Source organism: Glycine soja, chromosome 4 (genome assembly GCF_004193775.1).
Source record: "Glycine soja cultivar W05 chromosome 4, ASM419377v2, whole genome shotgun sequence".
NCBI classification, from domain to species: Eukaryota; Viridiplantae; Streptophyta; class Magnoliopsida; order Fabales; family Fabaceae; genus Glycine; species Glycine soja.
Window position 1 is genome coordinate 4,221,150 of NC_041005.1, and position 71,711 is coordinate 4,292,860.

At 30.6% G+C, this 71,711-nt stretch overlaps 7 protein-coding genes across 9 annotated transcripts; 2 read left to right on the forward strand and 5 right to left on the reverse strand.

The window, feature by feature from the left end:
- Positions 1–4,336: 4,336 nt before the first annotated feature.
- LOC114408829 (cytochrome P450 711A1-like) lies at positions 4,337–11,288 on the forward strand. Its single transcript, XM_028372004.1, has 5 exons — positions 4,337–4,716; positions 6,983–7,135; positions 9,243–10,062; positions 10,181–10,276; positions 10,648–11,288. The coding sequence occupies exons 1-5, from the start codon at positions 4,472–4,474 to the stop codon at positions 10,984–10,986; spliced, it is 1,653 nt and encodes a 550-aa protein (XP_028227805.1). The 5' UTR covers positions 4,337–4,471; the 3' UTR covers positions 10,987–11,288.
- Positions 11,289–11,682: 394 nt separating this feature from the next.
- On the reverse strand, positions 11,683–14,139 carry LOC114408830 (protein IQ-DOMAIN 1-like). The gene is made up of 5 exons (XM_028372005.1): positions 13,882–14,139; positions 13,518–13,796; positions 13,128–13,355; positions 12,930–13,043; positions 11,683–12,643 (listed from the first exon to the last, which is right to left on the reverse strand). The coding sequence occupies exons 1-5, from the start codon at positions 13,945–13,947 to the stop codon at positions 11,972–11,974; spliced, it is 1,359 nt and encodes a 452-aa protein (XP_028227806.1). The 5' UTR covers positions 13,948–14,139; the 3' UTR covers positions 11,683–11,971.
- A 4,599-nt stretch (positions 14,140–18,738) lies between these two features.
- LOC114408831 (mitochondrial carrier protein CoAc1-like) lies at positions 18,739–23,549 on the reverse strand. Its single transcript, XM_028372006.1, has 7 exons — positions 22,819–23,549; positions 22,156–22,241; positions 21,865–22,072; positions 20,489–20,618; positions 20,111–20,295; positions 19,759–19,887; positions 18,739–19,409 (listed from the first exon to the last, which is right to left on the reverse strand). The coding sequence occupies exons 1-7, from the start codon at positions 22,996–22,998 to the stop codon at positions 19,308–19,310; spliced, it is 1,020 nt and encodes a 339-aa protein (XP_028227807.1). The 5' UTR covers positions 22,999–23,549; the 3' UTR covers positions 18,739–19,307.
- Positions 23,550–36,943: 13,394 nt separating this feature from the next.
- On the forward strand, positions 36,944–39,663 carry LOC114408832 (cytokinin riboside 5'-monophosphate phosphoribohydrolase LOG8-like). Of its 2 annotated transcripts, none has more exons than XM_028372009.1 (7): positions 36,944–37,113; positions 37,690–37,787; positions 37,901–37,931; positions 38,212–38,311; positions 38,507–38,577; positions 38,657–38,800; positions 39,346–39,599. In XM_028372009.1, the coding sequence occupies exons 2-7, from the start codon at positions 37,738–37,740 to the stop codon at positions 39,463–39,465; spliced, it is 516 nt and encodes a 171-aa protein (XP_028227810.1). In that variant the 5' UTR covers positions 36,944–37,113; positions 37,690–37,737; the 3' UTR covers positions 39,466–39,599. The 2 variants fall into 2 exon arrangements, with proteins under 2 accessions (XP_028227810.1, XP_028227809.1); XM_028372008.1 differs by having other exon boundaries at positions 36,990–37,327; positions 39,346–39,663.
- Positions 39,664–45,132: 5,469 nt separating this feature from the next.
- On the reverse strand, positions 45,133–49,654 carry LOC114408833 (probable magnesium transporter NIPA9). 2 transcript variants are annotated; one of them, XM_028372010.1, is made up of 9 exons: positions 49,458–49,654; positions 49,067–49,165; positions 48,786–48,915; positions 48,204–48,292; positions 47,853–47,909; positions 47,673–47,731; positions 46,486–46,606; positions 46,145–46,293; positions 45,133–45,865 (listed from the first exon to the last, which is right to left on the reverse strand). In XM_028372010.1, the coding sequence occupies exons 1-9, from the start codon at positions 49,566–49,568 to the stop codon at positions 45,646–45,648; spliced, it is 1,035 nt and encodes a 344-aa protein (XP_028227811.1). In that variant the 5' UTR covers positions 49,569–49,654; the 3' UTR covers positions 45,133–45,645. The 2 variants fall into 2 exon arrangements, with proteins under 2 accessions (XP_028227811.1, XP_028227812.1); XM_028372011.1 differs by lacking the exon at positions 49,458–49,654 and adding an exon at positions 49,265–49,419.
- Positions 49,655–52,805: 3,151 nt separating this feature from the next.
- LOC114408834 lies at positions 52,806–53,508 on the reverse strand. Its single transcript, XM_028372012.1, has one exon. The coding sequence runs from the start codon at positions 53,432–53,434 to the stop codon at positions 53,087–53,089; it is 348 nt and encodes a 115-aa protein (XP_028227813.1). The 5' UTR covers positions 53,435–53,508; the 3' UTR covers positions 52,806–53,086.
- A 3,587-nt stretch (positions 53,509–57,095) lies between these two features.
- LOC114408835 (eukaryotic initiation factor 4A-11) lies at positions 57,096–60,246 on the reverse strand. The gene is made up of 5 exons (XM_028372013.1): positions 60,081–60,246; positions 59,617–59,693; positions 59,326–59,432; positions 58,670–59,100; positions 57,096–58,060 (listed from the first exon to the last, which is right to left on the reverse strand). Exons 2-5 carry the CDS (start codon positions 59,682–59,684, stop codon positions 57,425–57,427), a joined length of 1,242 nt encoding a protein of 413 aa, XP_028227814.1. The 5' UTR covers positions 59,685–59,693; positions 60,081–60,246; the 3' UTR covers positions 57,096–57,424.
- Positions 60,247–71,711: the final 11,465 nt, after the last annotated feature.

A 71,711-nucleotide genomic window follows, 5' to 3' on the forward strand; every position in this document is an offset into this window, starting at 1 on the left:
TTCAAATTGCACAATGATTCATTGGTTAACAAGTTTGAGATCGTAGTTTTACTATAACAGGTTTGAGTGTATGTGAAAAAAAAAGAGGATTTTAGGAGAAAGAGAATGAAAGACGGATTTGAGAAGAAGAAGAGAGAGCATAGATACTTATCGACCTAATATTTTTTTATGGTCAGAGTACTCTCAGCCTATTATTTATTCTATTTTCTTATAAAAAAAGGAACTTTATTATACTCTTTATCAAACAAATAAATAAAACATCTTTTTTTCTTCATTTCCTAAAACACATATTTTTTTTATTTACCTCAAAAACATTATTTTAATCAATAAAACAATTTCTCCTTATTTATTTAATTATAAAAATCTCATTATTTTTCTAAAATTTTATTTATTTTTAAATAAAATTATTTTTAATTTATTTTACAAAAAATGGGATGTTACAAAAGTAGTATTGGGGCCAATTTAATTAGTTGCATAGTATAATGTCCTAGACAAATCACACTAGAATGAGAGAGATTCAAGAGACTCTTAAGTATGAGACTGTACAATTGAAGATGTCTTAAATGTATTAATTGATATTATTTATATCAATAAAATACATATACTTTTTGGTAGTCTATCATTTAAGAACTCTATAACTAGGCATACTTGAATTGGAGTAATTATAAGATAAGTGACATTTTAAAAAGTTTCTAAAGACTTGTGAGTGAGGATAAGAGATGTTGAAAAAGTGTTATACATGGAGGGTTTTAATTGAGTGAAGTATCACTGAGTAAAGTGTTATAATGTAAGAATCATCGAACAATCGACAATCAGGAACATTTTTTATCGTACATGTGATCTTTTACCATCTATGGTGAAATTAGATCAAAATTAATAAGTTTTCTGTTTTTTTAAGATTTTAGTTGGTGTTATTCAATTATTGATATTTTATTTCAATTTATTACAGTAATATTGAATTAAAAAAAACTGAAATAAATCTCAATAAATTCTAGTTATAAAATTTAAAATTAAATACTAACTCATTTATGATGTGATGTTAATGTATATATAATTAGTTTTATATTAGTTTAGATTAACATTAACATCACATCATATCTATACAGAGCACTAGAGGTATTTTTAACGTCAAAACACACGTATCTTTTGAATGTCATGATCATTTAGAGTTTTGGATAATTTTGACTTTTTAGTAAAATTAATTGAATTTAAAACATATATAATGTCATTGTTGTTAATAAAGTTATCTTCCACCAAAATCACAGAAAAATAATAATAATGAAAATACGGATCATTGCCGTCAGTGGAATTCAGAGGGAAGGGGTTGGAACTCGGTACCTCCATATCATTTTCTACTTTGTTTATATATATTTATTTTATCTCTTTTAATTTTTTAAAAAATAGAGGAAAAATGAGTTAAAATAAAAGGATTAAAATCCCTTTCATTCTTTTTAGTTCTAATTCTAATATTCAAAAGAGTTTGAAACAACAGAAGGCAAAATGATTTATAACTTTTAGATTATATTGATTATATATTATCTTAAAACTTTATGTTAATTCTCATCTCTTCTATTCCTATTTATAAAAATAAAAACACTATACTATTTATATCTTTTTTCCTTTTTTCCTCTTATAAACTAAATGAACCTTCCTTTTCTTCTCTGCATTTCTTCACCTCTCACTTTCTCTTAAACAACTAAACAAGAAAACTTTATCTTATTCTCCTTTCTTTCTCCCCTTATATCTACCAAACAGATCATGTTAAGCATTGTTAACTCATGAATGCAATGGACCAAAGAAATATATGTATAAATGGCGCACTTTGTCGAGTGACGACAACCATCGTTAACAGAACCTTCAGCATTCGGCGAAGAATCATGAATCCAATACCCACGTGAAATTGAATTTGAGACTCCAAGTGAGGCTAAATAACATGTTCTGTCGATAAAAAATCCTTCTTTACGGCGAAATTTTTTTACCAAAAAAATTAGGAGAATATCGTGACACTAGCAAAGGTGGATAAATATAGCTAGTAATAAAATGCATGTCTTTCAACTAAGAAAATTAGCACGTGCACAGGACACAATATTTTAAAAAATGAATACTATAAGTAATAAAGGAACATGCCTTTAAGCAAATTAATATATACATAAAACCATGTCCATTAAAATGTTATCGTGAAACTTTTTAAATGTGTGTACATTATATACCCTTTATCTAAATTTGTCTTTGATGAATTCACTAGCTCGTAATTTTTCATCAATAGGAAATTTTAGGAAAAACTGTGTATTTAATTCTACTTTTTTTTTGTCAAATTCCTAATAAAAATTTAAAATTAATTAAGCTAAACCAAACCAAACTATATTTTTAAAAATTTAAATAATGTTTTAAACCAATTAATTGGTTTCCTTTTTTTGATAATCAGTTTGGTTAAATATTTTTAAACCCAGCATTTCTTTTTCACAAAATGAAATTATTTTTAAAACCAGTTTAGGAGCAGTTCAAGAAAAACTAAATTAGATTTGAAAAAAAATGGTTTAATTTTGAAATCCAATTCACACAATTTCACATACTAGCTTCAGAATCAGATTTGGTTTAGTTTTATGTAAAATCAAACCATACTCCTTCCTACTGTTTAATTTATGAATTTTAAGAAAGAAGTTTGTTCCAATAGAACATGATATGGTTATTAGTCAACATGTTGAAAAATTAATTAAAAACACATTTTTTCAACTAAATTTTACTTCTCTGCTATACAATAAGGTTAAAAAATATGTTATTCTTACTTTGTTTTTTCGATAACTTTTACAAAACTTTTTCTCTTTATCATCACATTATCTAATCAAACACTTCTCTAATTTTTATGTCTTCCTCCTTTATTTTAGAAAGTATTTTGATAATGTTAAATGAAAAAAAAAAATACTATATGCAAGATATATATGGGTGGGTGGGGGGAGGGATTAAGTCATATATAGGTTTTTTCCCATTTGTCTCCGATAAGATAGAGAAATAGTATATAATAACGGGAAGAAGAAGAACACGTCTCTTGGTTTCAAACATTCTAATATTCATATATTTATATGATGTTTCTATTTCTCATTCACTCTGTCTTTTATCACTTTATCTATCACTTATGGCATTATGACATATTTCATTTCGTTCTTCGTGCCTTTCACCAGATTGATATACCTAGCAAGCGTGTATCTGTTCAGCACCAATCCATGGTCTGAAGAATATTTGCGGTAGAATTTGAAATTTCTGATGATTTTTTATTCATCTATCAAGTTTCAGTAATTACTTGTAAGGATTCTTACGCTTTAAGTAGTACGTAAAAGAGACGATGAATTATGTGTAAAATTAGAGCGTGTTTAATTTTTACTTGTTAAGCATACTTAAAAGTTATAAGACCCTCCTAAGATATAGATTGGTGTTCAGTGTGTTATGACGTGTTATTAAATAGTGCCCCTGAATTGAATTCCTTAATTTGTGGGTGCCCATTACTAACAATCCTAGGTCATGATGCAGTATCTCGCATTCTCCTCGCCTCTATTCTAGTTCTGTACATATAATATTGTCAAGAAGGTTCTGGAGTGACCTGAAACATTTCCCTGTGGTCCAATAATAGTTAATTGAGCCTGATACGTGTTAGCATGTTTGGTTAAATAGGCCTACAACAGTATCATTTTTCAATATTTTATTGATAATAATGGTCATAATTAATATATAAACTATTCTTATAACTGTGTGTGACAACGTATATTCAAAGTGGATTCCACAGCAAACAGAAAGCATAAATGCTGATCAAAACAACCAAATTAAGTAGAAGAGGGTTCATACTTGATGGTGAGTCTTATATACTGTATATATTATCCCTGTAGTATTTAGGCTAAGGATAAAGCAATTAATTATCTGAGCTATCGGTGTCGTGAATAAACCACGCCTCATTTTCATGCCTGGGTATAGGAATAGGATGCATAGTGGATAGTGTTGACTGTGTGTTCCGATTCAGGTGAACGTGCATTTATACCCCCACCCACACACTCTCAGAAATTAAAGTCCACAAGTAGTAACACTCAACACATGCACGAGCTGCACTAGGTATAGTATCTTTTCAACCGAAAAGGATGCCTCGTCCCAATGCTAGCTAGCTAAATTATTATTTATTTTTTCCTTGCCATGAAAACCCATAATAAATAAAAAGAAGATCTTTTTATTATTATATGACGAAAAGAATGAAGAAGGAAACGGATTGGATACAAGGGTATCTAATTCGCACATGTCATCATTCAAATAAAGACAAAACCCCATCTCTCATCCACTCCTTAATACTACTATATAGTCTCAACCTCAACCAGGAGGCATCAAGAGTCCCCCCCAAAACCAACCAACCAAATTAAAGCCTCACTCTCTTTCTCTTCATTTGTAGATTCCTATACTGTTGCAAGGAAAATAAAACAAAGATAGTATATACATGGTGGTGTTCATGGATTATTTGGAATGGTTGTTTGCAATTCCAAGTGTCCCTTCTGCTTCAGCAATGTTCACCCTGCTTGCTTTAATTGGAGGATTGTTGGTTTATCTGTATGCACCCTATTGGGGGTTAAGGAAGGTTCCAGGGCCACCATCTCTGCCCCTTGTAGGACACCTTCCCTTGCTGGCAAAGTATGGTCCTGATGTGTTCTCAGTCCTGGCCAAGCAATATGGTCCTATTTACAGGTTAGTATGCTTACATGTATTTGGTGCAACATATATAGTCAATTGATGATTAATTTGTTAGTATATATTTATGCTATTTTTCTTCCCCGGCTTTCATTGGATTGATAACAGAAAAGGGTCGTTAGTCTTGATTGGATATCGATCTTGTTGTATTTATGTCCATTCAAATGCCTCAAACTCCTTTTGGAGAATGATATGATCTTAGGCAGAATCACGATGGCAGACTAAGGTTGGTTGGTTGAGTCTTGTGTGTGGTTTTGGTATTGCCCCGGAGGAACTAGCTACAAATATTAAAAAAGTGATTATTATATGATCCAAGTGTCCTACTTGTTCTTGTTTACTCAGATGCTTGCTTGCTTCCATACAATAAACTGAAAAAGGGCCCAGCGCCAGCGTCGTATGCTTTGATGTCTTTCTCGACCCGGGCAATAAAACCGAATATGTTTAAGAGAAAATATTTTATGTTGTAAAACTATTTTATTTCATCATCTAACTATAAATTGTTATATCATCTAATCACAAATAATATAGACTTATAATATATAATACTTTCCTATTCAATGAAAATCTAAAACTGTTATGCACATTTTGAGTATATAATTTATTTTCTATTTTCTAATATTTTTTTGTTATTAAGCGATTTTTATATGAAGCCGCCAAATAAACAGTGCTGGATTGGGAATAAGATCTCTATAACTTAAGAGTGTCGATAAATGCCTACTTTGGAGAGAAATTATCATATGTAATAGTGTAATACGATTCTCAACAATTTTTACATGATGTATAATTGATTATTTATTAAATTTTTAAATTAAAAACTTAATTAAATGTTACATAGAAATTAATTGAAACTATTATGATCATAGACAATCTCTATATGAGTAACTCAATTATGTATCATGTATAGATTAACTGAAACTATAAAAATATAAGGTGGTAGCCCTAGAAGACCTAAATCATATAATAATTTATCCATTGTTAAGGGTGGGAAGATGACAGTAAAAAAAAAAAGTGGCAAGATGCATGGGAGATATGAAGAAAAAATGTAGAAAGAAAGTGATAAATGTTAAAAGTAATTCAATAGAAAAAGAAATGAAAAGATATAAAGAAAATGGAGTAAAATTGATATGGATCGGAAAAGAAAATGTCTATTTTGTAAGAGTTTTAGATATAGTAGGTGAAAAAAGAGTACAAAAACTTATTAAATACACGTGGATGTGTTATATTGGTTATTTGAAAAGTTATATAATTTGTGGAAATAAAGAAAAGAGTTTTGGATGGGCGTTCGTGCAATCTGTTTTCGTAACAAACAGGATTTCCAAATTTATAATTTTTCATCATTTAATAGGTCCTACCACGATTGATAAATAACTACTCCTCCTAAAACAGGAGTATTATGTATTCTATTGCATCCTGCAAGGATATTATTGGTCCTTGGTGCTCATAAATTGTAGGTTCCCTTTATGTGAAAATTTCTTGGAGTGACTACCGTTAAGCAAATCATTTCGGAATCCGAGCTAGTTATTAATGTCCCACGATAAACAAAAATTACTATTTAGGCAATCTATCTATCAGCCTCTCCTAAAATAATTCCTTTTGTTCATAAAATTTAGATTTGGTGTATTGTTAATATAAAAATTATATAGACATTTAAGAGAATATATCATAATGTTAATTAATTATAATTAGTATAAAACCTTCTTACATATTGTACCAAAACAACAACTTTTAATATTATTGACATTACATTAAAATAAATTATCATAGTTAAGGTCTTAAGCTTTGCTTATATTGTGTCTTTTTAAGGCTTTAAGCACAAAAAGTATGTTTATTCCACATTTAAAGTTTATAAAATTAAGCTTTATATATATATATATATATATATATATATATATATATATATATATATATATATATATATATTCTAACAAAATATTAATAAACTAATAATTAATATTTATTGATAAAAAGACACACTCAACAAATAGTGCCAGCAGTGCATGCTAGATGATAGAAGTGAAAAGTGGAAAAAATGAAGAATAATCAGCACTGATTATCAGTCATTTTTACCAACTCTTTTTTTCTTTTTTTATTCTTATTAAGCAGCACGTGCTAAGTTTCATAAAACCTTTTGGGGTTGGCGCTTCACACATATATACTAGCTAGTAGTTAACAGTAGCTGTTTTTTCTTAGTTGAGCTGATTCTTTATTCCATGATTTTCCTGGTTATGGTTGTAAATGATGTTCTTATTATTTATTGGTGCAGATTCCATATGGGAAGACAGCCACTAATAATTATAGCAGATGCAGAGCTTTGTAAGGAGGCTGGAATAAAAAAATTCAAAGACATTTCAAACAGAAGTATTCCCTCACCAATTTCTGCTTCCCCTCTTCACCAAAAGGGCCTCTTCTTCAGCCGGTATGCAAATTATGACCCAACAGCTTTCAATAATAGTAATGTTATTTCTACAATTTGGTAGTGTTTGCCAAGTAATTTCAGCAGTTATAAACAACTTTAACTAACTTATAAGTTAATTTGACTAAAATTATATTTTCTTAAATAATCACTTACTTTTCATATATTGTAGAATGAGAATTTAAGTTATACAATTTCATTTTATTTTCCTTTTATAGCAAAAAAATATTTTCTCTCTTTTTTATCATCCCCAATAATTATTGATGTTTTTGAAATGATTTTTCTAATCAAAATTTTTAATCTTCACATGTCAAGCCCATTGGGGGAAAGAAGTATAAACCAAACAGGAAAATTAACACGGGTGCTGGTGCTTTTTTTTTCCCCTTCAAAACTAAGATAATTAGCAATGATTATTTTCCTCCAAATATGAGAGGCATGAAGTGACATCAAGTTATACAGTATACTAGTAATATTTCTCTGTTAATAATGCCATAACATGAAAAAAGTGGTAGCACGTTGTGTTGGAGTTACATCAAACAATTATGCCAAATGCTATTATATGCATACAGCATGGTATTGAAGATGAAAAGAATGAATGAGAATGTGAGATTAAAAAATATAATAATTATATAACATTTTTTTATTATATTACTTATTAGTCTTATATTTTTCTTTCCTTTCAATTTTATCTTTTTTACATGTTCTATTTTATCTGTCTTGTAACTATAGAAAAGGGTCATAAAAATATAATATATCAAACAAAAGAATAACTTTAATTAAATCCGATATATCCCCAATTAATGATGATTCAATATATTATAAATATATGAGTAATTTATATCTGTAGTCAATTTATCATGCATACATACATGACATTTTACTGGTTCAGCACAGAAGTTATTATGCAATTATTTGTAGACTTCTTGCCAAAAGAAGTTGTAATTTTAAGCTGGATCAATTTTACACTTTTAATTTGTGAATTAGACAAAATAAATCAGAATTTGAGCCTTAAAAAATGTGAGTATGTAGAAAGGAAATTAATGCATCACCAGTTTTTTAAGAACTGCAGAAAATCTTAGCTAGGTATAATTTTATAACTTTGAGCCAAGCAATAATTGGACTTTGAACCCTGTATAAGATGTTTTGAAACAGCAGATGATCGTAATGCAAATGTAAAACGTTGCCTGTTTAGCAAATAAATACAATAGTACGTTAAACAATCCTTTCAATAATTAAAAATGAAGGTACAAAAGACTACCACATGCATTAACAACGGCTGATAAGAGGTTTTACAAAATTCTTACAAAGAGAAATTATTAATTTCAAGAATCAAATGTAAATGTTACTAGCAAAGTGCTACAACGGCTGATAAGAGGTTTTACAAAATTATTACTAAGAGAAATTATCAATTGCAAGAATCAAATGTAAATGTTACTAGCAAAGTGCTAGAATTTTTTGTTGAAAATAAATAATTAGTCTATGTAATGTTACTCGTTTTACCGCTTTATTTTACATATATTTGGATTTTAAGTTTTATCTTTATACCTCAGTCAAAAAAAACTTTTATCTTTGTAATTCTTAATAAATGTTGATCTTTGTCTTCCATGAAGAACTTATTTATTTCTAATAGTGTTTAATTGACAAATCATCATTGCTTAAGGGAAAAAGGTTAATACAGGTAAAAGCATAGTAGTCAACATGCCAATAACTAAAAGAAAGGGGGTGGGGAGTAAAGTAAAACTACATGAATTAACTATTAATTTTAACCACAATCTGTTTTGGTAATGTCACCACCGAGTAAAAATTGTATGATGCACACAAGTGAATCACATGAAATTTTAACGGATCTGCCTTTAAGTTGTACAAAAGCTATTCTTTAGATACTGGTTTCTACTTTCTAGTGGTCCACTAAGTTGAATATCATTTTCTTTCCCTTTTGTGATCATTAGTCGTGAAATCCATACGTCAGAGCCCATGTGCCCTGCATGTTAATGCTTCTCCAAAAACTATTATAGTGCTATGCCAATCCTCTATAATAGTCAAATTCAAATTCACCCAACTTCATTTCAAATCAAATATTCAAACAGTTTCTTGCAAATTGATGGTGCAGGGATTCACAATGGTCTACCATGCGAAACACTATATTATCAATGTACCAGCCATCATACTTGTCCAGATTAGTGCCAACAATGCAGTCCTTCATAGAATCTGCGACTCAAAACCTTGACTCTCAAAAAGAAGACATAATTTTCTCCAACCTGTCCCTAAGATTAGCAACTGATGTGATTGGACATGCAGCATTTGGTGTCAACTTTGGCCTTTCTAGGCCACATTCAGTTTGTGATTCCATCAAGAGTGTTAATGTTAACAATAACAATAACAATGCAAGTGCTAGTAGTAGTAGTAGTAGTAATGATAATGAAGTATCAGATTTCATCGACCAACACATATACTCCACAACACAGCTAAAGATGGACTTGTCTGGTTCCTTGTCCATTATCTTGGGTCTGCTTTTGCCAATACTTCAGGAGCCATTTAGGCAGATTCTGAAGAGAATTCCTGGCACCATGGACTGGAAGATTGAGCGTACCAACCAGAAACTAAGTGGCCGTCTTGATGAGATTGTGGAGAAGAGAATGAAAGACAAGGCACGAAGTTCGAAGGATTTCTTGTCACTCATACTTAATGCCAGAGAAACAAAAGCTGTTTCAGAGAATGTGTTCACACCTGACTACATAAGTGCTGTTACTTACGAGCACCTACTTGCTGGCTCCGCAACCACTTCCTTTACCTTGTCTTCTGTTGTCTATTTGGTTGCTGGACACCCTGAAGTTGAGAAAAAGTTGCTTCATGAGATTGATGGGTTTGGTCCAGTGGATCAGATACCCACTTCTCAAGATCTTCATAACAAGTTTCCTTATCTTGATCAGGTTTGTTAAAATGAATACCAAAATCTCAAGACAAGTTTGATGTTCCAACTTGCAAGGGCAAAGTATGTAGATTCATTGTTATACTTTTGTATGCTCTAACTCTATTTAATTAATGCAGGTGATCAAAGAGGCCATGAGGTTTTACACTGTCTCTCCCTTAGTTGCAAGAGAAACATCAAATGAAGTAGAGATTGGAGGCTATCTCCTTCCAAAGGTAATACAAAATACAAAATACTAGTACTACACAGTTACTTATAAAAAAAGAAAATAAATCCAATTAAGGAGGTAAAATTAATAAATAAAATCTCATAATTAAGTTAAATAAACGTATGGTGTGTTTGGATAAAAAGATTTCATGACTTAAAATCAACTTATATATTTCAACTTTCATAAAAACTCTATCTTTAACTACTTCAAAAACTTTTGTTTAACTTATCCACATGTCAAGGTGCTAATTGTTAAAAAAATTATCCAAACAGACCATCCAGGACTGTCTTTTTTGGTATACATACTCTTCACAAATCACAACCAAATTAACGAGAGTTTTTACTTGTGCTGACACTATATATGGTTTTGTGTATGCAGGGGACTTGGGTCTGGTTAGCGCTTGGAGTTCCAGCAAAAGACCCCAAAAACTTTCCAGAGCCAGAAAAGTTCAAACCAGATAGGTTTGACCCCAACTGTGAAGAAATGAAACGAAGGCATCCTTATGCTTTTATACCATTTGGAATTGGTCCTCGGGCTTGCATTGGTAAACAATTTTCCCTACAAGAGATCAAGCTTTCTCTGATTCATTTATATCGAAAATACTTGTTTCGGCATTCTCCCAATATGGAAAACCCCTTAGAACTCCAGTATGGGATAGTCCTCAACTTCAAGCATGGGGTCAAGCTCAGAGTCATAAAAAGAACAGAGACTTGCTAAGTAAACGGTTCAGACATGGCTTATACTAGTACAGAGTTCAGAAGATGAATTATAAGATGGAGTGTGCTAAAATCCAATAATGAAAAATTGTAATGTTACGCAGAATCAGCCAATAAGTGTTTAAAATAATAAGGTCAAAGAGTGTGTTTGCATTTCCCAAATATAGAATTGTAAGTTTATAAGAGTAAGAGACACTCTTCCTACAAGATTATGAATGACATTATCATTTGTGGTAAAAAAAAACACTCAAAAGCATATGACAAAATCCGTCTAAATATGTTAACAAAACGGGTGTTTCCCCATATAGTTATGCTTAAGTTGATTTATCCGGATAAGCCTCTCAGCATTGAGTAATATCAAAACCCACAAATAAACAATTATACAAAATGGAGACCCCTCATGTTGGACATTTTAGTGTAATTGATCTCTTTATTATGTTAAAATAAGAGTGCACGCTTGTTTTAATGTAATAACGAGATGTTCGATTTAGGCAAAGGTTGGAAGTTACTAAAACTTCCATCAACGGTTGGAAGTTACTAAAACTTCCATCAACGGCAATTTTTAAAAATAAATAACTTCCATCAACCGCCAAAAACCACCTATTCTTTGATTATAAATAATCATCCTGGTTCAGAAAGCATAACATGTGAAAAACACACAAGACCAAAACAAAACTCTTGAATTATAATCTTCTGATTTTATCCGATTGAACAATTTTGGTTGAACCCCGAAATTTGATTCAATCTGAAAGTGTTTATACACGACTTCAGATTTATCCAGGATCATCTCAATTTTCAAATTAATCAACACCTCACAAGTATTACACCAAACATATAAAAGCTACTTCTAGCTAGCTAACTCAATGTAAATTGCATGGAACAACAAGATGTTGAACTTCTTGGAAAAAAATAATAATAATAAATACACAAAGATATTGAGCTTCCACCAGATTCACATCACACCATGAAGCTGAGCCTTATCCCTTTCAACGTGTCATAACTGAACTCTTGTCCAAGTGAAGTGGCCTAGAAAAGTTGATTGAAGGGTCAGAACCAGCCGTGCTTTTGGAATCTCCATTGGAGAAAACCGCTGCCCTCTTGAGAAATTGAAACTCATCCATGGATTGCTGCCTCTGAGCTCTATTATACACATGATTACTACTTGTCTTTTGCTTTGCCTTTGTGGACTGAGTCAGGTTCATGTAATTAGGCCTAGCAACAGCATTACCATTACTATCCTCAGTCCTGTCACAAGTGTTCCCAGACATTGGTGTTGTAGATGTACAAATGGAGGATGATGCAGAACTCTCATCGTATCGAAACTCGGAACTTGGACTTGAGGATGAGCGTGTAGCTTGCCCAACCAGGGGTGGCCTAGCAAAAACCCTTGTTGTCACGTTGTTTTTCTTGACTTTGACCGTGCATGGTTTGGAATTAGAGCTCACAAAGGATTCCACAAACTTCTTTGGAGTTGGGGTTTTATCTAAGGCTTCAGCCTGAGATTGTGATTGTTCCATCAATCTACTCTCCCAAGGCTTGGCTGCCATCCAACGCTCCAACCAACTCCACCCACCGTTAGCTTTGTTCATCTCATGACTCTTGAGAGAGGAAAAAGAGGCATTTGTTCGTGAATTAGAGCTTGGAGTTGATCTGCATTGCTGGAAATATATATACATATAAACAAGAATGTTAAACATCTTTCTAAAGAAGAAGAAAAAAAGTGGCATAGTTTATTGTACTTTGTTGTGGCCTGTTTGAAATCAAATTATATATGATTTAGAATCACATTAAAATGTCAATTGACATGATTTTAAGTCAATGTCTACATATTTAATTTAATTTTAAATTAATTTGGAGTTAAAGTTCATCTAACTTCAAAATTAATTTTAAGTTCAGCAAAAACGGTCACCCAATGACAACACAGGCAAGCAGATGATAAGTTACCTTGTGAGCAAGAGAGTAAGCCATTGCTCTTTCCCTTTTGAAAGCTCCTTCTTGCCTCATTTGTATCTTTGTCTTAACATCTTCCAACGTTCCTCTGCTGTCACACCATCCTTCCTGCAGATTCCGTTAGATACAATACCACACCACAGGTAACTGATGAAACACAAGCTTGTATGGGTGAGTTATAAATTATAATACCTCAGCTTGCTTCAAAAGATCAAGCTTACTCCGTCGCTCGTTGAGCAAGTTCTGCACAGCTTGCCCCTCTATGGACATCCTCACACGACGAGCTCTTACTCTGGCCTGAACTCGAACCAAGGCCTGCATGCACCTCAATGTCACCGCAGCCTGCTTCCTCACCTGTCTCCCCCGAACAAGCGCTTGAATCCTCACCACTCCCTTCAATGCCCTCAAAGCCCTTCTTGCCTGCAATCACCACACAAGTGATGTGGAAATATAAGGTTGGTCTAGTGGTAAAGGCCGAGCGCAGAAGGAAAAGGGGGAGAGGCCATATCTTAGAAACTAACAATCCTAACAACTAATATTTGTCGATAAAAAAAAAAAAATAGTGTATATAAGATGGTATACCAAGAAGGCGCGGAAAGCAGTTTGGATTCTTATAGCTGCCCATTCTTGCTTGACGAGTCTGAAATCCTTAGGTGGAGCTCGAACTACAGTGGCTACAGCGGCTGTGAAAGCAGCATCTGCATCTGCATCTGCTGCTACAACAGGTGGAGAAGAATCAGACCCCACTTCAGAAGCTGCTCTGTAGTTTCCTCCTTTGAAACCCTTCCAAGAACCCCCCGTGTCCCCTGAAGAACTCCTCCATAGCCTCCACCTCTTGCTCTTACCACCACCCTCCTTCACCTACAACACATCATAAACCAAACAATTCATAGAAAAAAGAGCCATGCACTGTGCTGTGCAATAGAGAACTAACTGACTGACTCACATGGTCGTCTTTGTCTGGTTTCTTGAGTCCGATTAATGCCTTTACCCATTTTCCTGAGGCACCCATAATGAAGCAGGTGTTGCTGCTTGGCTTGCTTCTTCTTCTTCTTCTTTGAATGAAGTGTCTGTCAAATAAGACACAAGTTTTGTTAAAACGTAACTGAGTTACAGCCAGCTTAGGATGTTAGAGAGAGAGAGAGAGAGGAGGGGGCTCGTGAAGGGATGTAATGCAACATAAGTTAGCGTTACGAGATTTGAAATTCAAAACGTGCAACGGACAAAGAGGGGTTGACGTAGTTGGTCCCGCGTGATAGAGGATTCTTTGTTGCTGCATAGGAACAGTGCCACCTCGTCACTTTTTGATGGTGGGTGGGGCCCAGTGCCTTTGAGGGAGGGATAATAAAGGCATAAAAAGGCACGAAGCCTTTGGTGTGTAGTAGCTGAAAAGAGAAGAGAGGGGGCAAAGCCGAAATGCTAAAGGACAAGGGATTTTTCTTGCAATCACACTGTTGAGAGAGATCTGACGCTATCTATGGACCCGTCAACCCCACCTTCTTTTCTTAAAACTTTCTTGTGTTATTTCGGAGACAATTTTACCAATATCAAAACAAAAAGGCTTCTCTTCGTTTTGTCATGCAGTAGATTAACAACCTACAAACGCAAATTACTTGCTTCTTACCTGTTTCAAAATCAAAATTGGTTTCAGACACTAGCAATAGGTCCTATACATATCCTATATCCAACTGTTCCAACCATTTATTTATTTTATGCTTGACATTGATGACTAAGAGCACTTCGGCTTCGGGGGAGGTTGCTCTTGAAAAAGTTGAAATAATAATAAAATGAAAATGTCAACCAATGTCCGAACAATAGTAATTAATGTTATGAAACCAGGGACTAAATCACACAATTGTTGTTTGAAATTTAGATATGAACTCATTTGTTAAAAACACTTTTAATATTAGGAATCTTTGTGTCCATCGGTTTTTTTTTTCACTTATATAATATTTAATTTTTTTATTTTGATTTAATGTGAGATTTTATCTCATATTTATACTCTAATAATTATGAAGCTATTTTTTTAAATACATAAAAATAATATGCTTCCTATAATTTTTATGTACTTTTTTATAATTTTCACAATATTTTTTAAAAAAAAATTTAGCCAATATTTTCACTTAGCAAGAATTTTTTTTATTTTTACATTTTTTTTTACCAACAACAATGATAGGCTACTAGAAAGTCAGAAGTAGCGGAACAAAGTTCAAATTTTGGCTTTATGGGTATTAATTTGAAGACTTATGTCATTTTGGGTACATTATATTTCACTTTGATGCATTATTTTAATCCTTTATTTGATGTTAGTGATTTATTAGTTTTTAAATTTTAAAATAGTTTAACATCACTTTTGGTCCATTGTATTTTGTAATTGTTTTACTTTGATACATTATGTTTTGAAAGTTTTATTCTGATATTTTATATTTTCAAAATATATCATTTTAGTCATTTTCTTAATTTTTCGTTAAAAACTTAATGTCTGTTAGTGTTTTGAAACTTAGAATACTTAAATTAATATAGTGATAGCTAAAAACCATCAATACTTATTTTATTTAAAAAATTAAAATCACTAAGTAAATAAAGAAAATATGGATTTGAAACTACAAATAACAACATTTACTCTCATATTATTATTAGTATTATTCTTTTCATTCAATTTAATCATTTAATAAGGATAATAATTATGTTCACCTTATTCTCAATCACAATGGGTAAGAGCCGAGCCCCTTCTCCTTCCATCGCTTCACCTCCCGCCGTCGACCCAAAATGGTTTGATCAGTCAAGCCGATCAGAATAATCTTTCCATGAAACATGCCGTTTGACCCCCTTTGCGTGGCTCATCTTCGTCCAACCTGATTGTAGATGTTGAATGGAAAATCCTCTACTTGTTTGGTCCAATTGTGTGTGACAATGAATGTCTTGCTCGTAGACCTCACAAAGAACCACATTATAACTTTCTGGTTCAAATTTGGATTAATTAATGAATTAGGATTGTATTTTTGTCTTTTGTTCCGATCTCTCCTATTTTTATTTTTAATAATATAGTTGTCTGAAAGATTTTGATTTTCCAGTAAGGTGTATAACAATTTTTTATGGTTCCAACGAGATTATATGTTGATGTCATTCGAATTTTTTTTATCTTTTCAAATTTGAAAGAGATTGGAGGAGATGATAATTTTATTAGTTGTTTATTTTTTAAAAGATAAAATAAAGATTGTGGAGCTAAAAGTCGTCACTATATAACATTAATTATTTTAAAAGACTTAATGTCATTTTTAAACTATTATATTTTTCAGTTATTTTGCTTTGGTATATTAAATTTAAAAGTTTTATTTTTGTATTTTATGTTTTTGAAATATATATTTTAGTTATATTTTAAAATTAAAAAATTTACATAACATTAATATTTTTAACGAAATATTAAAAAATGATAAAAATGATATATTTTTAAAATAATAAAGACTAAAATAAAAATTTTAAAATTTAATATACTAAAATAAAATTATTGAAAAACATAATAGATCAAAATTGATATTAATTCCGAAGAGAATGAGAGTGGATTGGCCTTCCTTGTGTCGAGGTCACCCCATTTGTAGTAATGAGAGTAATATTTAATTTAAAGGGGCATTGATTTTTTATGTTTTGTCTTTCTTCTTTGGTTTTGAGGAGCATTCCAATGGATACTGCACGGATCAGCGACATGTTCGACGAATAAAGTAGTAATTGAAAATCAGAAAAAATGTACAATTTGGCTCCTACTTTTTTTATCGCATTAGCAGGGATTTGGAATTCGAAATGCGATGACCAGTAATTTCCATCCTCTGTTTTCGAGAACAGTGAAGCATTCATATTCACAACTGCAAGCCAGTGTGCACTATTTTAGTCTTCTTAGGAGAATCCAAAGACAATCCAACAACTCAAATAAATTAATAAAATGCTGCATCTGAGTGTGTTTGATTGGCTGCTTAAAATTGAAAGGCCAATTTGAACCATTGGTGTGACTCCCAACACTTGACAATAATGGATAATTTAATTACTTTAGATGTTGCTACACTATTTAGATGTACGAGTATACTATTTGGATGTGTTTTTATAATTAATTTTAAATTAACATTATTTATAAAATTGATTTCAAGGGGGTACTTCATTAATTTGTATCCAAAGAGCCTGTAGAAATACTTTAGGTTCTACTAATAAACAAAATGATTTGAGCCTAACTAAGGATACACTTGAAACAAATAATATGACTAAAGAGTAAATATTTATATATGAAACAAATAACATGACTGAAGTTAGTGTTAATGTAAACGGTACTTCTAATAATTTGAATCAGATCTCAGTCTAAAATTTAAATCATATTTCTAACACAATATCAAATAACATGATCGATGAATATAATCATATTTGATTCATGCTAAACTCGTGTTGAGATATGTCAAATGTGAATTTAAGCACACCCTTAAATTTTCAGATAACAAAAAAAATTATTGTCATATATTATTAAGATAAAATTTTAATTTTATTAGATAATAATATGCTACTTAATAAACTACTTCTAAATTTTATTCTAACTTTTTTTTGACAAATCTAACTTTTTTTTGAGAGGATATAAGGCTACACCATTCATTCATAATTTGAGTAACATACAAGTTCGGATATAAGAGAATTCTGATTTATATCTACATAAAATACATAAAAATCTGAGCAGACAGATTTACTTTCTAATAATGAAATTTTAATTTTATTCTAACTTGTTTTTTTAAAACTGATATTTGGCATATTTCATTTCTTACAGAAGAAAATTTAAAGATGAAGGGAATAACTTAAACAAATATTTTAAAGTAAAAGTTTTTATTTTTCATTCTGTTTTTTTTTTCTTTTCAAATTGGCTGTTCTTGAGAAAGTAAATCCTCATGGCAACTGGCAAAAGCCCACATTTTATGGGTTAAAAGACAGAACATCAACAGAAATAAAAAAACGAAAAAAGTGCTATGCAGTTGTCGACATTCCGCGGATCAATTGTCAAACAAAAGTTATGTAGTGAGAGCAAAAACGGAAAATTAGAGACAGATAGTCAACGGACCGAGGTGACTCATTTCTTGTTTTTCCATTTTCAATTATTCTTTGAGTATTTCACACACCAACTACGCACCCAACCTGTCTTGCCGACTTTCCCCACCGTCTAAGTCTACCTCAATAAAATAATTAAAAGACTTAAATATATTTTATTTTTTAATTTTAATTTTGTTTTTTTTATTTTTTTAATCTAATTCTATTTTTAATTTTTGAATTAAATAATTTTTTATTCAAAATTATTAAATTCTCATTTTTACATAAATTTTATAAGTTAAATTCATTATTTTGAATCTTTTAAGGAGTCGTCAATCAAGATAAATAAAAAATTAAAAAAAGCATAACTTTGAACATTATTAATACACTCTTACAGGGATTTTTAATAAAAAAAATATTAGTATACATATTATACTAATATTTTAACTCATTCTTAAAACACTTGTTATAAAGATTTTTTTCACCTATGTTTTTCTTTATTTTATTTTATCTTAATTAATTAATTTTTTAAATTAAAAAAGTTTTCATTTCTCTTTATCATTTTCCTCTCTACCCAACTTCAAATGCTTCAAATTGTTTGTACACAAGAAATAATGTAGCACATTATCAGACTGGCTCCTGTGACCTTGTATAAAGTTGGGAATAGCGTAACTGATAAATCTCAATCCTCCAAATCCCGTGGCGCGCAAGACAAAAAAAAAAAATATGGCGTAGATAGTAGTAGACATTTTTTTTTATGATGGACATCATAATAGTAGACTTACATCAGGCATGAGCATGATATAAAAATAAATACATAAGCGCTACCTCGTGCTTTGTAAAGCCATTAGCATGCTGTACCATGTGTACATATACATCCTAGCATTGCAGTCATCTAAAATCTTACCCAGTGAGAATCATTCAAACCATGATGATGATTCCTGTGACATTAGCCATCCCTATACGGCTTTGACAACTAGAATTTATGCTCAGCCTCAACAGTCAACAGAACACGTCCTAGCTTATTCATGAAGATAGTTAGTTACCTTTGTATTGCATTGCATTGCATCCACAGTTTAGTATAAATGTATACAAGTTACGTTTTAAGGTTAAAGAAATAATGAGTAGCACTATGAAGGAACTTTCCAGATACGACAAACAAACTTGAGCATTAGTTAATTTTAACCAAAAGGGTTTCCTCTAACAATAATCTGTGGTAATCATATGCAGTAATACTCAGTAAGAGACATTCCTGTAAAATTAGAGTCAATTAGAAAGTGACATTGTAAGTTATTGCCATCACGGGTGAGCACAGAGCAATCATGCTGCCGAAACTGATCGAGACTTTTGTTGCGGTGGTATGCCAAGCCAAGACTTCATCATGTCGTATGTGGTGAAACTAATTGCAGCTGAAGGAACAATCTGTGAACATAGCAAAATGTTTTAAATAGAACCTTTATGTAACCAAAAACAAAGTATAGATGCCAACAATGGATAGGCAATCAAGAATGTTCAAGTTGACCATAACAATTTTCTGGAATTCAGCCACAAAGTTACACAGAATTTGGCTATTGAGCTGTCAACAAAATTTAGTAAATGAGAGAGTTAAAAAAAAACAGCATTTTCTTAACACAACATAGAAAGAAGCTTTTGGCAGCCAGTTGATCTGGTTGTTATAGGCAAAGCAATTAAGTGAATTAACAGTAGTTCAAGCATGTGAAATAGTAATCTAAAACTAAGCTTGCATAAGTTTGGCTAAGGTGAGCATTACCCTTATATAGTTAATGCTTACGCCATGAAACAGCTGCCTCCAGCCTTGATTGCGAACAATCATCCTAAGTGCATCAATTGTACTTTTGTATCTGGCATCCTCATGAGCAGCATTTTGCAGGCTGCCAACCTGCACAAAGAGACCATGAGTAAAAGCTTCAAAACGTGGACATTTGCTAATACTACACACTTGTAAAACTTGAATACAACCTAAAAGGGCTCTTTCATCAAATTTTATAACCAGCAAAAGATTGCAGAGTTAATTTGGATAGACACCCACCCTCAGTCCCTCACCCCCTAAAATGGAAAAAAGTTATCCAACTCAGGAAGACATAAAAGTGATGCTTAAATACCTGCATCTGTCTCTTGACAACATCTAAAGGGTATGTTAAAGTCTGTCCAAACAATCCAGCTAGAGCACCACAAGAAAGACGCATCATAATGGACCTTTGATGTTCTTCAGGAACATGAGTCTTCAATTTCTCATACATGTAGAACTTTAAACCAGCATATGGTAGAATTCCGGTAAGGGTTGGTCCTAAGGAAAAGGTGAGATTTTCAATCAATGTACTGAAATATTGGATAAGGAAGTAAAATACAAGAGATTACAAATGAGATATGTTATAAGAAAACACTCTCCACAAACATGTATTCCAACAGAATTCTTCACCAGTAACCAATTACGATTGTCATGCATAAAGTTTGTCTAGGTAGATCCTGTGTCTGCATACCTGCACCCCTATAAAGTCCACGAACTCCCCCTTCCTTATAGACACTTGTAAGCACACCTTTAATGCCATTATGTGCAGGTTGAACTCCTTTCATACCATCTTTGATACTTCCTCCTCTGGTGTCTGCCACCTATAAAAATTTAAACAGAAATAATAGATTTTATACTAAAGCATAAAAAAAATAAAGATACTTAATTACAAGTTACAAGGATAATAAGTCCAAGAAGGGTAATCAATCATACAGGTTAACTTAACAACTAAATGGAAAATGATCTATTACTTACACAACAACTAATAAAGCTAGGTTCTTAATTTGATGATTGTTCCAAATTTACAGTGGATATCTAAAGTAAATGGATTAACCAATGGAACCTTGTAAGGAAAAGAAGTTATCAATAGAATTACCAGGTGCACCAAACTACTCAAAAAATCATGACATAGTTCCTCAAAGAGATTAAAAACTAAACAGAACTAGAACTAATGATATATTCTCAATATATGTTGGAAAGCCGCCTCAATTGTAGTCACCCCTAGCACATCTTAATTGTGGCTTGTTAGAGTTAGTTGCTAGTATCTCAGAAATGACTACCAACAAAAGGGTTAACCAGATAAGCTGGGTGAAGCGTCGTAGTGCGCAATCACCAAAATATAGACTCTAAGGTGGTTGAGACTTGAGATCCCTTATCGACTAGAGATATGACCTAAATTACAAGGCTTGGGAATCCTCACCTTTCAAGTCAATTTTGTGGAGTTCAGTTAGGCCCTAAGCCAAAGTCTACCCTAGTGATTATTATTAACCTATTGGGCCACTTATTATCAAGTCATTATTGAACCACTCGTAGATATCTAGTCATGTAAACTTCATGTTTGAGATGTTCAGTCCTTAACATAAGAGGAGATGAGTGTGTATTGGAGATCTCACATCAACTAGTGATATGACCAAAATAGAGATATCAGTGGAGAACCCAAACCCAAATTCTAAGAATATATATGTGCATGAATCAAATTTTTAAGCTAATCTTATCAACTTTAATTATGTTTATTCCATCCAGATTTTGTTTCAACAAAAAAGCATTGGCATTCATACTTTCCTATATTGCCTAGGAATTATCATAGACCATTAGGGACTACACCTGTTAAACCTCTTTTTCCTGCGTATTGGAATCAATATACCATGCTGAAGCATTCTATGAATGCCAAAAAAGTTTTCTTAGTCTCTCTTGAAATTAGTAGATGTAAATCGCTATTCTTTTTCCTGTTAAACTTTTATTTAACTTTGATTAAATGAAAAAAGAGAAATAATGAAATGGATAATAAGGGATTCTCAATACTTAGTCTATTTCAATGCTTCAAATATGTTCAAATCAGATCCCTACCTGGTAAGCAAGTTTGGTACGGGCAAGATCCAAGGGGTAGGTACATAAAACTGAAGTTCCTCCGGCAGCAGAGCCTGCTAAAAGATCAATAAAAGGACCTGTACCTAACGCAGGATAATTATTCAAGATCCAACTTTTGTAGCGCTCATATGTCATAAAATGCAAGGCTGCATATGGAACAATGCGGATAACACTAGCTCCATTTCCCCTGACACCACCACATAAACACAGATTAACAATATATGGTGGGGGGGGGGGGGGAAGAACCCTGTTATGTGATTTGAGTCTTACTTATATAATCCTAGAAAACCTTCATGCTTTAGTAACTTATTCATAGATTGGTACACCCCAAGAGAATGAAATCCTGGTGTCCTTGTCTGTAGATAAAATAAAAAAAGTTTAAAGTGGAACATACACCCATTCAGGAACATTCTGAAGGAGCAAAGGAAGGTGCAACAAAAGCAACGACATCATAAATGATGTATTATATCTAAAAGTGACAACAAATATACCATAAAATCAGAGCTAAAAAAATCTCCTTGAAAAAAGAGGCAAAAAACCTCTGAAAGTCACTTGATGTGAGTATAAATCAATAAGATTCCAGCAAGAGGCACAAATCAAAGAGAAGAATTTAATTGACACCCCAGGCAAGCCAATGACATAACACAATCCTCTCTTTACACACTTAAAAATTCTCTCCCCCTTCCATTATGTTCCTAGAAGATTCTAGATCCAAGATACTTGCATACCTTAATGCAAACTTAGGTCACATATCACATTTGTCTAGTATCATCATTATGCTATAGATATTTCCCTCCAATAAATCACAGGATAAAGATATTTAAATCAATTTACATCAAACTTATAACTTGATCTGATCAAATAAGCCTTCTTGAATCTGTTCCACTAAAATAAGTGAAACAAAAGAAAAAGGGACGTGAAAGAGTGGTGAACCTGCCAAAGTATCTTAACCCGTTCGAGGGGTGCAACGGTAGTCTTAGAAAGCGCACCAGCAAAGCCTCCAGCAATTAGTTCCTTAACATACACGGGAACGCCATCAAAACTAGTCTCATTCCTCTGAATGGATGCATTGTCCACGAAACCAGCAATGGTAGACCCTTGTGAAGAATCCATTGATTCCAAAATATTAAAAACCGCAATTTAATTGTTATAGCTATGAATCTGATTCAGATACTATCCACTCTGGAGCTCAGAAAACGCCTTATCCCATCTGCGTTTAGAGAAAGACAAGTGGGTGTGTTGCAATGGCGAGGAATTGGGTGTGTTCACAATCACAAGCCAATTCCCTTCAGCAACAATAATAGACATCAACAACAGCAGACAAGAACAAACAAAGGGACCCTTTTCAATTGCAACAAGGAAGAGGAGTTTACACCGAAGACGAAAAAGGGTTTGTGTGGCAGAAGAAACATAATCCCGTGAATCTGAGTGGCATGAAAATTGAAAGAGAAAAACCCTGGCTTTGGTGGAAAGGGGAAAAAAAAGGAGAACAGGTATGTGATGTGAGAGTTGGGGAAGATACCTGTTCTCCTTAGAATTGGAATTGAATTTTTTTGGGTTTGTTTGTTTTGTTTTGATTTGGTTTCTTTGATTAAATGAGCCCCCTTTTTCAACGTCAGTATTCTCTCTTCCTTGCAATTGCCAGTTTGCAGTTACATCGTATCTTTCGTGAATGTCTCACGTGGTATGGCCCCGTCAACCATTTATCATGTTCGCTTTCAACGTAGTACCTCACTTGATTTATGATTTGTCCACGTGAATTTTAAAAAGGAAAATATCTCTACTGTTACATTTCTTTCTTTTATTTTTTGAAAAAAAAAGGTAAAATTAAGTGTTTTTTAAATTTATTCAATCAGTTATCTCTCCAAATTATCTATAAATCATTTATTTATTTATTATTCTATCAAATTATCTATAAAACGTATAAATTTTTAAAAATTAAATAACTGACAAAATAGAAATCATCTTTTGAAACATGATTTCTTTGTATTCTTTCAAAAGTCGACTTACCTATTTCCTTATTTTTTAAAATTTATCCATTTTGATAATTAATTGAAAAATTATATCATTTTGATTTAAAAACCCTGTTATTATTCAATAAGAATGTTTTTCAAATTATCAATATCTTATTAATTATCTTCTTTGGACTCTCTTTATCTCTTGATACATTTTCAAATTTTACAAATTTTCTTTATCTCTTTTCAAATTTTAAATGGCGGATAATAATTTTAATTTCTAAATTTGGACATTATTAATTAAGTATATTTTAATATTAAAAATCAGTTTAATTTTTATACACTAAAATTAATTGATAAAGTTAATTTTGGAGAATAAATTAAAGTTTTTTTACTTTTACATTACATATACTAGCGGAAACACTCATGCCTTTGGGTTTGCATTTCTATTAGGCTATTGAAATTTTGTTATGCTTAATTTGATATATATTAATTTTAGCTTGATAGTTTTTAATTTTTTTTGCTGGTGGACTATAATTTATAATGTATAAAGCATATGTTGATTTTATATAATATAAATTGTATATGCGGAAAATAAATATTGATATCATACAAATTAATTTTATATAAATACCGAGTGTATTTGAGAAATTTTATATAATAGAAAATTTTAAAATTGAAAAAGATAGGAAAGGCATAAGAAACCTTGGGAGCTTAATTAACAAATTGGTAGGATTTTACAATTTAAAAAATAAGCAGTAATAAATTGGTATATTTTTTAAAATTAACAAATTGGTATATTTTTTAAAATTAACAAATTGGTAGATTTTTAAAGTTAAAAATACAGTTAACAAATTCACACTTTTTTAAAATTCAAAAACTGTACAGTTTTAGTTGACAATTTGTTGTGTTTTTAAATTGATTTAAAAAAAACAGTTTTAGTTAACAATTTTGGTAAATTTTTAAATTTTAAATTAATGAACCGTTTTAATTAAGACATTCGTTAATTAATTTTAAAGTTCAAAACTTAGAATTTTAATTTTTAAAATTTAAATAAAAAGGAATTTTACCCATTTTAATTATATGATTTTTAAGCAGCACATTTAGCGTAAACAAAAGCCAATGGTAACAGAAATAATAAAATATCAGCAATTCAATTTAAAATAAATATCCCTAAACTATAGGACTCTCAAACTCGTTCATTCTTCCTCCCTTCTTCCAACTTTGCACTCATGTGAGATTCTTCAAAATATAATTAGGCACAATGTGTATAAAAATAGAGTGACACGATAATAAAACGATCCTAAATTCCAAAACAAAATAACAAAGAAATAAAAAAAATTGAATAGTTATGAATCAATAACTTTTAAATACAGATATCCTCTAACAGTCGCAACAAGATGTGAAAGCACAAACAAATTTGCCAAATTGCCAATGATATGTTACTGCATAGTGAATTGCACCATCCTAGTCAATTGTTCTAATGAACTCAAGATATTGGTATATTATATTGAAACTGATAAGTATGTGGGCATAAACAGAAAAATTAATTAGAGACAAAGAAAGAAATAGTTATGAATAACTTGTTTTGAAAGATATAATTGTTGTTGGAAGTTAAAAATAAAATGTTGTAATGATTTATATATAATAGTTAAAAATAAAAACGTTTTAAAGAAAAATTACATCAAATGAAATTATTTCCTTTATAATAGTTATAGATTATAAATAACAATAATTAATTATTCATACAAATGATTGTTAAAATGGTCTAATTTTCGCATATGTATGATATAAAAAAAAATTATATGATGTGAAAATGTTTTCCGTTTTTTTATGATTTGTTCCAACAGTTTGTTTTCTGTTAAACATATTTTTCCAAATTATCCTCAAATTTATCAGTAACTTTTTTCTCTTTCAACTTCATATTAGTCCTCTTCCGTTATTTACTATGTACAAGGTGATCTTTTCTCTATAAAATTTAAAGTAATTATCTTTAAAAAAAATTCAGCCAACTTACTCAAATAAAAACTTATTCTTATTATAATTATGAAAATCAGGCACTCCGTGACTTGTGCCTTATCTGTCTTTTTTGTTTTTTTTAGTTAAATATAATTGTAATAACTATCATGTTAAAAATCTATTAGAAAATAACCAGAGTGATTATAAATAACTCTTAAAAGTAGTTGAAGGTAAATTATGAATAATAAATAGGTATATCAAATGGAATAATTGCTTTTATGGTAGTTATAGAAGATTATAGACAATAACTATCATGTTGATGAAAAGTTATTAACAGTAATTATCATGTTGAAAAGTTGTTAGACAGTAACTACATGTGATTGTGTGTTATTTTTAAAAATAGTTAAAGTATAAATTAGGAATTCTAAATAGATATATTAAATGAGGTAATTGTGTTTATTAATAATTATAGATTAATAGTTATACATGACAACAATTAGTTATTCATACTAATGATTATCAAAATTAGTTATCGAAAAAAATATTATTAAAATAATCTAATTTTCGCAAATGTACAGTATCAATTATCAAATAGTGATGCACACAAATATTTTTTCAAGGTTTCTCTCTCTTGCTCTCCGTTTGTCCTCTATTTAAATTCTTCATGAAACAAGTATATATGGTGGATATAGATCCTCTAGAGTTCAAATATAAACTGCACCCGATGCAGTTTGGATAATGGTTTGTATTAATAACCCTAAATTATTTAAGGGTCAAAGATCCATGCAGTTTCAAAAATAATTGCAGAGGATCTAAATCCAGTTAAGTTTGGATGACTCCTCTTTCCCCAAAGTTAGCACCATTCTGTAAGTTCTGGACGAGTAACTTTTCTCTCAAGGCCAATAACTTTTGTTTTCATTATTCCTATGTTATTTCAAAGGTTTCTTGACGTTTGTTTTCATTTTTTTTCTTAATACAAGCCTAAGCTCAATTTGATTGAACATCTTCCATTTCAATTTGAGCACTGGCCACTGCCCAGTTGGTTGTAGTTAATTAACGGTCTTCTAAATGACAAAGAAACATATGCATGTATTCCTTTTATGCATGTTGAAAATAATTTAAGTCTTACATAGGTTAAAAGTAATCTCACATTAGAATACATAAATGAAGGGTAATTCTCATCCCTTGAGTTAGCTTCTGGGATTGAGTTAGACCTCTCACACTATACAAATGTATTATTTGTTTAATTTTTTATGATCCATACAAAACCAATGATGGCGTTCTGCATGCAAATTGTTCATAATAGAAGAGAGCAGAGAATTTGATAACCAAAAGCACAAGACGTACTTACAAATCACAAAAACAAATCTATCTATATAATTTTTGTTACACGAGCAGAGAATTTGTTCGCATGCATTTGATGCACAAACTACGTTCGAGAACATAACAAAAATTTAGGATTTGATTGAAAAATCAAGCGCTACTAGTTGTTTCATCATGGGTTCGGGATTGGGGTACAGACAATGGCTTTGGCAATGCATCAGGCTCAAGGAAAGAGGTTTGTCTAGAAATGGACATGGTGCTATGCCTTTTACTATGGTACGCTGAGATTCTCTTTCCCCTCCCTTCAAAGATGACAGGATCATCCTCTTCATCAGGGACGCATTTTTCTCCTAGAATAATTGTTTTCATCCAAACAGAGTCCTCTGCTTTCAACTTCCCTCCTATGTTTGTCCCTTTATTTTTGTCCTCCTTTTGCTCCCAGTTCTTCGCCACGGACAAACTCCTCGGCATTTTGATGCTTAAACTCAACGGTGCCTTTCGTTCAGAAGTCACCCTTTTCATTCTATCCGAGATAAATGGATCTTTTGGGTGTTGTTGCAATGCGGGTGGAAGAGGTAGCTCCTTCACCTGCTCCTCCTCCTCGTTGTTGTTGTTGTTGTTCTCATTTTCTGTTTCATTGTTTGATGGTATGGTAGCATCCAATTCTTGGGCTATTTCTATTGGATCAGAGGATGGTGGTGGCGGTGATGGTGATTTTTTTCTTCGAAACCGATCGCTGCATAAGGCTGTGATTATGGCCATGCTGGCAGCCAAGCCTGCAGCGAGGAATGACAAATATATAACGGGGTGTATCAATGAGAGATTTTCAATGGGGACTTTTCTTCCCATTACATTCATAAAAATGGTGGTTATTGCGTGTTGTGTATCCCTCCCTCCCTCCCTCCACAGAATAATATTAACTATTATTACGAGGACTGAGAGAGGTTGCATGCAAAGTCCTGAGAAAGAAAAAAATTTTAGAAATTTTGGGATGTCAAATACAAAGTTTTGGGTTTCATGGGTGTGTGTCGGTGAAGTAAGCCGAAACTGATTGCTTGAATTTAGGGGTTGATGGGAGAAAGAGATAAGAATTAAGAAGGTCGAGCCGTAGATGTTTGTTCTCTACTCTTCCTATATTTGGCAAAGGTGCCAACATTGTTATTTGTTGCCTTTGGAAAACCTAAAAATATCGCTATGCTGCATGGGATCCTCTCCCCTACATTAAACAAGGGGAATGTGCATGGACACTATTGTAATAGAAATTATTTAAGACTTTTTTATATAATGTAATTTTAAAATAAAAAATAAATAATTGTATAATTACTTGATCATGAAAATTACTAAGAATACGTTTAAATAGAAAATTTTAAATAAGAAAAATAATTTATCAGAGAATTTAAATTTTTGTAATCTAAAATTTATTGTTTGGATATTTTCATGAAGAATTTAAACTTTTTGGAATTATAAAACATAATTTTAAACAACTAAAAATGTGAAATTTTAATTTCCTTCTAAGATGTGAGAAATTGAAATTATCTTCTTGATATAAGAATCTTTTAAAACATTTATGTATTTTTTTATAACCTTTATGAGTATTCTTTTTTTTTAAAAACACACTAATCATATCTTTTCTTTGCATTCATTTACTTTCACCTCATAATTTTTTTATCCAAACACAATTTTAAAATTAAAAAATTTCAATTAAAGTATTTAAAATTCTTAAAATTTAAAAATATTAAATTCTCTCATCCAAACACACCCTAATAAAATTAATGTTCTAAAAATGTTTTATTTGATATAAAATCTGGAAATTATATATTCGTAATCGTAACAAAATGAAATTTGTAGCACAAGAATACCGTAGACAAAAAAAAAAAGCATTATAATTTATTTAGATAAACATGCCCTAAAATATGATAAAAATTAATAAGATGGAGGCAAAATAAAAATAATGACACTTAAATAATAGCCTAATATTATAATTATAATAGTATAATTTTTTTTAATGCGATGATGGGACAAAGTTAAACACAATGAGACTAAACACTAAAATGGTTTTTTTTTATATATAAAAAAATGAGTGCGGTAGATGCCCCAACATTGCTTAAGGTGGGTTTGTCCCAGTCATAATACACTTCTCTTTTTTTCGATCATTCTACACTTCTCTTTTTTTTTATGTTCGCTGATCCTTCTCAATTTATAATAACAACTTAAAAAAATAAGAGAGATATGTATTAAAGTAAAGAGTACATAATATTACATTGATTTATAAATTGAAAAATTAGACAAAAAAAGGGAAAAATGTCATGTGTAATTACATTAAACATCAAATATTATAAACATAACTCTAAGAACAATATTTAAGTAAAAGAAATTCAGAACTTAAATATCACATTTAACTTTGCCATTCATTTGATTTCATGAAATAAAAATAAAAAACCTTTGTCATTTATTGTATGTAGGCAATTGTTCAAAATCTTGGTCGATAACATATATAATTCTTATGTTTTTTTATTATGTTAATAACTTTACATTTCAATGGACATCAAATAAATCATATAAGTAAATTTGATATGTTCAAATTTATGAGTCTTTTTTCCCCCTTGTATAATGTTAAACTTTTTTATTTCTATTCAATGTAAGGACATCTTTAATGTCAGGTCTTGACTAAGGATCTTGTGCTCAAGATCTGATTTTGACATAGATCTTATAATAAAGGTAGTGTAGAGATCTTTAGGATAGAGAATGGATTCTTATAAAAGAACCCTGAAGATCTTTTCACAATGTTAAAAAAATATAAAAAAAAATTACAAAAGAATCAACAAACCAACAATCAACCTGTGAGAACAAGAAAAAAACAATGGAACAAGAACAAAATTACAATACCAGAAAAGGAAGAGAAAAAAAATACCTTCCTTGAGTGGATGATTGGCGTTGGGGGGGGGAGAAGGGGGAAAGGGAAGGGGAGGTGGAGTGGTGGTGTTGGAAGGAAGAAGAAGGGGGAAAGGGAAAGAGAGGTTGTGGGAGGCAAGAGAGAGTGAAGTGTGGGAGATGAAGAGACAGAATAGAGGAAAGAGGAGGAAAAAGTGAGAAAAAAAATATGAGTGGGGAAGGAGATAGTGGAACGTGAGAGATGAAGAGGCAGGAGGAAAAAGTGAGGAAAAAAAGAAGAAGAAAGGAGAGTGGACGTTGGGAAACGTTGAGTGGGGGAGTGAAAATGGTGACTGTATACACATTAACCTTTGAAAATTTGGACGAAGAAAGCGCGAAAGATAAGCGTTTTGTATTGTGTAACAATCGGAAAAAACCATTTTACACAGTACAACGATCGGAAAAAAAAAATCTGAACGGTCAGAAAGTGGTTGTGCACAGTATAAAATGACTTAAACAGTAATAATTTGTACACATAATTGACATTCTCATTTTTCATTTGTGAACCTCTAGTACCCAAATTCAAGCTTAATTAATTTTGTTTTCCAAATTCAAGCTCAATTATTTTGTTTTTTTCAGATTCAAGCTCAATTTTTTTTTTCAAATTCAATCTTAATTTTTTTTTCAAATTCAAGCTTAGTTTTTTTTCATATTCAATCTCAACTAATTTTTTTTCCAAATTAAAGCTCAATTAATTTTTTCCATATTCAATCTCAGTTATTTTTTTTCAAATTCAAGCTCAGTTAATTATTTTCCATATTCAATCTCAGTTAGTTTTTTTTCCAAATTCAATCTCATTTAATTTTTTTTTCAAATGGACCCAAATCAATTTGATTGACGAAGTTATATAATTTTTTTTTACAAAATTACAACATGTCTCTTTCAACCCAAAATTCACAAAATCATCATATTTTCCCCCCTTCCTTTTTTGCCACAATCACCACCAAATTATTTTATGTCAAACACTCAAATCTCTTCTACTGTTAATTCTCAAAGTTTGGAGACATTTCCTTTAATTCCAGCAAACAGTCCTACAATGATTTCAAATGATGACGTTGGTTCGCAATTTCTACAATATTCTACCCAAATTGAGCTAGACAAGATCGTCGTTGACGAAATATGAGGATCTTCGACAAAAAGGAAGCTTCAATTCACCTTTGCAATTGAAGAAGTAACACACCTCATTAGTTCATGACTCAACATCTCAGCCGATCCAATTGTTGGTGTTGATCAAGGAAAAAAAGCATTTTGGTTGAGAGTCATGGAAAATTACAACAAATTTTGAGGTGAATTCCATGAAAGAGTAGTTAATCAATTGAAATCACGATGTCAAAAAATTAATCTGGGCATGCAAAAATTCAAGGGTCATTACAAGTAAGCGGTATCATTGAAGAAAAGTGGTTGCATGGATAACAATGTCATGCTTAATGCATATGTCATTTGGAAGAAAGACGAAGGAACCAATTTTGGTTTGGAACATGCTTGTCGACTCTTGAAAGATCAATCGAAATGGTTAGAGAATGTCACTGAAAATTTCTCTAAAAGGATGAAGATTTCGGCATTTAGGGCATATTGTTCATCATTTAATCTAGAAACACCAGTCTAAGATGTTGAAGCTGAAACACCGTCTCCACTTGTTCGTCCAATGGAGCAAAAGGCAACCAAAACGAATAACAAGGGGAAAGGAGTAGGAACATCTACCAATCCTGTTGACTTGACTGGTGTGAAGGAAGCAATAAGAGAAAGAAATGTTGTCAATGCCAAACTAACATCCTTAAGGGAGAAATAATTGGAAAAAAGAGTATTACGACATTCTAATGAAGGACACTTCTACAATGTCTGAAACTCAACTCAAAGACCATGGATTGTTTTGTAAAATAATTCGGAATAAACTAGGGATCTAGTATTAATTTGTTAAGTAGTTTTAATTTGTTATAACCATCTTTTAATTTGTATTTTCAGGAATCATGTTTGATTTGTTTTTATTTTAACCGTATTATAATTTGTTTGATTTTTTTAATTTCTGAAACTAGCCGTTATGGAACTAGTAGTTATAAAACTAGTTGTTGTACAATTTGATATTTAATTGTTTAATTCTCATCCATTGTTGTATGTCTCCTTCAAGCAATATTCTTCTTTCACTTATTTGTGCAATCAATCATTCATACAATGGGTTGAAATAATGACTTTGACCAAGTTTGAAAACAAATTGTTTATGAAACACTTGATGACGATAGTGATGAACAAATCATGAGCTACTTATGTGCGATGCAACAACAAGGAGGCAACAACAATCAACAAAGAAGGCCTAGAAGAATCATTAATCGCAATTGTGAAGATGAACATCTATGATTGATGAATGACTACTTCTTAGAAAAATAGATATACACTAAGACTTAATTTCGACGTTGGTTTCAAATACGACGACAATTGTTTATTCGAATTGTTAACGCTCTTAGTAATCCCGATGAGTATTTCCAAATGAGATCTGATGTTGTTGGTAGAATAGGTCTTTCGCCATTATAGAAGTGTATTGTAGTTATTTGTATACTTGCATACGGATCACCTGCTGATTGTATGGATAAGTACATTAGAATTGGCGAATGCACTGCAACTCAATGTTTACAAAAATTTGTAAGGGGTGTCAATGGGAAATTTGGACAAGAGTACTTGAGAAGACCTAACAACAATGACATCAATTGCCTACTATAAATTGGAGATGCATGAGGATTTCCAGGTATGTTAGGTTTTATTGATCGCATGCATTGGCAGTGGAAAAATTGTCCAGTTGCATGGCAGGGCTGTTAGTCGCTATTCATGACTTAGTTTTGTATTGAATATTTGCACGAAATTAGCGCCTTACCTCCAATTTATGGTTCTTTTTGTAGGAATTGTACATATTTTCATGTTTAGTATGATTTTTATATAGTAGATACTCTCATTTTGTGAATTAATGTTGAAACCACTTCAGTTTTAGGCCAAAAGAAGAGAATGCTCAAGTAGTTGATGACTCGCTAAGCGCGGCAGATCCGCTTAGTGAATGGCATCCGCTAAGCGAGGCATACAGCTTGCTTAACGGGTTGAGAAACCCTAGAAGAGGATCAGTCAGAGATGTGCTCACCCAGCGCGTTGCCAGCCCCCCCAGCGAAGTCGTTGTCCCTTCTCGCGCTTAGCGCGCCTAACTCGCTAAGCCAAAATTCACTTACTCTCACTTAGCGAGCCAATCTCGCTAAGCGAGCCTTCAGAAGCTGAAACGTCCAATGAGCCTTTAAAACACTGAAGTTGGCATAAACTAGAGGAGAGTCGAAAAACAGAGCAAAAAAGAAAGTTGAAGCGACAAAGAGAGAGCAGCTAAGAGAGCTTAGGTTAGAGAAGTGAAATTAGGGTTTTAGAGGTTGGAGGAGACATCCTTAACCATTCTTTGCCATTTTCTTTCACCAAACTTTGTTCCTTCTTTGTATTAAAAGCATATTTCTTGTAATGGAAGGCTAAGCCTCTTGGTTGGAAAGTTCTATTGAACCCTTGATGTAACACTCTTTCATTATCTATTTAATGTTGTTTTTATGTGTTCATTGCTTTTATCTATGCTTATAGCTTGATCACTCATTTGTATGTATAGTTAGGATTTTTAGCATTGGGAAATGCTTTAAAGCCTTTGAACTTGGTAGAGCAAGCTAGAAATCTGTATGTCTAGAATTGAAGTGCAGTGATCTAGTTCATATTATGTTGTAGACTTAATACAACTCTTTTAGGCTAAGTTTATTGAGGGATCAAGGACGAAGTTTAAAGAGAGTTAGACTCATTCACTAGAGGGATCTTGGTTTGAGTAATTTCTTAGCATAAGAGCACTAGGATAATGTTAAATAGAGAAAAATACATAATGACATCAAGAGGAACTCAGTAGAACGACCCAACGCTTTTTACTTGATTGTTTTCACTTCTAAGTTTCTAGATATTTAGTTTTTATTCACATAGACTGTAGTACATAATTCAACTTGATATTTACTCTGCTTACCATTTATACAAATGTTTTCATACTGGATGTATAGTGTCTGAGTGAAACAAATTCCCTATGGATACGATACTCGATCTTACTGTTTTATATACTACTTGTGCGAATCGGTACACTTGCCGACGTTGCTTAACAAGGGCCAATATCGTAGAGGTGATCATCATTATCCCACAATAATACATGAAGTCGTCGCTTCACAAGACTTGTGGATTTAACATGCATTTTTTGGAGTCGCAGGTTCAAACAATGATATTAATGTGTTAAACCAATCACTTGTGTTTGATGACATTATGCAAGGTCGAGCTCATCCAGTACAATTTAAAATTAATGGAACTTCATATAATATGGGGTACTATCTTGCATATGGTATTTATCCAAATTGGCCCATATTTGTGAAGACTATACCAATGCCACGAGGTCCTAAAATAAAATTATTTGTAAAATGTCAAGAAGCAACGAGAAAGGATGTGGAACAAGTATTTGGTGTGCTCAAATCTCAATTCGCAATTATATGTGGTCCATCGCATGCCTATAACATAGATACAATGAAGGATATAATATTGGCATACATTATATTGCATAACATGATTGTTGAAGACGAGCGAGATACGTTCAATGGTAATGTCAATGTTAATTATGGTCATGTAGAAAATGACATTTCAAATGTTGAAGTATCTCGTGGTACTTCTCATAACTTTGCCACATACTTGCAAAGAAAACAAGTTATGCATACAAGATAAATTCATCAACAACTTCAAATCGATTTGGTAGAACATATTTGGGAACGTTACAGTCATGAGAATAATGATTTTTAATTTTTCTTTGACATTAATGTTTTTCAATTTTTTTATTATCTAATTTATGTGTTTTTCATTTCTTTAACATTTAGTCATAAGTAAAAATTAATTTTATACTCAATTTCCTATTTCTTAATATTTATTATTTTTTGTCTTCAATGTTTCATTACAATTAATTACTTAATTAATTATATTTAATTTATAAAATAATTAAATAAAATATTTAAAAGTAAGATTCATGTAAAACCTACCAAGAATTGTCTAAGATCCGAGAATGAGATATATCACCAAAGGAAAAACTGAAACTGTTATTAAGAGATCTTCAATCCTATGTGACACTGTGAGATCCACCAAAATATGATCCAAGATCTCAATTTGGGATCTACCACTAAGATGCTCTAAGACTTCACTTCAATACCAACAAATACATGCAAAGAGCAAAATTGTAGGCTAGAATTTATTTATTTTTTGGTGGGGGGTGTCAATAGTAGGCTAGAAATCTTAAATGCTAGAAAAGTTTATGTTCACTAAGCTAAAATAGCTATAAATTATAATTGGCCCAGCATCAACCGTCGTCCATTTGGCAGGACAGTGGGACTGGGGACATCATTGTTCAATTTTGGATGTTTCGTCTTCTTACACCCTTTTTCTTTTTGTAGTGCTGTGCTACACTCGTGCACTCTCATGACGTGGATATCTCTCTTTCCTACTCTTGGGATTTTTAGTTTCGTATAGTATAATAATAACAATTCATTAATAAAGCTAATCTTTTGAAAGGTAGGGTCACATACACTTCATTATTACCCAAACCAATTCAATTAAATGTACGAAAAATAGTTTAGATGATCATAATTATAAATTAGTATGTCATGGGTGAGTTATGTTCTCTCAGATTGACTTCAAAATTGAACATGTATGTTGTTCCTAAGAGAAGCAATTCAATTCCAGTAGCCCATGCCAGTTTAAAGCGCATATATTTCATTGATAACAAAATAAAACCCGCAGACTTATATGTGGTCCATAGATAAGCAAAAAGAAAATATGAAGGCATCTCTTAATTTGGATTTTGGAATAGCTAGCAAACGAGAGGATGACATTTATTCGATACGATAGCTCACAACAACTGTGCGATCGTAAATTTTTTATCACAAAAAAAAAATCATAAATGTTTCCTACACCTTTTTTTTTGTGTTTTCCTTTTCAGGTTATATTTCTATCTAGCCTTGTTTGATTTGATTTGATCTTTTTACGGAAAATCTCACCTGGATGTTGTAAACTTCCAATATCTCACATCCTTCTTCTCCATCACAAACTGCAACAGTGTTCGGGTATAAATAAAATTAAAGAAAAAAAGAATACAAAAAGAAATTAAAGAAAAAAACATGTCCAAATAAAATATCACAGTTTTACAATAAAACCACGAAAACATCATTATTAATAATTTATTATAGTTCATAATCTTTGGAGGGGAAGCAGAACCCTAAAAAATCACGTAACTACATGGTTGAATAATTTCAATATAACTATTGATTAATTAAAGACAACTTGTCACTGTTAAAACTTTTGAACTTACTAAAAATTATTGAACCAACACTAGTTGACCAAGATAGAAAGAGTTTGTACCTCATCGATGATCATTTCACCATTTTTCCCTATCATTTCGGAGAAAATTCGACTAGTTTCTTAATATCACTAGCAATATAAACACATTTCACTATAATATAGTATTATATCATTGCGTGTATAAAAGATGAGAGCACGATACATTAATCTTAACAAGAAAAAAATCCACAAGAATAGTCAATTTGAGCTCCTTTTACGAGAAGATACTCTCACATAACACGTCTTCACAGAATTCTATTAAAATTAAAAATTTAATGGTCAATTGGTGTCGTGTATGATTGAAATTCATTAATTATCTCGATTAATGAATGACATAGATGATGATGGTCATAGAAAAGAATAGAAAACAACCCTAAAATTCACTATTCTTTGGCATGGTCAATTAATAGTACTGTGTACATTAAAGTTTACAAAGCCGACAAAAAGACGTAGGATTGGAAAAGAAATAAGAGCATGTTGTGGGGTGGGCGTGGTTTGCTCACAAAAAATGAGTCCCCGTCTCATCGATGATTTCTCTTACGTGCTCTATTTGTCTATTTAGGATCACCCCTTCAAAGAAAGTTTCTGGCTTTTCTTCGTAGCTCCTAAAAGTTATTAAAGTAAAAGCACAATATTATATATAATCTTGGTACGCGTTAAGCCTTGCCCTTTTTTTTTTCTTTCTTCTTTTGTTTCAATGAATGGTTTTCGTTTGAATTGAAAACCTGCAAAGAAAGCATCGATTTTGAATGGAGGAAGGGTACCCCAGAAGCAAGTTCAAGACCGTGTGTGTCTTCTGTGGCAGCAACAGTGGCAACCGACAAGTCTTCGGTGACGCTGCGATTCAATTGGGCAATGAACTGGTTCATCATTTTCTTTTGCATCATTCTACAATCCTATTCTGTTCTTCAATCTTTTTCACCATAAAAAGGATTTTTATATGGTCTCAGAGCACCTCCTCTGTGTTGCTTTCTTCACTTTTGATGTATTCTGTTCTGCATAACGTAAAGGAATACTTGTTTTCTATGATGATACTTGATGATGAATTTGTTTAGTTTGTTAAAGAACACTTTTCGTTTTTCGGGGTGCGTTTATTTTTTTGGTTGGTTTAACAATTTTGTATGAATGCATTTTGTGCCCTGCATACACAGAGTGAAGAATTCTTCATCATCATTATTTTGTTTTTTGTTTTTTTATATCTAGTATTATATGGTGTGAATTGCAGGTTAAGAGGAACATAGACTTGGTGTATGGTGGGGGCAGTGTTGGGCTGATGGGCTTAATATCTCAGAGAGTGTATGATGGAGGCTGCCATGTCCTAGGGTATGTGCAAACAGAAAAAAAGAAAATTACTTTTTAGTGTTAATGATAATTGATCACATTGTCTCACCGTTTGTTTGTTTCTTCTTTACATTTTACCCTCACTCTACGTACAGGATCATTCCAAAAGCTCTCATGCCTCTCGAGGTATTTGTGCCACCACCTTAGCAACTTCTTTAACAATTTTTAATCATTTTGTTTATTTTTCTTTCCACATGCAGTTAATTTAATCAATTGCTTTATTTATTCCTACGATTTAGTGCTATTATTATGTGACTACCACCAATGCCTTGGCATGTAACTTGTTACATGGCAGCAAGACTAATTTATGGTTGTTCTTTTTTATAATGACCCCTTTGCCATGGAAATAATTTATAGATGCTTTGATGGAGAAAATATGATCAGTGAATTGTTGTAATTTTGACAGATATCTGGTGAAACAGTAGGTGAAGTGAGGATTGTTTCAGATATGCACGAGCGTAAGGCTGCAATGGCACAAGAAGCTGATGCATTTGTTGCTCTCCCTGGTAGTAACCTCAACATCTCTCAAATAATTTTAAAAAATAATTGTTGATTACATGTCTTATACATGTGAATGCCACTAAAATTGTTCTTAATTGTACGGAAATTTGTTTGTATTCTTGGTGTTTTGGATTGTTGTTGTATTGATTATGTACTATATGGACTCTCACTGTCCTTATTATGCCCCCCCTTATAATTAGGAGGATATGGAACCATGGAAGAGCTGTTGGAGATGATAACTTGGGCCCAACTTGGAATCCATAAAAAACCGGTAACATAGTATTTTTACTCTGTAGTACAAAATCTTTAATATAACAATCAAGTGCTAACTCAAAATTCATACTGCACAGGTTGGTCTACTGAATGTTGACGGTTACTATAACTGTTTGCTTGCATTATTTGACAATGGTGTTAAAGAAGGTTTCATTAAGCCTTGTGCACGGAATATAGTTGTCTCTGCTACGTCAGCCAAAGAACTTATGATGAAAATGGAGGTCTAATTTCAACTAGCCATTTTCCTCTTATCCTTTTAAAAGGAACACAGTAGAAATGTGTGCATATAAAATTTTTGTTCAAATTAATGGTAAATTGGTTTACCAGGGTCATGAGGAAAAAATAATTGAACATCTACCATTATTATAAAATGCTAATAATATTGTAATGCATAGACATAAAACTCTTTGCATGACTTATTACTTGGGCTAGTGAGAATAGATTGGAGGTCATATTTTTTCTTAAATTCTCCCCCCCTTGGCACTTTTTGTGTGACAGTTGTCAAGTAGGACTTTGCTGCATTAAGCACTTTGTTGAGTAATTGTTGTCATCCAGGACTTTTCTGCTTATGTGGCAATCGTAAGCATGAAGACTTATATAGGATACATGACTTTTAAAAACTCTCAAAATGATCATACGCATAAATGATTTCAAAGGGACCGTGCTTTCTCTTCTCTCTCTTTTGCCTTATTTCCTTTGAGGGATAAAAGAAGTGTACAAATTACCGTGTTGAACTTGAATTCTAGCTGACTTTTCCTTTTTGCAGCACTACACTCCTTCGCACGAACATGTTGCCCCTCATCAGAGCTGGCAGATGAAACAATTAGGTAATATCCAGATGCAGAGTGAGACTGTTATTGATGGAAGGTTTTTCTCCGAAAATTGATTTATGATGTGATTCTTCATCATTTGAGATGTATACAAGAGCCTGGATAGATGGGACCATATGTTGTTTGTTACCGTGTACTATGTTGTTTTATGACTGGAGTGCTTATATATTGGCTTTGCTGCTTTTCATCATTTTCTTTTCTTTATTTTTCCTCCCCTTCATTTAATGGTCAATTGATTCCCTGTGAGATAGTCATATCTGGTTGTTACCACTCATTAAAGGCAAAAGTACTTGGAAATGGAAAGAGATGATAAGCATTTCGTGAGCAGAATTTCAGTTGTGCGTAATGGGTTGGCTCCACTTTGTAGTGCCTTAATTAGACAAGATAGGTTAATCAAGGACAACCTACAATTTTGGCCAACCTGAAGACTTTATGAAGCTTACCATGACTTCATAAGGTACAATAGTATGAAGTTGGAAGCTTGTTCTCTTTCATATTGAAAATTAACTTAATTTTGTTTTTATAGATAATTTATTATTAATTTTTACTAAAATAACTTATAATAACAATAATAAATTCTTATTCCATTAGGTAAAGATGATTATATGGATCACACAATATCACAATTGTATTTTCATAAAATTCTTTTTTACCACTTTCGTCAATGTTATTTTGAGTTTCTATCTTCTTATTTTTATCGAACTAAAACTTATATTGTCTACACTTTTCATTAGTGTCTCACTTGGATGTTTTTTTGCAAATGTCTAAACTACCCTCATAGATTTTATCTTTTTTAATCTCCTTGTATACAATTATTTCACATACTATCTAGCTTATATGACCATGTCTATTTTAGCATTTCCATTTGTTCCTTTGAGTTTTTTCTCCTGTATGTCCCCTAAAGTCTAGCATTTACTATCATAAATTATACTCATTAGTCAAACATATAACAATAAACTTGTCTTTTTAGTTTAGTAAATACTTTCTTGTCATAAATAATTTTTGATGTCTTTTTTCATTTTAGTCATCATATATTCTATGCATGACATGTATTCACAATTTAGTAGATTTGACTAATCTGATTTAAAAAAAAAAATTCAACACGAAAAAACTTCTCAGAAGACTTCCTATACTTCCTATCTTAATAATATTCTTGTCCAAGCATGAAATGTTTTTTTCCATCATTTTATAGTATTGATTATAGATATTTAAACTTAGGCCTTTTCGGTATGATATCTTCTATTTTTACTTCCATGTCACACTTTTCTTGTTTCTTACTAAAATTACAAAAGTAAAGAATGATCAAGTGTGAATATACACATTATGTTGTCTAATAAATAAAATTATTTTTAATTTAACTAAGAAGTGTGTTCTATTTTTTAATACAATAAACATTGTATCTCTTTAATTATATCTTTAAAAAAAAAACACGGGATAATATAATTGGTTAACACTTAACACAACTTATCTTACAATCAAAAAACAGGGGTCAACACTCTGGTGGACCACTAAAATATGTGATCTAAAATGGATAAGTGGATTTTACTTGCTATCAAGGGTTGTTTTCCGATTATTTTTTATTATAAAAAGACAATGATTTTATTATCCTTTATTAAAGAATTGAAAACCTAAATCAAGGTTGTCACCAGTCGTTGGAAATGGCGGCACTTTGTTGCCAAATTCCAGCCACCGCACACAGCGGCAATCCCTCTTCCCCTCCTCTCTCATCTCTCATCTCTTAAGTTCTCCAGCAGCGGTGCACTACTCCTCGTCACACTGTCATGGTGGTACGCTTCGATGGCTACGTCACTGCATATTTTCCTTTCACCGCTGTGTAACTCTCTCAACTTCCCTCATCCACCCGCTCCGCCCAATCTCCAAGTCTTCTTCCTTTGTTGAATAGCCTTTAATAAGATGCCCTTTCACTTCCCGTAAACGGATTTTGCATCAACACCCTTGCAAATTACTCCACAATCAACCGACACCGTCACTATTCAACGACATCATTTATGAAAATCGTATATAAACATATTTTTAGATAATATAATGTAATTAATTAATTGATACATAATAATTAAAAATATTTTAATTGCTAAAATTACTAAAGGGCAAATAAGTAAATTAATCTATCCCAATAAAAGTTTAATTATTTAATAATATTGCAAAAAACTGGTATAAAAGGTCACGGGTCACACATTTAACCGTCAAATATTATACTAATATATCCAGTGGACAGGAATACGTGGTGCAAATGGATCAGATCTTTCACTGATTCACCGTAGAATCTTCCTAAAATAGGGCAACTTTTTACTCTTTTTGAATTTCACAATTGGTTGTTGTTTGTACATTTATAGCCGCTGAAGTCTTTTCTATGAGAAAAGATGGCAAAAAAGATCAATGAACAAGAACAAAATTACTTTTAGTGAGCAATGTGCGGAGCTAAAGAGTAAAAATATCAATAATAAAACAATGAGTGCAACATACATAATAATGACATTCTAGTCTATAGTTAACCATAAAATAAATTTGGTTGGATAAGGATTGAAACGTAATTGCCTATGCCTGACTAGGTAATGAGGGCTTGAATAACTAAAGTCATCACAGAGACCAAGCAATATTCAATAATTAAAACAAAACAAAGCCCATAGTCATTATAATTAAATCAAATTCAAGCAAGTTAATGTCACTTATATTGTTTACGTGGCAAAATAGTAGAGATCCAAGTTGTTGAAATAACATTTTCATAGCTTGATATATTATATGACTTGAGTTTGTTTGTTTGAATTTTTCCTTTATTCAATCAAAGCTAAAAGTGCAAAAAAAATAGCTTAACACAAGATGTAGAGGAAAATTAATGAACTAATTACCAAGGATAGTAAAAGAATATTAAATCAACAGCTTAAGAATGCTACAAATCACATGAGCATACATGGAGCAGTGCATATTTAATGCATAATGAAAGTTTTGAACTATAGAATAGTTGAACTATCATATAGTCGTCCACGTTTGCACCTCCCTTTGTTATGGTATTGTTTATTCTTTTTGAATTATAATATTCAAATCTTTCCGATGTTAATGGCGCAAACATACTCATTTAAAGATACTATCTCAGAAACATTATTCCATAATTGTTTCCATGGTCAAGTTATTCAGAGTGAAAAGCAATGCATTTTGATGGAACAGACTCTAATAATGGAGTTTGAAAAATAGAAGTTACTGTTTTGGAACTATGATACTCAAAGTACAACCACTCTCTGTGGTAAACTATTATGCGAGGTGTGACATAAAGTGGTCACAGGCCGAATACCTATAAGTTATTTTGATATAAATTAAAAGTATTTTTCCAGCAAACAATTTTATTCAAGTGGAATAAAATTATAATAAGCAACAAAGCTCTCTCTCTCACAATATTTAACATGCAACTGCATATTACGTGAGACTCAATCTCAATATTATTGATTAAACCGAAACAACTTTAGATCATTTGATTCACGAGTTCGATAATGGTAATTTTGAACTTTATCCAAAATATAGTAATTTTACTGACATTAACTATAGAAATTGACTCTTGTATGCTGAAGCAATTTGTGAGCCATTAGTCTGATTAATACATGTAGTGCTCATTAGGATAAGTGTGGCCATGTTTGAGTGTGCTTATTAGCACCAGACATGAATTCTCAAAGAACTATTCAGCAGGACCTGCATTGTATGGTTCTTTCCCTTTGATCAGTCGTTTAATTGGCTCTTCCACTGTCCTCTTGTGTCGGTTAAGTCCCCTTGAGATTGGTCAGGTCACGAGTCTCATGATGCCTATAAGAAGGGATTATTATTATCAGCCGTGTGAGCTTGTTTTGCATCTTGGATTTTTCACTGCACAGTACATTCCGCGTCTTAGTCCCTGTCGTGGTGGACCAACATGATGATATGGTTAAATCACAAGATAAAGCCCAGTGGAGAGTGCTATTAATTACCTCCATGAGGGGTCCCTCTCCCCCTTTGTTCTTTCGTGATCATAATTTGTTTGCTCTCCTCTTGGAAAGTTGTTAACTGTTTACCTGACCCACTATGAAAGGATTGCAGAGGTATTCAACTGCACATTTTGTGTTCTTGGGATCCCTACCCTACACTACCATCACCTCTCAATCTCATTGCTCATATTCAACCAACTCATGTCACTATTCAGATAAACTTTCGTCAGTTGAAGTTCCTTTTAACCTCCGGATTCGCAGTGTGAAACAATGAAAGGGTAATGATATTGAAGACACCTTGGCCTTCTTTTGTGTACACTCTTTAATGTGTGCCACTTCATTTCTAGTATTGAGTATTGAATATTGACCATATACTTAAAATAAGAAGCAATAATAACCATGTATAACGTAGAGAGCAACTTATTCTTTTGTTACAGTTTAAGATCGACAATAACAATAGTCTTGACAACTGACTCGTGAAACCTGTCCAAGAACTGTTTGGAAAACAAGGGGACCCCCTCTCCTTTTCCAACAAAAATAATAGACATATGGCAAAGGAAATATTGAAAATTGTCGGACCAATTTTTTTCTTCTGGAAGCTCAAAATAGTCACAGAATGAGATGAAATTAATAAGTGTAGACGGGTATGACAGTAAGAAGTTTTGATGTGAAAACTCCCTTACTGTGAGTAAAGAAAATTACGGGACTTAATCCTGTGAAAATATCTCTACTATTGATAATAGGATTACAACATCTCTCTTGATAGAAAAGGATCTATGATACAAACTTTCATTAGTCTGCAGTGTCTCTCTATTCTAAAGATTACAGGTGTTTCTTTATCAAAATGTATTGTGTGAGGATAATAAAGGATTATCTCTCAAACCTATTGTATGAAAATTGCAAGTGTTTCTATCTGGGTTCTTTGAGACGATTTTTTACTCTTTTTCTAAGAGGCTTAGCCCTTGCTTGACTCTTCAACTCTGTTTAGGAGTTGTCAAAGTTGTCTTAAATAAAAATGGGGTTAGACATCCCCATTTAAAGAAGATAATGAATGGTTTGCAAATACAAAGACAATGCACTTTTTAAGGAGATAGTCGACTACCTTTGATTTTAGCAAAGGTTATTTTGGACTTAGATACAATGCTCACATAATTCTTTGAATGTGGTCTTCCATTAATTATGAAAAAGTTACATGAGAGAAAAACATAAAATACTAGAAAAAGAATTACTATTTATGAATAGAATGAAAATGTTAAACATATCAGGATTGGCTTCCTTAATATAATCTTTATTAGAAAATTAAAGTATTACAGTAATTAGTATAAATACAACAAATTTCCACTACAAGAATGCGCCTTAATAGAGTCGCATAAATAACAGCTAAGACATTCATTCGTTTTATTTTTATCCATCTTGCTTGAATTATTTTTCCTAAACAAATCATATGATTTACATCTCTAGTTTTCGTTATGAATGATGATTGATTAACCTTAAATACTTAAAGCATGCGCAGGTGATAAATATCTTCTCTAAATTATGTATGATGATTGATGAACCTTAAATACTTAAAGTATGCGCAAGTTATTCTATCACTGAATTAAATCATGAGTTGAGTCACTTGACCATTTGCATGATTTATCTCGGCTTGAAACTTATACTATCACTGAATTTCATATTTGATTTCTCTAAAAAGAATGAGCAATCATCAAGAAAAAAAGTAAAATAATTTGTAAAGTAAAAGGTTAAGAATTTCGATTAAAATATCTCACAATCTTAACTTTAAATTAAAAGGAAATATAATATACCTCTCACTTTTGAAATGTCAAATAGTAAACTTTCCATTATATTTCCCTTCAACGGAGAGGATAAAGTACAGCCTTCTCGTATTACTTGGTAACAGAAATCAGACCTAATCTCAAAGAACACTGCTACTACATTAGCATAGGAAATTAGGAATAAATTGTTCTGCACTGCACCCTGCAATTTGTTTCCATGCAATGCTAGCATTCAGCATCTTGCTATACCATCTTCATATACAATATCGAGAAATATTGGAAGTTCATGAATTATACAAGTGGCATCAGAAAAGATAATGATTTTTCACGCAAAATACGTGAGTCGGAAGGAACGATCCCTAAAAATTCATGCCCTCTGATAAAGCAACCACTGTACACAAACAATCTAGCCTTACAAAAGGGGTCTTCTTCTTTAAGGGGTGAGGGTGAATCCTGAGAATGGATGAAGGATCATTTTCCAGCTCAAGTCAAATCAAGCTTTTTCTTTGGAAGATGATGAGAGTAAATGATTTAAGGTAGCCGCTTGAATGACAGCAGTTGGGCTAGGTTCCCTAACACGGGAAGTTCCAGATCTTCTAGGGCCATAATTCTTATCAACGCTGCTTCTTTTAAAGTGGTGTGAAGAAAATCGAAAGAATCTCACTAGCTTTGTTGAACCAACAAGTAAAATCACGCCAACAATAATAAGTAGCCTGCAGCAAAATATTTCCAGTTAACATATTCCTGACACAAGAACATGAAGGTGTCCATCTTGTTTGAGAATTACCATAACATTGGTGATATATATATATCAGAAAAAGACTTGTGTCAAAGATTAGATGCAGAACAGAAAATGCTGGTAAATGCAATGTAACTATTTGCAGAATGATGGAGTGAAGTATAAAAGGGTGGAGATCATTTCTACATAGAACAGCTTTAAAAAGCAAGGAATATAAATGCACAAGAAATAATAGCATAACGTTTATTATTACCATCCAAGAAGAAGTAAAAAGCGAGCTTTTGGGGCCGAAGGGAGTCGCTCACCCAAAGCAAGCATCCCAGCAAGTACACCAGTCAAAATAGATGCCACTGCGGCACATGTAGAAACTACAATAGCCCTCCCATGTTTTAGACCACGTGTCTGCATGTTGGGGAAGTAAATACAGAAGAGGTTAGTGTATCTAAAATTCGCAAAGCAGAACTTGGACAAATATCAAGCCAGTTTGACTGAAATCCCACCTTCCCAGCATCCATAGATTGAAATGTCCCATAGGCTTAAGAGATGTAACAGTTCGCAAAAAAGTAAACAACATGAAAGATGTCTTCACAATACCTGGTAGTAAAAGCCTGTACCACTTGAACAGACACTTATGATGATGCAAATAGGAACCAACAGCTTGGGGAAGCCTTGCTCCAAGAACAGAAACCCCATCTTTGATATTACAGATGCCATCCTGCATTTTCATAATAACACAATTAAGAGTAAGGGCTTATGATCAACTTGTGTTCTCTCTCTGTGTAAATAATAGTCTCTCTGATCCTTTATATAAAAAAATAAAAAACAAGAGTACATTTTTTTGGTCCTTATTATATGAAACATGGACCTACTTTTAGATGTGTTAATTGTTAATTCTCTTTTATACCCTAATTTATTATGAATGCTATTAACGAGAGATGCCCACTCATTCTCCATGCAAATGGATGCTTTTATTAACTTGTTGACAATACAAGATACAATCATTGGTGGAAAAAAAAATTATACCTTGAGTTATGTGTAGCATCATTAAATATTACCACTACTGAGATCATTTAATTATATGGTTACTTTTGGAATGAAATTTAAATTCTAGCATTATTAATTAAAACTAACTAACCTACTTTTATTGGTCTTGATGAATTAATTATTTGTTTCTTATATAAAGGACCGGAGGTTGTATCTTATAATCTTATTATCTGCTAGTTTTGTCCATAGCCAATAGAAAGTAATGACACAATAAAAACTGATAAATGTAAAAACTAAGCTTTAGGCTACACAAATAAATTTGCAGTTATAGTATAACATTGACTATTTTTAAGAAGCTGATAATTAAGAAGAAAACATATCATGTTTGTTATAAATGGAAAGGAATGATCACATTGAGGTATTTGTTTACATATGCTACAGAATAGAGTTGTGTCTATGATCTCTCTGACTGTGTTAATCTGCTGATAATTGTTTTGAAGCAACTTCCAGTTCTTGTATACACTATACAGATAGAAAGGACAGTTTTGTTGCATTTATTTTTTCCTTTCCCTTTTCTACTCTACATGACTTGTTATCCTACTAGCTGCATTATTCACTCCAAAGCATTATTTTTTAAAAGAAAAAAGATATTGACATGTTCAGATAATAACATTAAGGGTAAAACACTTAATTGTCATAATCTTTATGACAACATTAAGGAGTTGAGGTAAATGAAGGAAGTGAAATATGTCCATCTGAGACCACAATATATAAATATAGTAGGGAAGTAACAGTACCCAAACAAAATTCCAGATTCCAAGCCGTAAATAATTTCCTCAACAACATCATATTCCATCTGCATCACTTAAAAATGTCAAGCAATGGAAGAATAATAAAGGACAATATATCTCATTAGATTACCATAAAAGGTATAAACATGTAATAAAGCTTCCCATCATGATTAAAGCATGAATTACCATCTCTTGTTCTCTTCGATTACGTTTGAATATACGAAGCCATCCATTAAGCATTATCTGTACAAGTGTTTCTAACAATTAGGAACAATAACTATTTCATAAGATAGTAATTTTACTTTGTTGCACCCATGACCCCACACTCTTTAAAGAAAAGTTAAGCCAATAAAAATACTATTACTACTAATAAAATAATGTATCTAAACTACGAGTCTTGTAATCATGCAATCAGGTTTGCAAAACAATAAATCATAACTCTGCATAATTAGTTCCAAGAGACCACAGTAATGTCTTCCTGTTGACTTCAAACAAAATTGGTAATTAATGGACCAAAGCATAAGACAGGGTACCTACAAACAAGATGAAAACAACAAATGCCAGCCACGGTATGTGGAAAATAGATAGAGCAGCAGCCTCTTGCTCCTCACCTCCAGCACCAACTCCTAAATATAGAGGAGCATACAATAGTTAACAAATTGGAGAAATGAACATAAATCATACATCAACAGAATGACACATGATGTTAGTAACTGATTGCAAAAGTTAATTTTTTTATAAGCTGCTAGAATAAAAAAGGAAAATTCCATGAAATCTCTATCCATTGCTACAAAACACAAGTGCATACTGCACCATACAGAAAAATAAAATGGTCAACCATAACTTTTAGGTTTAGGTTCAAATTCTGACCTGTATAAAAACCTAGAAATTCTGTTAGTCTGATCATAATCAACAAAATGAATAGTTAATAAATGCACAAGACTTTTCTTTCAGTGACTTGTGTTACTTGATAACACAACACAAACAGAGAGACAGACCAATATAAACAGAATATAGACATTTTATAATTACTTCAACAGTCATGTTCCTTGGTGTGTTAAAGGAAATAAAAGCAATTAAACTGAACACTCTACTTTGGCAATCTAAAACTTACATTACCTATTGTGCCAAAACCTGCCAAGGTAATGCCCACCCAATCAACAACATTCATGACTTCCTTGAGATAAAAATGAGAAAAGACTGAGAGAATTGCCAGTCCACAGCCAGAAACTGGTTGGATGACAGAGACCTAAATCAGAAAAACAACCAAATTACACGTGACAAAAATCTAGGCAAAAGACCAGAAGACCCTGCTAATGATATAGAAATATCCCTTCAAATTCAAACTCTAGTTTTCTTCTGCATTATTTTTCTATTATAAGTATAGTAAGATCACTTACAGGCGCAAGAGCTAATGCCCTTAACATCAACAGTGCCCCAAATATATCCATTAGAAAACCTATCACCCAGGTTTTGTTCAAAGCATATGCCCTTATGACCTGCAAACACAATTTTTTTTATAAAAAAAACAAATAGAAATGTTAATCCTTAATCAAACAGTGAATTCCTGATGCTTCAACGAAAAATTGGATCTTTACCCAATTTTCCTCCACCCAAAATCCCTCGTTCATACATATGCACGTGCATGTACCCAATTTCACCGTTTACAAAAATACAACCGCAAAAACGATGGCAAACGGGAACCAAATCATGGGCATATGAAAATGGAAAAGAAAGAAACAAGTTAAAAGAAAAAGAAAAGAAAGTGGAATTAAGAAAAGAGAAACATGCCTTGAGCTTGAAAGAGAGAGGGGGAAGAATGACGGTGCCCTTCTTCTGAAGGATTTTGCCGATGTTGTTGCCGGCGGTGGCAACCACCGTCAAAACAATTGATTCCCACATTCTCTTCGACCCTTTCTTCCTCCCTCTGCTCTTCGTGCCCGCCCCAGTTTTTGTTTTGTTTCGAGGATTTGTTAATTGTGATTAATTATTTATTCAATACTATCATTCTTTAAACGGTTTTCAGAGGAGTGATTACAAAATTAAAACCACTGTTATGTTTTAATGTATAAATTAATAAAATTATATTATGATTAAAATTAAAATCTATTATAAATATACATACACACAAAAAAAATACCTTTAAATATATATTATTGATATTTTTAAAAAATATTAAAATTTCATTTTGAAATACAGTCAAAATTTAAGAGGATGTTAATATGAGATAGTCCAGAAGAATATTTTTTTAATCAATTATGGAGTAATGTGTGAAATGAATTTTCAAATAAAAAAGAAAAAAAATTAAAAATATCTAATTAAGACACCAATTAGGTTAATATAATAAGATTTATCTTAGAGTTCGAAATTTGATTAGTACTTTATGTGGAAATAGATTTTATTGGAAGGAGAATATCAATTGTGTGTACTCACAATTAAGATAAAAAATTTGACAAAAATAACTTCCTACTAATATTATGACAAGAAAAAACTTGAAACAAATTAGATTATTTTAAATGATTTATTATATATATAATTAATTAATTATAATCAAAATCAATTTTTAGATGTGTGCTTGATACAATTTATTCCTAGCTTAACTTTTTTCCTTATAAGGAAAAATCGAGTCAAACACTTATAAATACTATTATAAGATTTAAATGTGATCGTTTGAAAATTAGTTTCAAATAAGTTGAATTTAATTTTTTTTCATTAGCTTTTTTATATGCTACTTATTCTGAATAATTTACCTTTTAAAAATAAGTGACTTATTTTTTAAAGTATTTTTTGTATAATGTATGTTTAGCCCAACTCTTCTTTTTAAGGAGAACAAAATTAAAAAAAAAAAAAAAAAAGTCAAAACACACTTACAAAACCTTTTTTTCTTGAAAAAATAGCTAAAACCACAAAATTTAAGTTATCCCAAAAGTGAAAATTTTTACTTTCTAAGTTATGTATTTTAATTTATAATTTTAAAGTAGATTAATGAGTTATGATTTTTAATAACTTTGACATGGCTTTTGATTTGAGGTGATAAATTGAGCTGAATCTATAAATTGACCCAAACAATTCATAATTAAGGTCAGACTTGGCTAGCTTCCTACAAAACTTGGTTTATTTCAACTGACCTGATTAACTATTTTTCTAAAAAAAAGTATATATACTTCTTAGGATTTTGTATATTAAAATTATTTTTTATTTTTTATTTAGTTCTTAGAATATCACGTGTACTTTAAAAGAAAACGGTAAGATTAGGTTGAGTTAGATTGAGGTCAACCCAGGATTGGGTTGGATTTGCCTAGTTGATAGGCTAATTTGAAGTATCTCATGTCACAAATCCAAAAAAATATAATAAAAGTATACGAAGCTAATTAACAAAAAAAAAAAAAAAAAAGAGGAAACTATAAATCATGCTTGTAACGGTGACAATGGGTCGTATTTGATAGTGTGGTGAAGAAGATGAGAAGTTTCCAAATGAGGACGACGCCAATGGAGCTCTCATAGTAGTGTCAAACAACACAGCAGCCACTAAATATACCTTTCTTTTAGGCGGCGCTGAATACCCTTGTTAGCTTCACGACCAAGAGAAAATATAATACTCACTTTTGCTGACCTACGTACAATACCATATCAGATTTAAAAACTTCAATAAGTTTTCTCTATAATGCTGCAATTCTTAAGAACTTAAAATTATGGATCTTATATTTATTTTAGGGAAAAAGGAAAAAAAGTTATGCTTAATGATGTAAAACAATTTATACAATTATTTAATTATAATTCATTTATTTTTAAAATAATTAACTTAAAGTAATTTAAACGGTGATTTATAATTATCATAATTAAATGATAATATAAAATTATTTTATACTAATACATAAGCATTAAACTCTCTTGTTTTACACTGTAATTCTCAAAAACTTTGTTAAAAATATTGCTTTTATATAAGGAGTTGTTTAACTCATCCTAACTATCAGGTTAAAGTTAAACAGCCCATAGAAAATAATTAACCAAATCACTCTCCTTGAAATATATAATTAATTACAAAAATAATCTTTTATGTATTACTTAACTTCATTTTTACTTGAATTAAGTTAGATAACCTTTTATATCAACAATTATTCTTATATAAGAATTGTGGTATCAATTGTTCTAATAGTAAAACTACATAAAAAGTAGTTCTTTAAGTTTAAAAACTCCATAATTAACCAACCCTCGCTAAAAAATACTCTTATCCAACAATTATAAATAAAAGTCAATACAAATAAATTATAAATTTGATTTGTTCAAAACAAAAACTATATAACAAATAAAGGAGAAACGTACGATATCAACCCCATAAGCTATTTCCTTTCCGTGTAAATGGATGGGAGTTGATCAACTTAATTTAGAGAAAAATAATTGAATTAATTTCTCAATTTAATTTGGTTTAAGAAGCAGCAAATCTAATATATAAGTAATGTGATGTAATAGGAAGAGAGATGTAGAACCAAATAAAAGGTGTTGATGATTTGATGGAATGTTAAAAAATAGAGATATTCAAATCACCCAAAAGAATAATTGGTTTTCGACTTAATATTCTCTCCAACCCGACCAATTCATCCCTACTGCCAACCAGATTTCACAAGAGAAAGATGTAAAATACTGAAATATGCCTGGCTCATCAATATCGCATCCATTATTATACTTGCTTTCTCCCAACCAACATACCAAACACTAATAAGAAAACAAGTAGATTTATGTGATTGATTATTAGACCCTGGCCACTGCATTATTTAACTACACCTTATCTTACAGGAAACTTCATTTCAAACCACCACATATCTCTGTTTTGTGGGCTTGTGGAGTTGTGGTCCAAATCAAACTAAGCTAGAGCAAGGATAACATTGGAGAAAGTATCGCTTGATCACCAAAATACACAATTGCTATTACGGACGAAATAGAAGACCTTAAACATTTAGTGGAGACATACAAGTAAGCAAATTCCCTTGAAGCTATTTGTTGCAAAACTAATTCTGTTTAAAAGTAGAGGATTGCTTGCAATCCAATAATGATAATGATAATAATAAAGACAGGGTTGCGGAAATACATATAACAGAAGGCTCACTAAATGGTAACATATCATATCATTACTACACATGATTTAATTAATCCATCTGACCCATCATAAAGTTAAAATCATGAACAACAAAATAAATATAATTTCATTTCATTTCACCCCTCAAAGGAAGATTAGAAGATCTTCGAGGACCTAATTATAAGTAACAAATTATTCCACATATAGACAAAAACCTTTGACGAACTCAAATAAACCGATCACAAATTCATAACCCCATCAATGATTAATCTACAATTCTTCTCATAAACGCATCTCATATATGTAAAACCAGAAATTTAAATACGAGCAGCAATTAATTAAACCACTACCAACCATAAACCACATGGGAGTACTTGTTCTTCAGCCACCTGAAGCTCTTCCTGAAGGACCCTTTGATCTTTCCTTCCACAGAATACATTTTATAGCTAGCAACCCTCTTCTTCCTCTGAAGCTCAGGATCAGCAAAGCTCCAAGACTTGGAGAAAGAAGACCCTGCAGAAATGCTTTTTCCTTTCTTCAACTTCAAGTCCCTAGGAGGACCTATTTGAGTTTGTGCATAAGAAGCACTATAAGTTCTGAGACTAAGATCATAAGGCCTAGGAGCTCCATAGTAGCTCTCTATCTGCATCATTTGCCCATTTGCATAAGACCTTGATCTTTGAAACTCCTCCATAGGAATTAAGCAAAGAATGAAAGAGCCAAAAGGGTTCTCTCTCTCTCTCTTCAACTCTTCACCCTTTTTTCCCTTTTATTACAAAGAAGAATATCAAAGTATGAGGGACAGTGGTGGCGTGGGGTCCAACAAAGACCATAGGAGCTTCGGTCTACGGTGGCTTTGGCTGGCTTAGTTTTACTTTCAATTTTTATTTTTATTGTAGCTTTGTCTACTTATTATTAAATTCCATCCACTGTTACTGACTTCTAGGGGGAATTCATATATTCATTGTTAGGTGGCGTGTTTTGTGGGGGAATCCAAATGTTGCAAGAGTTATTATATTCATAATTCATGTACTTCTTTTTTCTTTTGTTGTACACTTATTTTATTTTTATTTCCCGTTGTGTAAATTATTATATTTGGTCTTTTGTATAAGAAATAAATTGGATTTTTTCTTCTAATTGTGTTTATCAGTTTCTATTTCCCTCTTTCTATTTTAATAAGTTTTCTATAATTATGTTTATTGGTTTATCCCCTTTAATATCATCTTAGATTTTAATTTTTGTATTTGATTTGTGATTTTAGTTTATATTTAAAAAAATCTACAATCTTACCTTAATTTTTAATTTTGCATAGTATTTTTTTATTTTGGTGCAATTGAAAATTAAATCTAACACATTTATTATTTAAGATATTATTAAGAAATAATTTCATTAATTAAAATACAAAAATAAAAGAAATAAACATACATAAAATTGAAAATTAAACTAAAATTATAAATTTTATAAAATATGAAGATTAAAATAGAAAAAAAAAACTAAAATGACATATAAAATTAAATGAGGACTAAAAGTCTAAGATATTTTAACTTGTTTATAAGCTATAACATAAAGGGTGTAAGTTTAGAATTTTCCATTGTCTACGGCTTACGCTTTTAAAATTCTGGAGGATTTTGCTTTTGACCCGGACAAAGTATTCCGCGTAAGATAATTTATCTGCCACCAATTCTGATCCTTTTTCAATGGCCCACGACAGCAACAGAGATAACGCGACTTTTTTTAAATAAAATTCTCAGGCTTATTTTCAAAAAACAAATTTTCCAACTTCGTACGTCAAAAGTGTTTAATATTTTTTATATTTTCAAAATATTTAATGTATTCATTTTTTATTCAATATTTTTTTAAAAAAACGAACTTATGAACATACTCGTTTGGATTTTGAGGTCGATAATGAGAAAAAAAAATCAGGAAATATAGATTTGGAGTATTACTTCAATTTTTTAATATATAATACCTAGAAAGCATTTTTCTTCTGGCCATACTTTTGATTTGATTCAATAAAAACATTTAGTCTTTGAAATTAAATACTTATTAGTTTATAGTTATATTTTAATATTTAATATGGAATTAAAATTCACTCAATACATATTAAAATACTATCACAAACATGTCATTGCTTTAAGTGGAATTAACATTAATTCTTTAAACAGTCTCATATTTGAACTTTGTACATTAAAAAAATATATCACTTTAAATATTGTCTCACTTTATATATTACTCAATTTAGAAGAAATAAACTCAAATAATTTTGATCAAGTTTAAATATCAATAAAATAATTCTTGAAAAATCAAATCACAAGATTAATTTTTTTAGCAGTTCGAATAGAGTGAGCTTGTGAGAAATATCTCGTGAATTTAAATAAAAAATCTGCTTAGCAAAATGGTCTTTTTCGAGGATGTTCGCGTCTACCTTTACCTATTGATTTAGAAAAGTCAAATTATTTATCCCTTGACATTCCTTTAATAAAGTTTGTTCCTGCTGTACAGGTCCTTGAAAGTAGAATATTCGTACCAAATTTTCGTAAGTTCTCATAAGTCGAATTCTGGTAGGATGTTTATAAAGATTTTAACACTTACGTTAGTGATGCACAACTTTTTTTTTAAAAAAAAGTTAGTGTGTGCTGAGTATAAATGAAAGATAAAAATTAGATAGAGAGATACTTAAGGCTTTATTTAGCCTATCTATATCATCCTCAATTCGATTACTTTGGTGTACCTTGTATGAAGTAGAAGGAAAAAAAATATGAAGGTGTAGGAAGCAACAGTCTACCTATCTTTGAAATCCAGTTATTGGGTTTTGATCATTGGATCATCAGATAGGTTTAATTTATCAAATTGGATCTAAATTGTTCAAAAATTGATCCAGAAAATTAAATTCTATCGATATTCTTTTAGTGATGATAAAAAAACCATCTATTTTAATTTAATTAATTGAGAATAAATTAACATCATAGATAAAAACATTGAAAGTAATTCTTAAAAATATTTATCATGTTAATAATATTAAAATATTGACTTAAATATGATTTTGGTTCCTTTATTGTATTCAATTCATAATTTTGATCCCTTTATTTTAAAATTGAAACATTTGATCCTCTTATTTTTAAAAATTTACATTTTAATCTCCTATTTCAAAATACAAACATTTAATCCTCATATAATAGAAAATCCACAAATTTGATCCCTGTATTTTAAAAAATTTACAATTTTGGTTTAATCTATAATTTTGCCTAAGTTTTATTTCTTTTATTTATTACTTTGTAATTAATTAAATCATTTCTTGATGGTACCTTAAATAAATATGTTAAATTTATGGTTCAATTGAACCAAAAGAAAAGAAATAAAAAGATAAAAAAAAATTGACCAAAATTACAAAATTTCAAAAATAGAATGACTAAATTTCTCTATTTTGAAATGAGAAGACTAAAATCATGATTTAAAAAAAATGAGGATCAAATGTTCTAATTTTAAAATAAAGGGTCAAAATTGTAGATTGAACAAAATAGGAGAATAGAAATTGTATTTAAGCCTAACATATTTAATGTGCTTTTAATTAATTAAATATCTTTAATAAAATATATTAAATACTGATTAACTAATACCTTAGAATGCTTGTTCACACAACCTTAATTTTTTATTAATAAAATGACTACACAATCATCATTGCTTAAATTATGAGTATTTCTTTTTACTATTTACCCACATGGGTATTGAATACGATGAAAATCAATTCTTTAAATGGAGCCGATAATAAATGAGAAATTGAACTCCAATTTTAATAAATTTATGACCACTCACCAAAAAAAAAAAAGATGAACTACATGTAATTCTATTTTATTCTTTTTTAGCCGATAATTCTTTACTTTCTAAATGGCAATGGCGGACCTGGCAGGGAAACATTCCAATTTCCAAGTTCTAACGGCCAGTCTCTACCATGGAAAGCGTACGCGACAAGTCACTGCATGGAGTATGAGTGGTTTAGCGAATAGTTGACCCAGCAACTGAGTAATTGCTACGATTGCACAATGCCCATATTGTAAGCTGAAGCATGCTACATTATCAAACAAAAAGTTATATTTTAAGTAAACAAGTAAAATGTGTACTTATTTACAAATTTTATTGTATTAAGATATCAATATATTTTTTAGTTGAATAAATGATTAAGAGTGAAGGACATCCTTGCATACTCAGACAAATTCACTTAGAGAAACCCCGTGGTCTGTGCTATACTATGGTCCTAAAAATGGATTTTAATTGGAATGTAAGGTCCCATTTGTAGATTAAGAGCAAGCATCATATGATTGAGTACTGACAGGTACCTACGAGTCAAATCAACGGGGTGATAATGAAAATAAATCCAGTATATTTCCAACGTAACGTTAAACAAGTTTCAAATTTACAGAACCACCTCACGGATATTAAAACAAAACACAGAGAAAGAGAAAGCAGCAATCTACAATCTTTAGTAATAAGACAAACAAACAAGCAAGCAACAAAATTGCAACAACGCATTCTGCTAGACCCAAAATTAGAGAGAAGAATGGCAATTTCAAATCACCGGTTTGGGGTTAAGTTCAAGTCTTGCTAGAGAAAGGCCCTGGGCCGTGAAAAATAAAATAATGACAGCGGCCTCCATAACAAAAAGCATACCAATGATGGGAAGACCAAATCAAATGAGATCGGCTACATTGGCTGGCAGCTCCTCAATCTGCACATTATAAAACTTTTGGATGTCAAACAGCATCCTTTCATCATCCCCAGTCACAAAATTGATAGCAACACCCTTTCTCCCAAACCGTCCACTACGACCAATTCGATGGAGATAGTTCTCTGGCTGAGTTGGCAGATCATAATTTATAACAAGTGAGACTTGTTGGACATCAATACCACGGGCCAAAAGATCTGTGGTAATAAGAACACGGGAGGACCCAGAACGGAATTCCCGCATGATGATATCCCTTGTGTTTTGGTCCATATCTCCATGAGTGGCTGAAACTGTGTGATCACGACTCCGCATTTTGTCTGTCAGCCAATCTACCTTGCGTCTGGTGTTCACAAAGATAACACTCTGGGTGATTGCCAAAGTTTCATAAAGATCACATAGTGTCTCGAGCTTCCAGTCCTCCTTGTCTACATTGACAAAAAATTGCTTGATCCCCTCCAAGGTAAGCTCATCACGTTTTACTAGAATCCTCACAGGTTTGTTCATAAACTTCCTTGTGATTTCCAGGGCTTCAGGAGGCATTGTGGCAGAGAAAACCCCAACCTGGATCTTAGGTGGCAGCAGCTGAAAAATATCATAGATCTGGAAGGTGGTAAAAAACAAAGTCAAAATTCAGAAGGATACACTTTATGAACCAAAAGGCAGATAAAGTTGAAGGTATTTGTATTTCATATTAAACATGGACATGCTACCAATGCAGACCACAAACCAAAACATATAATTTTCAAAAGGCAAATATTAAGTATTTAAAGCTTCTTGCCTATAAGAACATTAAAAACTAACACTTAGTGAAAAAGATAATTTAAGTTGCCCCAAATAATAGTCTCATGCATTTTTTTTCTTCCAAAATTCATAGAGATAAAAGATGAATATATGAAAGAAAACAAGAGAGTTAAGAGACAGAACCAGGATTTCTATTTCTCCTATTCTTTCAGCTCCAAAATCTAGTCAATATGCACTTTGGCATCTTTAACAGGCTACTATATTGTTGTAGTGTATCTAGTACATCAAAATGTACTGTTTGACAAACCACAACTTATTGATAGCCATTATAGCTCAGTTATCGGCATACATTTGGTGAAAATTCAAATAAAAACACTAAATATTATTTTTAAGCCAAAATCGTATTCCAACACAACAAACAATAGAATGAAGCAAATAAAAGAGAGCAACATGGGAAAATGAGAGGACCTGATCCTTGAAACCTCGAGAGAGCATCTCATCTGCCTCATCCAATACAAACATCCTGATGTTATCAGAGCGCAATGATTGCCTGCGCAGCATGTCAAATACACGTCCAGGAGTACCAACAACAACATGAACCCCACTTGAGAGGATGCGTTGATCTTCACGAACACTGGTCCCACCAACACAAGCATGAACCTTGACACCAAGATAGTCCCCTAGTGCTCGCATGACCTTTTCAATTTGTTGTGCAAGTTCACGAGTGGGAGCAAGAACCAGTGCCTGGCATTCTACTAAGCTGTAATCAAGCTGCTGCAAAACTCCAGAACAAAAGGTAGCAGTTTTTCCAGTTCCAGATTGTGCTTGCTGAATAACATCAAGCCCCTTGCAGAAAGGAACAATCCCCCTTTGTTGAATTGCAGAGGGCTTCTCAAAACCTTCTCAGAAGTAATACAACATCCACACAAATGCTCAGTTATCAATTAAAACAATAACAACAACAAGAATCAAAACAGAGAGTGCAGCAGCTATTCAAGATTCTGAAAGAGGAATATAATTTGACTGTAAATTAATCTCAGGTTTGATGCAGACCTAACCAATAGAAATTAAATTTCTCAAACAAGATTTAAAATTGTTGTAAATTAAAATATTAATGAACATACCATATGCATAAATACCCCTCAGAAGGTTCTCCTGCAATCCCATAGCATCAAAGCTTTCACAAACTTCGTCATAAGAAGTAAAAAAATCTTGCCCATCAGTTCCAAGTCTGGTCCCATCAACACATAAAACCAAGAATGAGCATATAATTCTAGGCATGGGCGCATCACAATTCACAGGTAGGCATTAGGTATGAAATAATAAGTTGGAATAACTAATACACAGAATATAAAACCATATCTCAAGCCATAGCATCTCTACTAAGCATCCATCTAAGGGAAGGGGAAACCTACAACTCATTCATCTTAGCATCATATTGACGAGCATCAAATTGTGATCCTTCTGGCGCCAACCCAGCCATGATAGCAAACTGCAAAGAAAAATACACATCGATTCATTTCACACCCTACAGATCAAGGTTTATATACTGATATTTCACACATTTTAATTCACCAACTATAGTTCAAAAGACAATTTAACAACAGGAAAATAAATAAATAATCCGATTTAGCGTACTGAATAAATAGTACTAAGCAAAACGGAGGCAGAGAATCATTGGCGTTTCTTTTATGCACAAGACAAAACTTAAACAACCCAATTAGTTATGTTAGTTTGAGTTACTTATGGTAGATGTGAGTTCTGAAATGAAAAAAAAAAAATAAAGATTTTTTATGCCAGAGAATAAATCGATCCGTGCAAAAGAGCGATAGTAATCTATAAATTAAATCTGAATAGCAGCTAAGTAACGAAATCAAACCTTCGGGAAAGATGGAGGAAGTTCGAATTATCAAACAATGAAAAAGAGTGAGTTTGTGAGAGGGGGTTGTGGGGTTAGGGTTTTCGAAACTCGAAGGGTTGTGGCGGTGGCTATGAGATGACGACGTAACAGAGAAGGCGCCGGAGAGAGTGAGCATTGAAATGGGTTTCTTATTTCAATGGATTACGTTGCTTTAGTTTTCAATTCTTTCACGATTTTACCCCTGAATTTTTCTGCTAATTGCAGCCTGACCCACAAGTGTTCCGACGTCGTATCTATTTACCCCTCTCATTTTCGGAGTATGCCTTCCTCTGTTCTGTTATAATTGCAAAGATTTCATTGAAGCACGTTCAAAGGTTGTATTCATTTAATTGATCATTTTTATGTATAATTTATCCTATTTTTAGCTTTAGTAAAAGGTTTAAATACACACACAAAAAAAAAACGCACAAAATTTAAAATAAATGGCAAACTTTATTATTAATATTTAAGGTCAATATCAAATATGAATAAAATGAACATAAGCTATAAAAAGTAAAAACATATAATAATGATTAATTGATTTTTTATATAATTCTTTTAGTTGTGGGAATAAATAAATAAAAGTAACAGGGTGAAAAGACGATTTCTTTTTTCAGTAACTACAATGGCAAACTTGTAATTTGACCCTAAAAAAAACTTGTAAGTTGCGTCATTGAAGAGAAAAAAAATCTACAATCACTCTAATAATTTAAACATAATATTAAAATTATACTTTTCATTAATTAATCTTAAATTCGAGTCTCACGCTCTCAGCTTTTGTCTTTCTTTTTAACGCTTTTATGTATCTTATTTAAATATATATATATATATATATATATATATATATATATATAATTAAAATTAGCATAACTCGCAACTCTACTAATTTTTTCTCATGCGAATGAAGCTGTAAAAAATTGTGTTTTCTTTATTCATCTGTTTTCTCTCCTTTTATTTCGTTCTAAAAAAAAAAAAAAGGGTTAGTCTTGGATCCTCTTGTATACATAAGTGTGTAAAATGTCAAACTATTATTTTTTTCTTAGGCATTCTCCTCATTTTCCTTCACATCCGCTCTCACGTAAAATGATGGATCGCACTCTCTTATGTTGCATTTGGCAATTTTGCTTTTGCAGAGAGAGAGAAAGGAAAGCAAAATAACAAAAAAATATAGTCTCCTGGAGGGAAAATAGGTACTTATCTCATCCGCGAACAACAAATCTCTCAAGCCATCTGAAATGTCTTGAATGGCAAAGACATTGGAATTACATTTAACAAACTATAATTCAACATCATAAATCAATTTTAAATATATATTTTATCTTTCAAATTGATGTACGTTTCTAATATGCACTTTATATATTATCTTATGCTTCTAACATAAATTGAATGATTCAACAACTTTTTTTTAATCTCTTTTAATATATCATTTTTAATATTTTTAGTTCTAACTTAAATTTCAGTATTTTTTATAAAAATTATCAATAATTAAAAATAGAAATATTTTTTATTACAAAAATAATAATATATCACACTTTAAATTATTTATGATAAATCTAAAATATAATTTATTAGTTCACAAATATTTATTTATTATAAATTTTAATTATATAAAATAAACATTTATAATGTGCAATGTAAAGGCTAAAATACTAGTTAAGAATATATGCCATTTTATTTTTTCAAAAATAATTAGTAATTTTTTTTAAAATAATCTTTTGATCAATTCTCAATTATTAAAATCATTCAAAGTTTTTTTATAAAAATAATTAGATATTTATGATGATTTTATTACATAAATTATCTTAAAAGTAAATATTTAGTCAATTTTTGATAAAAAAAATTAAAATATTTAATAAGATATGAGGTTAAAATTTGAAAATGAGGAAAAATTGTAAAAAAAAAAACGAAGGTGAAATTTAATATTTTGGAAAATTACCGAATGCATTGTGTTAACTGTTGAATAAATATAAAATCATTATTATTTATTAAATTTCTAAAAAATAATTAAAGATATGATTCTTTCATAGTACTAAATACATGCTGTAAAAAAAACTAAATACATCTTTGAAAAAAAATTGAGTAAATCTTAACTAAAAATTATTCAACAATCTCGTAATTAGCTCAAAAACACCGAAAATTTGTAAAAATATACTGAGATCTCACTAGAGAGTTAAAAACTCTAATTATGAGAATTAATTAAAATAATAATAATTTTACAATTTATTATACATGTGTCTTTATTATATAAAAAGTAATTACTAATTAAAATTTTTAGAATTATACACTTTTTCTAATAAAATGCACAATGCCTCGTACTTAGGGATTTTTTTTATAAAAAAATAATAGTTTATATTTAAGAACAGAGTAAGATGTATATAGTAAATAATTGGGAAAAAAAGTAGGCTAGAGGTAATAAATACTAACACATTTATTTTGTTTTGTTAATTTTACAAACACTATTTTAAATTTATAATTAATTAAGAGTTATTAATTTATTTCAATTAAAAAATTTATAAATTAAAAAAATATTTAATGTATAAATAAAACTAAAGACACTGATTGCCATGATTAAAAAAAAAGGCATAAGGTTAAAAAAAAAAAACTTTCCATTTTTTAACGTGCAAAGTGACATCCCCCTTTACAAGTCTCTGGTTTTTAAAATATGCTTTGTCATCATCTAACTACGTCGCTATCGAATATCAAACTCCATTGTCTTGTACAACTCATCAAAACTACTTGTCATAGACATTATAATATTATTTGGATAAGATTGCTTTTTATTTTGTTTCACTAGAACCCTTATTACTTAAGGGTATTCACTAGGTCGCAATAATAGTGAAAAACTATTTGCTAGTTTACGACTACCAAGTTTCTATGATCTGAACCAATTTATGTAAGATATATGAGTTTTTTAGCTTTTGGGAAAAAAATAATAACACTTAATTACATGTCATGTGATAATCAATTAAAAATTACATTGTTCAAGATTTTTTAATAATTATATTTTTGATATGGTTAATGGTATTTTTTATTCTGGTAAATTTTTAAATTTTAATTTTAGTCTTCAACTTTTATAATATTGGTTTTAATCTCCAAATTTTAATTATTATGTATGAAAAAAGTGTTTATTTTAGAGACTAAAAATGAGATATTTACAAAAAATACAGAAACAAAACCTATTAATTCTAAAAGTCGGTGGCAAAAAATTAAAATTGGAAAAATTTCTTGGAAATAAGACCTACGCCTTTTTAATATCCTCAACTCTATCCGTACGAAAAAAATGGAAAAAAGTCCACCAATTAAGAAAAATGGGTGCATTGAGTAATTGTCGGACGATGGGGCTTATATTGGGCCCTCTTGCCATCCTAGGAATTTTCCTTCCACGTTTGTAATTATTCACTTTTTAGTTTTTAGTGTTCTACAATGAGGTTGTATTTTCATGGCTCACTATTTTTTCCGGTTATTTTATTTTCTAGTCATGAAAGTTGTTCAAAATGTTATATTTGCTAAACAATTCGTATGGATCTTTTTGTGCGGCGAACTGGGGGGACAAACTAGCTAAGGGTGATCAAGAATCCATCCAAACCGTTCGAAAGTTTCAACCTAACAAAAAATTTGAAAACCTAACAAACTATCAATTTAAAAATAAAAATGCATTTTTATTTAATTCTAACTTTTTTTAGGTAACCATCATAATTAAAAAGTTTGACTTACAAACTTTGATTTTTTGGACAGACTATAAGACTAATTATCGGGCTTAGAATTAATTACATTTAAAGTTCTTGAACTCTCTCCAAGGATGTATTCTAGGAAATTAAACACATGTCCTCCTCTATAAACTCAAGAGTGTTATCATTAGGGACGAATCCAATAAATCAACACTAGTGGGTGACAATTTTTTTTTACATAATTATTTAAAGGATAAATAACCACTTTTGTCTCTCAATGTGTAATTCATTGACAAATGCATCTCTGAAAGATGAATATACAAAATTTATTCCTCAAAGTGTAAAAAGTGTGACAAATATGTCTCTGCTGTTAACTTCCGTCTGTTACCATTAATAAAATGCCTACGTGATACGGAGGGACAAATTTGTTACTGAAATGATTGCCAACGTGGATTGTCAGCATATGGGCATATTTGTCTCGTCTTCTCACTATGCTGATAAATGTGTCCCTAAAAGATAAAAATATAAAATTTAGTCTCTGGAAGTATAAAAAAGTGTGACAAATATATCCAGATGTTAATAATAGATTGTGACTAATTATTATTATTATTATGTGTTTATAATTTACTGCTCTTATTCGTTTAGTACTTATGCAATATATTTTTAAAATTTCCTTTTAATATATATATATTTTTATTATTTTGATTTTCTTGTCAAACTTTAATCTTTGCTGTTAAAAAAAAAACTTTATCTTATATCTTATAATTTTATCAAATTTCTACTAAAATTTTCACTTTTAATCTTTAAAATTATTTCATATCACAATTCCAACTTAAGTGTCCTCATATTTAGATTGAAAATAATAAGTCGAGAGTTTTGAGTAGAAAAAACACAACTGGCCGTGAGACCAAATTTATTTATTTTTAAAAAAGAATTTAATCAATTGTTTTTTTTAAAAAAAAATCTCACAAAATTTAAAATAGATAAAACTAAAGTGAAATTATAAGTCTTTTTCCTTAATCAATATATATATACCTCAAATATGAAAGAATCTCTTGGATAAACCTTATGTGTTTCCATTCGAGATAACACTTATTATACATAATATGAATGAAATAAAAACACTTACTAACAAATAAAGAACCCAAATAAATTTAAATAAAAAATATAATAATACTCAAACTAATACATAAGTTTATTTTGCCTTTGAGACGTAGAGTTGTATTTGGGTTATAGCAACCTTGTATTCCATTTGACATACTGCGGTAGAGTACTTAATAAAAATTAATAATTAATTGAAGAAACAAAAAAATTTAAGAAATAAAAGGCTTTCATTTTTTAAAATGGTAACTCAATTTTTTTATATCATAAAACTAAAGAATTTTTATTTTATTTTGGAAAATAAGTAGTTATACTAATTAATTAAAAATTTGATAGATGGATAAATGTATAGATAATCAAAGTATAAGAGTTCAAATCTTAAGTTGTATTTTACTGTTTTTTAATTTTTTTTCCATAGCTTTTTTTTATACAATTCTTTATTAACGTCCAAATATATTTGTCACACTTCTTATATTTTCAGGGACTAAATTTTACATTTTCATCTTTCAGAAACGTATTCGTCAGCGGAGTAGGAAGACGAAAAATTTTATGACAAATATGTCCATATGCTGGTAATCTACGTTGACAACCATTTCAGTGATAAAGTTATCCCTTTGTGTCACATATGCTATTTTATTAACAGTGACGGACAAAAATTAACGGCATGATATATTTATTGTACTTTTTATACTTTCAAAGACTAAATTTTGTATTTTCATTTTTCAGGAACACATTTGTCAACAAATTAAACATTAAAGGACAAAAATAACTATTTACCCTTATTTAAACATCTAACTGCTAATAAATAATTATTTAAAAATAAAAAGTCCCACAAAAATATTTGTTATTAATTTGATGGGTTACTAGAGATAAAATTTATTACTAAAAAAATAAGTAAATATTAATTTAATACTTTATTTTTCTTATCAATTTTTTACGATCAATATTTATTTATTTTTTCTTATGTATATAAGAAGGATGTTGAGGGGAGAGGGGGGCAACGCCCCTGATTTGATTCTTATGTTCAACACCAAAATGTAAGCATTCTAAGTTTTTATTTTAGACCAATTTTTTTTCTAAATTTATAATAATTTTTATGTTTTTTCATCAGACTAGTATTTTAGTCTGCTTAATTAAAAGGATAAATACTTATTTGTATATAACTAAAAATTAAAATAAATAATTTTTTAAAAATATATAAATTATATTATGATTAACTTTATAATAAATTAATATTTTTTTAAATTAAAGTTTATTTTTTAGAAATAAAAATAATAAGGATAAAATGAAAGAAATAAGCCATTAAAAAATCAAATATATGAGAGTGAAAACAATTTCTAAAAACACTTTCATTTAAGAAAATCTCTTAAAAATACTCTCGTTGACGAATCATTAATTCATAAAAACACTATCATTCCAGATAGTTATCTAATCTATATTATGAGAGGAGAACTGTGGTTACCAAAAAAAAAATATTACCAGAGGATAAACTATAACCTTATTATGACCATATTTCTTAAAAAATTAAGATTATTTTTATTTATGATATACAGTTTAATTAAGCTGTAATTTTTGAAGAGATTTGATAGTTTAAATACTTTTTTATATATTTGACTTCTTGTTTTATAAGTATTGTCCCTTAAATGAAAAATTAGCCATTAAAGAAAATTTTATTGCTGAATTTAAAATCCTTTTACAAAATCTCTTTAGGAAATTTTCTGGGCCTCAAAAGCTGTTTCTATTTTTTTTAGTAACGCGATTGTTTCTAAATTTTCCCTTTATTTTTCTCTAGTTTTTACTTTTTAGTGTTGTCTTTCCAACTATAGTGGAGTCCGAAGTTAACTTTTCCCAAACTGTTCATAGGTATATTTTTCTTGGTGATGACAAGAGAGTTTGCATTGTTTAGTTGTTTGATTGTGTTTTACCAACTGATTTAAAGATGAATATATGATTTCGATCCAATTGCAAAGTTGTGATAAAATTAAGTAGATTATATAAGGTTTATTCTTTTTGTACTACTTATTAGCATATCTTATGCAAAAAAAGTACATTAAGGTTTAAGTTCTGAAAAATAATTTTTATAGTGTATTACATTCAAATGATGAATAAATCAATCGATATATATTAATTCGGATAAAAGTTGAATCTTATCTTACTATCAAAATAGTAAAAGTTGAATCTAATAATATAGTAATCGACGCTATATTTGAACTAACTGGTGATGATTAATTATAAATGAACGTACCATAAAAAAATAAAATAAAGATCTTATGGCTTCTAAACTTGTCGTCTCAACTTTGAATTTATAAACCGTGCTGCATGAAGAAAACTAAAAACTGACCGATAACTGACTGATAAAGGTTTGAGCTATGATACATAGTGTATGTTTGAAATCACGTTAATTTTCATTCGACATGCATTAATATTATTAGTTAAAAATAAATATTGATGTTGATCAAGATGTTTCATGGTACCTGCTTTCATGTTGAAACTGTTCAAAGTAACTTATGGATCTAACAAAATCAATTTTTATGAATATTTTTTATTATTTTCGATTTTATCCTTCTTTCTTTTGCTTTTAAATAGTCAACAACGGTAATATATTTTCATTCTAGCATTTATACCTTTCTCACCAATCATTCCATGCACTAAATACTTTTTCACTAATAAATATAAAAATAAATTATTATTAGAAAACGTGCTGCACTTTATTCCAAAAAAAGATTATCAACTTAAATTTTACTTAAATGTGATATAAATTTAATTATTTATTTTTAAATTATTAATATGTATATATATATATATATATTGTGTTCAATTTTTATGTATCTAATATAAAATATTTTCAATTATGTTTTATTTTTAACTATTTAAAATATATTTAATACAAAATACTTTTCCAAACAATTAATGTTTATTTTAATAATTTACACATTCAAAATTAATTTTGAGAACAAATTTCTAAACAATATTGAATGTAGAAATTAATTTTCAGATACAAATATCCAAACAAAAATTATGTTTCTTTATAATCACGTTTTTTTTAAATCAATTTTATAGAATCACAAAAATCACGCTTCACATTAGTTTTCAATGAACAATATATAAGTATCGTGTAATGGAGATTAATTAGGTATCTGAATCTATGATGGTTTTAGCATCTCAATTATTTTAAAATTATGTATTTAAATATATACCAGACAACAGATTTTCAAGGATAGTACCATACCATCTTTTTACACTTGAGTGTCAAAATCAAGTTAATTGCCTAGAAATTCATTATTTTTCTTGTTGATATCCAACAAAAGAATTTAATGAACTCTTAATAAAATTTAAATATCTTCTAATTAATTAAGAGAATTACAGGGAATTTTTAAATAATCGTCTAAGGTTTTAATTTAAGCTTTTCAATCTAATCCATTTTCGGAAATAAGTTAATTATATATTGTAATGATTAATATTTTAAAAAATCAAAACAAAGAATATTTTAAGTAATTGTAAAAAGTGTAAGGGTATGTTTTGGTTAACATTTGCAAAATTATATTTAAGTGTTTTTAGTTTAAAAGTAAGTTACAACTTACAATAAATATATATTTCAATGCAAAATCTGCTTAAACTTGTTTCAAACACAAAATAGATTCCTATGAAATTAAACATGTAAATATTTATTTAAAATGATATTAATTAATATTTAAACGTGATTTTAGATAATTGTCTAACGTAAATGTAAAACATTTTTTTTTACAATATAGCACTTATTTTTTATTTTTAGCTTTTATTGTTTTCTAGTTTAATTTAAATTAAATCTACTTGCTCCTGATAGAGCAAGACTCACTCTCACAATGTTTAAAAAGAATGATAAATAATAAATACTATCTAATCTCTATAAATTGGATTACATCTACTTCATATCTATGTGGAGTAAATACAAACAAACTAACACAAGTTAATTATTAACTAAGTAACCTTCAAACCCAAATAACTATTTGAATTATTAGTTATTCACTAACTAACATCTACATGTAAAAAATAAGGAAATTTATTTGCTGATTAATTTAAAGCTATTATATGATTCTGTATTTCCATTTCCCCCACTGAGGCTTTTTCACTGACCAAGTGTTATGCTCGTAGACCAAAAAGACCACTGCACACAATCGATACTGTACACCACGCTGCACAGGGTTTGGTTGTTACATGTGAGCAGACCTGAATTTTTTGTTATTTTGGGTAACATCTCGAAGTAAGATACAATTTGATTTCTGCAAGGTACGTTTTTTATGCTTCAACACTTCAATTTATGTCAACAAAAATGGTCCTATTCATAAGAAATAAATTTATATTTTATAAGTATCTGATTTTTATTTTGATTGTTAATATAATAATTTTGTTGACAAATAATTTATAAATATTTTGTAAGTGTCCATCAAATTTTATAATTTTTTATGATCCTGGTAAGTTATTAGAATTCAACCAACCTAAATTTTTTGTTAATATAAAAAAAAAACACTTCAACTCGACCAGCTAAGCTTCCCGCATGAATTAAGAGACGGAGAAATTGGAATTGTCAAGAGAAAGCTCTCGGTAACCACACTGCCAAAAGAAATTAGTAGTATCATTTATCAGAAATGATCGTTTGAAAACAATTAGATCATATTAGCCTTATTTTTATTTAATGAAAAATATAACTATTAATATAGATATTGTGAATTTATATATTAAGATTATGACATATTATATTAACAAACAATTTAGTTAATATAAAATATTGATACATTATTAATATCAAATATTTGTATAATATGTCATATTATTAATGTAAATCTTCATAGTCTATATTACTTATTAATTAATTTAATTTTTCATAGGCATAAAAATACAAATAATTAAAGTAATTCTAACGTCTGACAAATATTAATTATCTATTAGTAAATCACAACTTTTTTTATAGTGTCAGACTATGACAAGGAAATCTAATATCAATTTTCATGATTTGCAGATGATAATACAAGAAAAATGTTAGTAATATATTTTTTAATACTCTACAAATAAGAGATCAAACTTACCTTACATCACTATAAGACGGACCTACAATAATTTTATCTTATTATAATAAGTGCATCGAAATCTGTTTGTTAAAGAATATATTATCAACACTAATTAAGCAACAAAATTAATTAATCCCAACACGAGGCCTTGCTTTGCAAAATCTACTGCTAATATAAATTCAATTACGTTTGATTGTTTGTTGCAAGTAGATATACATATATTCAGAAAGATGTATATTGGATGTTAAACTTTAATTAAACATATGCAATAATTAACCCTCTAGACGGAACACAATTGGCGGGCTGTTTCATCTTTAAATTATATACTACTATATTCTAAATTTACCGCTAATGAAGAAAATGTGTATCTCTTACTAGTAGTAGTACAAGTTACACTTTGCAACCAAACCATTCTCTTACTATTAACAAATAGAACAAAAGGGATAAAGTTGAACTTCGATCTTTTTGTAAAGACTAAAAATAAGGGAAAGAAGAAAAAAAAAAAAAGAGAGAGAGACCATAAAATAGTTAAAGATTGAGGACAAAAATATATCCATCCACCTTCCCAAGCACACTAGGTTCTGCAATAGTGCAGAGGTGGGGATATATTGTTACACCACCGCCACACCCAGCCAAGATATATTGGCGTGCACAGTTCACACCAGTAAATTACTAGTAAAAGATGTGAATATGAGGTATGAAGCACATGGCTCCAAATTCTGGTCACATGCATGAGTTGGCAACGCCTCCAACTTCAGCCCCACCATCTTAATCAAATAAAAAATTAAGGATTTGATTAATTAGTTTCTTTGGGTATTGAATAAAGAACTAAAAAATAAAAATATTTATTGTGTAAATCATAAAAAGTGTAAAAATATTTATATACCTTCTTTTATAAATATTTATATTTTAAGTTTTTTAATCAATATGACATTGATTATATTTTCCAAAAATTAAAAAGGAATTGACCCCATTAATTTCTGATAAGGCATGCAAGGCCTTCCCTGACTTTTGTTTTGTTGGCCAGTTCCCAACACACTGGAGCGGTGTGTAGCGAGTATCGAATTCCAAAGGACGTGCACTGTACACAGTAGTAGTATTATTAAGATTATTAGGGTTTATCCATTCAGATAGAGTCAATGCCATCTCCCCCAATCCCCACTACGTATATCTCAATGGAATCAAATGAATTGCCCACTTGAGCAGGTCAACCCCAACCACACGATGTGGGAATTCAATTAAATTGGAGATTATAGATGCCATGAAGGCCAATAAAAAATAATAATGAGATAGTTATAATAAATGTAATTAGTAAACCTTGTATAAAATAATTAAAAGATTTAGAGACAAATATATATGAACGTGTGTGTATATATGTTTTTGACTTTCAATATAAAAAAAATTAATATAAGTCATGTACTAACGTTAAAGTCGAACGTTAGCAATAATTTTATTGGTATAATATTTATAATTTAATCGAAATTATATTAATAATATGAATTTTTTGTATATTTATATTAATAATATGATGATTTGTTGTACTATAATAATAGGGTTTACTTATAATAGATTTATATATGCTAATAAAATTATTTATTAGTATATATGCTATGTTATACTGTGTGTCACATTTTTATTAATTATCTATGTTAAGAATTCAGTTTTTATTAAATACTAACGGAAACAAATACAAATAAAATCATCTATTAGTATATATGCTATATTATACTTATAATAAATCTATATTAATTATTGATAACTAATGTGTATAAGTAGATTATGTAATTAAAAAATAT

What these genes read in the sequence shown, in the direction of transcription:
- LOC114408829 (XM_028372004.1), top strand. Translation starts at nt 4,472, where the DNA reads ATGGTGGTGTTCATGGATTATTTGGAATGGTTGTTTGCAATTCCAAGT. An exon ending in CAATATGGTCCTATTTACAG is followed by an intron (nt 4,717 to 6,982) that starts GTTAGTATGCTT and finishes TTATTGGTGCAG; the next exon opens with ATTCCATATGGGAAGACAGC. An exon ending in AGTTTCCTTATCTTGATCAG is followed by an intron (nt 10,063 to 10,180) that starts GTTTGTTAAAAT and finishes TAATTAATGCAG; the next exon opens with GTGATCAAAGAGGCCATGAG.
- LOC114408830 (XM_028372005.1), bottom strand. Translation starts at nt 13,947, where the DNA reads ATGGGTGCCTCAGGAAAATGGGTAAAGGCATTAATCGGACTCAAGAAA. An exon ending in AACCAGACAAAGACGACCAT is followed by an intron (nt 13,797 to 13,881) that starts GTGAGTCAGTCA and finishes GATGTGTTGTAG; the next exon opens with GTGAAGGAGGGTGGTGGTAA. An exon ending in CTTACTCTCTTGCTCACAAG is followed by an intron (nt 12,644 to 12,929) that starts GTAACTTATCAT and finishes ATATATTTCCAG; the next exon opens with CAATGCAGATCAACTCCAAG.
- LOC114408831 (XM_028372006.1), bottom strand. Translation starts at nt 22,998, where the DNA reads ATGGATTCTTCACAAGGGTCTACCATTGCTGGTTTCGTGGACAATGCA. An exon ending in GGTTTTCTAGGATTATATAA is followed by an intron (nt 22,073 to 22,155) that starts GTAAGACTCAAA and finishes TGGTGGTGTCAG; the next exon opens with GGGAAATGGAGCTAGTGTTA. An exon ending in TAAGCATTAACTATATAAGG is followed by an intron (nt 19,410 to 19,758) that starts GTAATGCTCACC and finishes CTATGTTCACAG; the next exon opens with ATTGTTCCTTCAGCTGCAAT.
- LOC114408832 (XM_028372008.1), top strand. Translation starts at nt 37,214, where the DNA reads ATGGAGGAAGGGTACCCCAGAAGCAAGTTCAAGACCGTGTGTGTCTTC. An exon ending in GGAGGCTGCCATGTCCTAGG is followed by an intron (nt 37,788 to 37,900) that starts GTATGTGCAAAC and finishes CTCTACGTACAG; the next exon opens with GATCATTCCAAAAGCTCTCA. An exon ending in AACTTATGATGAAAATGGAG is followed by an intron (nt 38,801 to 39,345) that starts GTCTAATTTCAA and finishes TCCTTTTTGCAG; the next exon opens with CACTACACTCCTTCGCACGA.
- LOC114408833 (XM_028372010.1), bottom strand. Translation starts at nt 49,568, where the DNA reads ATGTGGGAATCAATTGTTTTGACGGTGGTTGCCACCGCCGGCAACAAC. An exon ending in GGGCATTAGCTCTTGCGCCT is followed by an intron (nt 48,916 to 49,066) that starts GTAAGTGATCTT and finishes TTTCTGATTTAG; the next exon opens with GTCTCTGTCATCCAACCAGT. An exon ending in ATCGAAGAGAACAAGAGATG is followed by an intron (nt 47,732 to 47,852) that starts GTAATTCATGCT and finishes TAAGTGATGCAG; the next exon opens with ATGGAATATGATGTTGTTGA.
- LOC114408834 (XM_028372012.1), bottom strand. Translation starts at nt 53,434, where the DNA reads ATGGAGGAGTTTCAAAGATCAAGGTCTTATGCAAATGGGCAAATGATG.
- LOC114408835 (XM_028372013.1), bottom strand. Translation starts at nt 59,684, where the DNA reads ATGGCTGGGTTGGCGCCAGAAGGATCACAATTTGATGCTCGTCAATAT. An exon ending in GATGCTAAGATGAATGAGTT is followed by an intron (nt 59,433 to 59,616) that starts GTAGGTTTCCCC and finishes TGATGGGACCAG; the next exon opens with ACTTGGAACTGATGGGCAAG. An exon ending in GAGGGGTATTTATGCATATG is followed by an intron (nt 59,101 to 59,325) that starts GTATGTTCATTA and finishes ACTTCTGAGAAG; the next exon opens with GTTTTGAGAAGCCCTCTGCA.